The sequence below is a fragment of the Primulina eburnea genome, chromosome 13 (assembly GCF_022965805.1).
Source record: "Primulina eburnea isolate SZY01 chromosome 13, ASM2296580v1, whole genome shotgun sequence".
Lineage (NCBI taxonomy): Eukaryota > Viridiplantae > Streptophyta > Magnoliopsida > Lamiales > Gesneriaceae > Primulina > Primulina eburnea.
In genome coordinates, this window is record NC_133113.1 from 15,230,136 (window position 1) to 15,302,224 (window position 72,089).

The 72,089-nt window shown below is 38.1% G+C and overlaps 1 protein-coding gene across 1 annotated transcript; it reads right to left on the bottom strand.

The window, feature by feature from the left end:
• Positions 1 to 22,724: 22,724 nt before the first annotated feature.
• On the bottom strand, positions 22,725 to 40,821 carry LOC140810312 (uncharacterized). The gene is made up of 2 exons (XM_073168185.1): positions 40,188 to 40,821; positions 22,725 to 22,963 (listed from the first exon to the last, which is right to left on the bottom strand). The coding sequence occupies exons 1-2, from the start codon at positions 40,819 to 40,821 to the stop codon at positions 22,725 to 22,727; spliced, it is 873 nt and encodes a 290-aa protein (XP_073024286.1).
• Positions 40,822 to 72,089: the final 31,268 nt, after the last annotated feature.

The window sequence follows — 72,089 nt, forward strand, 5'->3', positions numbered from 1 at the left end:
TTTCTACCATATAATGCAGTATATGGTGCCATTCCAATGCTTGACTGATAGCTATTGTTATATGTAAACTCAGCCAACGGTAGTTTACTGTCCCAACTACCTGGGAAGTCAATAGTACATGCCCTCAACATATCTTCTAAGATCTGATTCACTCGTTCTGATTGTCCATCACTTTGAGGGTGGAATGTTGTGCTGAATGACAATCAAGTTCCCATAGCATGATGCAAGCTTTTCCAAAATGCAGATGTAAATTTGGGATCTCTATCTGATACAATGGACACTGGGATGCCATGAAGCCTCACTATCTCTTTGATGTATTCTTCAGCATATTGATTCATCGTATATGTGGTCTTCACCGGAAGAAAGTGAGCTGATTTTGTAAGTCGATCCACAATAACCCATATAGCATTGAACCCTCTTTGAGTTCTTGGCAAACCAAGAATGAAATCCATCGTGATGTGTTCCCATTTCCATTCAGGAATGGGTAGTGGTTTCAGGAGTCCTGCTGGTCTTTGATGTTCCGTTTTAACCTGTTGACAAGTTAGACATTGTGCAACAAATTGAGCAATGTCCCTTTTCATACCTGGCCACCAAAATAATGGTTTCAAATCCTTGTACATTTTTGTGCCTCCTGGATGGATCGAATAGGGAGTAGCATGAGCATCAATAAGAATGTCGGTTCTAATCGTTCCTTGCTTTGGCACACACAATCTCCCTTGATATGTCCATATTCCTTCCACCTCCAATTCAAAGTTCAAATTTCCTTTTTCTTCATCTCGCTGCCTCAATTGTTGTATTTCATTATCTGTGTTTTGTTCGACCTTAATCCTGTCTGCAAGCGTTGGTCGAACCATAAGAGATGATAGCTGAATTGCAGCTCCCTTTGGAATAACATCAAGCTTCAAGTTCTGCAAATCCCATAGGATTTGTTCTTGTACTTGCATCGCAGCAATAGAACTGGACTTTCGACTTAACGCATCTGCAACAACATTTGCTTTGCCTGGATGATAATTAATAACACAATCGTAATCCTTCACCAATTCCAACCAACGTCGTTGTCGCATATTCAATTCTTTTTGTGTGAATAAATATTTCAGACTCTTGTGGTCCGTGTAAATTTCACACCGTTCACAATACAGATAATGGCGCCATATTTTCAACGCAAATACCACTGCTGCCAATTCTAAATCATGTGTGGGATAGTTCTTTTCATATTCTTTCAATTGTCTAGAGGCATAAGCAATCACCTTCCCGTGTTGCATCAAGACTGCTCCTAAACCTTGTTTCGAAGCATCACTATATACTACGAAATCTCCTGATCCTTCTGGAATAGCAAGGACCGGTGCTGATGTCTATTTTGCCTTTAATTCTTGGAAACTGTGATCACATGCTTCATTCCATACAAATTTCACATTCTTTCTTGTTAAAGTAGTCAAAGGCAATGCTATCTTAGAAAATCCCGCTATAAACCGACGGTAATAACCAGCTAACCCAAGAAAACTACGTACCTCGGTAACAGTGGTAGGTCGTAGCCAGTTATTAACAGCTTCAATCTTACTTGGATCCACTGATATGCCTTCTTTTGAAATGATATGTCCCAAGAATGCTACTTGTTCTAGCCAAAATTCACATTTATTCCATTTGGCATATAAATGTTTATCCTTCAAAGTCTGAAAAACTAATTGCAAATGTTCTCGATGCTCCTCTACAGTTCGTGAGTAGATGAGAATATCATCTATAAACACAATCACGAACTTGTCTAGAAATGGCTTGAAAATTCTATTCATTAAATCCATAAAAGCTTCTGGTGCATTTGTTAGTCCAAATGGAATTACAAGAAATTAATAATTCCCGTACCTGGTTCGGAAGGCAGTCTTTGAGATATCATCTGATTTAACTTTTAATTGATGATAGCCTGATCGTAAATCAATCTTCGAAAAGATAGCAGCTCCTTGTAGTTGATCAAACAAATCATCAATTCTAGGGAGTGGATACTTATTTTTGATTGTCACTTTGTTCAACTCCCGATAATCAATGCATAGACGAACGGTACCGTCTTTCTTCTTCACAAACAAAACAGGTGCACCCCACGGTGAAATGCTCGGTCTAATAAACCCTTTATCAAGCAACTCATGTAACTGTTATTTAAGTTCTTTCATTTCTGTAGGAGCTAATCGATAAGGAGCTTTTGAGATCGGATGAGTTCCTGTCACAACATCAATTACAAATTCGATCTCTCTATCTGGGGGTAAGCCTGTTACATCATCAGGAAATACTTCTGGAAATTCACAAACAACATCTGTATCTTTTAATTCACGAACAGGTGGATCACAAGTTAACACAGATGCTAAATATCCTTGACACCCCTTCTGTAGTAATTTACAAGCCTTCATACAAGAGATTATCCGAAGAGGTAAGGATATACCTGCACTTGCTACGGTGAATGGTTCAGCTCCTACTGGTGCAAACTTGATCATCTTTATGCCACCGTCAATAGTAACTATGTACTTCGAGAGCCAATCCATTCCCAATATCACATCAAAATCGGTCATTTTCAAAACAATCAATTCAGCATACATCTGATGACCTTGGACATATATTGGACATCCTCGCACAATCTGATCTGCCTGTAACTCTTGCCCGGAAGGTAAGGCTATGGCGAGTTGTGTCTCTAGTGTACTTGCTGTAATGCCCAGTCTCTTTACAAATGATTCCGAAATAAAAGAATGTGTGGCTCCTGAATCTAGTAAAACAATAGCAGTAATACTAGAAATCAAGAACCTACCGGTGATCATCGATGTATCCGCATCCACTTCTTCTTTGGTCATGGAGAAAAGGCGTCCCTGTACTTTCTCTGAACTTCCTGGACAATTCTTGGCGAGATGTCCTGGCTTCTTGCAACGATAACAAACATTAGAACCTTGCATACATTCCCCGCCATGAAGTTTGCCACATTTAGGACAAGGTGGTTTGTCATGTTCTTTACGTGGAGGGGGACCCTTGCCATGGGGTTCCTCTGGTCGAGCACCTTTGCAATCGGTCTTTTTGCCTTGTCCTGTTCCTTGGCTCTTTTGAAAGTACCGTTGCCTTCGTTGTTGTCTGTCTATGTCAATGTCATGTTCATCTTGTTCTGCCATAAGTGCTCTTTCTACTATCTCCCCGTATGTAGCAACTTTCGACATCCGCACATCTCTTTTAATTTCAGAGCGAAGTCCCCGCATGAAGTGTTCGCCCTTACTTGTGTCATCCTGTGCAATATATGGTACGTATTGGACTCCAGATTCGAATTGTTGTATGTATTCCGTCATTGACATGGTCCCTTGCTTCAAATTCAGGAAGTCACTGGCTTTCTTGGCTCGTACATCTTTACTGAAATACTTGCTGTAAAACACCGTTTTGAAAGTTTCCCATGTCAATGGTCCAACCGGTAATGCGACCCTTGCACTCTCCCACCATATTCTTGCATGTTTTGTTAATAAAAAGACGGCACAAGTTATTTTGTCAACATCTTCCATATGAAGGTAGGAGAAGATGGACTCCAACGACTTAATGCATTCTTCTGCTACTGTTGAATCGGTGCTTCCCATGAATTCCGGAGGATTCAAACGTCTAAAACGATCATATACGTCTGTCTGACATGTTAACAATTTACCTTTTTCATTTTTTATTACTGTGATGCCAGATTTTTTTGGAACTACTTGTGTTGGGCTTACCCACTTACTATCAGAAATAGGGTAGATAATCCCAACATCGAGTAGTTTAAGCACTTCGGTTTTCACAACATCTTTCATGTGTGGATTTAATCTCCTTTGTGGTTGTTGAGATGTTTTAGCATTTTCTTCTAAGTGAATTTTGTGAGTGCAAATTAGTGGATTAATGCCCTTAAGATCTTTTAGTGTCACACCCTTACTCTATACTTGACATGATTAATGATACTTATACTTGTAATCAAAATAAGGTTTGAATGATATAACTATAGTATGAAGTAAATCAAACAAGAGGCATCACTTTAATGGTTTATAAAAATTTTGGCATGATGTCCCTATATTTTGTATACACCAAAACTCAAGCAATACTATTCATACACATTTATAAACATATTCTCATATACCAACATACTTTGTATCATCATACATAACATGGAACTAGTTTCAAACCCTCATATAAAATTTACTACAATACATATGCGGAAGCTATACAATAAGAAGTCCCGGTTCTTGTCGAGGTAGGGCACGTCACAAGCATCCATTGGCGAACCGGCATCCTATGTCTCTTCACTACCTGATCCTGTAACACATGAGCTACGTGAGTTTATAAAACTCAATAAGTTGGCACTTATACGTATCAATATGCATCGAAGGAACATACATATCAATTCGTGACAACAATGAATCTTAAAACATGTCATACCGTAGCATATATTAATTGTTCATTTTTGTACTTGAGCCTCATTAGTTGACCTATACTACCGTGCTTGCTTTATTATATAGCTACTACTGTGTTGGACGTCAGGGAGCAACCTTTGGCAACCCCACGCCCCATGAACATATATTGGCCAATAGCTTTGGTGGACTTAAAACCACCCATGATGTCAACAAGCTCTATATCATGTAAAATCAGTCCTTTTTCATGTTCATGTTCATGTTCATAACATAGCACCCATCATCAATATTCACGAGTTCCTTACATATTTAATACATTACAATGGAATATGGTGCTATGTTTTCATCAATAAGATACTAACAATGTACATATAACAATAATCAATGAGAAGTATTTGAAATCATAATATTACTCATGTATTACTTCAAGAACATGCCAACTTACAGTCCAATCGTACGAATACGTGTTTGAGACGATGTATCTCGCTCCTATACTGTCAAATATATCAATAATTCAGTTACTATTGTTTAGACTAGGTGAAAATCACTCCTCTACATGTAGGACAACTAAAAGAGAAGAAAGCTTACACTTCTATGATGTTCTTGTGATGGAGAACTAAGATCTATCTTCAAATTGATGAAGGAAAGGAAGAAGAGAGCTTTTGGAGGAAGAGTTTCTTTGTTTACTTCGAGCTTTTGCTGATAAAGGAGGGGAAGAACTAAAGAAATGATTCAGAAAGTCGAAACTTATCTTCTTATATGCAAGGCGGCGCTCGGGCGGTCATAAATTACCGCTCGAGCGCGGCACTTTCTGTCCGTAACAAAAATTCCAGAACCATTGGCGCTCGGGCGGTAATTTCTTACCGCTCGGGCGCCACCTATTCTGCTTCTGCGCACTGCTTCATCAAATATCGCTCCAGAAACGTCTCTTCCGTTCATAATCTGGAAAAGTGGTAAACTAGGAAGTTGTAGCTCTATGTCTTGGCTTGAAACTCCCACTAGTTTCATGTCATTTGGAGGTCTGATTAAAAAGTTATGCCCATTCTACCAACATGTGTCATTGTAGGAGTGACGATACACACAACTCACTTCGGGGCGCTTTTGGCATGTCTTCCACAATGATTTGGAAAAAACTCAAAATAAGAAAGTTGTAGCATTATATCTTAGATTTCTAATGGTTAAGGCCTCACACAATTTGGATCAATATTCAAACCATTATGCTAAAACTCGTAACAACTACCACAATTTCATCTCATTTCCTACAATCCTATACCAACTTTCATTGCACTACTTCTACCTACACCTCTTAATACCACTATTTTAACACATATTCATTCTCAATACACCATAGACAATATAAAAGTCATGTTGAATCTCAATATTGATAACTCAATCATCACATGAAATCTAATCATCTAAATAACTACATAGTAAACGACATAAACACATTATTATCATTTGTACGAGTAACCGGGCATTACATTTAGTGTCCAACCAATTGCATTTTTATATCTTTTAAGCATATCAACTAATTTACCTTCTTGATCACTTTCTAGTTTGGAAGAAATTACCACCGGATATGTTTCATTTTCTACAAGAAATGCATACTTCAATTCTTCTGGCAAGGGTTTTAACTCCAATATGGGTGGTTCGTCTTTGTTCTCATATTTTGCATCAAATTCTTTCTCCGATCCTGGTAACGAGTGATACCTGATAAAATCATCAAGATCAATTTCAATATTTTCTTTAACAGTTTCAATTGAACAAATATCTAATTGATCACGAGTACTCCCTTCTTGAATGTTTTCTTCCACAAGAGTTTCAATAAGATTTTCATCTTCACTTTCATCTCCTTTGTCATGTGGTTGCTTACAAAGATTAAAAACATTGAGCTCCAAGGTCATGTTACCAAATGACAACTTCATTATTCCATTCCTGCAATTTATAAGAGCATTAGAAGTTGCTAAAAATGGACGACCCAGAATTACAGGAATTGCATTACAAGCTTCGATAGGTTGTGTATCTAAAACTATGAAATCGACAGGATATACAAAGTTATCAACTTGGACCAACACGTCTTCTACCATACCTCTTGGCACTTTAACAGATCTATCAGCAAGTAAAAGTGTTACCGATGTAGATTTTAACTCGCCTAGATTGAGTTCTTGATAAACTGAATATGGAAGTAAATGAACACTAGCTCCAAGATCAAGCAAGGCTTTTTTAATCTTTCGTTCTCCAATAATACATGAAATAGTAGGACAACCAGGGTCTTTGTATTTCAAAGTATTATTATTTTGAATGATTGCACTTACTTGTTCGGATAAAAATGCTTTCTTTTTCACATTCAATTTTCTTTTCACAGTGCACAAGTCTTTCAAAAATTTAGCATATGATGGTACCTGTTTTATTGCATCTAATAAAGGAATATTAACTTTTACTTGTTTAAAAATATCATATATATCAGAATTCAAATTTGATTTTTTTGTATTTTTCAATGCATGAGGGAATGGTGGTGACACTGTCTGTTGAACCTCCTCTTCGGAAGTTACGGGTTCCACTTCCTTACCCTTTGAAGTTGACTTATCATCATCTTCACAAGGTTCAAGAATGGATTTTTCCACAACCTTACCACTTCGAAGGGTAATAACAGATTTTACCTGATCCATCGGTTGAGTTCCAGAAGTTCTAGTTTGTGAATGATGATCCTTGGGATTAGGCAGAGGTTGTGAAGGAAATTTACCTTTCTCATGAACATTAAGTGCAGATGCAATTTAGCAAGAGTATCTTTAAAATCTGTCATGGTTTGAGCAGTTTGAGTATTGATAGACTCTTGCTTTGCAATGAAAGAATTCAATGTATCTTCCAAATTTCTTTTAGGTGGAGGAACATAAGGTGCATAATTTTGAAAATTTTGTTGATTTTGGAAATGTGGTTGTGAAAATTGTGCAGCATTATGATTCCTCCAACTAAAATTTGGATGATTTCGCCAACCTGGATTGTAATTTTGAGAAAATGGTTCAAAATTTGGCCAATTGAAATTGTTCAAAACATTGGCTTGTTCATGGAGACATTCTTTAAAATAGGGCAGAGTGGGACAATCTTTTGTAAAATGATCACTTGTATCACAGATGTGACACACAATTTCTTGAACAGATTTTAATTGACCATTCTTTTTCAATTCAAGTGCCTCAACTTTTCTTGCCAAAGAGGTAAATCTAGCTTGAAGATCATGTTCATCTTTCAGAGTGTACATACCTCCACCAAATGTAGGAGATTGAATCTTGTTTGAGGGTTCGATTGTACCTATAGCGTCCCAATTTTGAGCATTTTCAGCTAATGAATCGAGATACTCAATTGCCTCGTTTGGATCTTTATCTTCAAATGTTCCATTACACATAAATTCAACCATTTGTCTATCTTTAGGTGTTAAGCCTTCATAAAATTGAGAAACAACTCTCCAAATTTCAAAACCATGATGTGGACAAAGATTAAGCAATTCTTTGTATCTATCCCAACACTGATAAAAAGTTTCTCCTTGTTTTTGAGTGAAAGTGATGATTTGCCTTTTGAAAGAATTTGTTCTATGAGATGGAAAAAACTTTTTCAAAAATTGTTGTTGCAATTCATCCCAAGTTCGAATGGATCCCGATCTAAGATTTTGTAGCCAAGTTTTATCTTTATCTTTTAAAGAAAAAGGAAAAAGCTTAAGTCGAATGGTGTTCATGCTACAATTTAGATCATTATATGTGTTGCACACTTCTTCAAACTCTCGTAAATGCATGTATGAATTTTCAGAATCTAAGCCATGAAAATTGGGTAAAAGTTGGATAATACCAGGCTTAAAATTAAAATGAGATGCATCAGGGGGAAAAACTAGACATGAAGGTGCACTAGTACGTGTAGGATTCATGTGATCTCTAAGTGTTCTTCGTCTATCATGATCATGTTGAGATTGAATTTCATCTTCATTTTCTTGGATGGGTTCTTCCGCCATGTTTTGTAAAAATAAAGGGTTGTTTCGAATGAGTCGACCACTAAGTGTACGTAACCAAATGCTCATGCAAATGCAAAAGAAAAAGAAAAAAAACACACAAAAGCAATAAAAATTCAAATAAAGAAAAATAAACTATAAACAATATTAAATAGACTTGAAATTAAATTATACTTCCCCGGCAACTGCGCCAAAAACTTGTTGCGACTTTGATTGTTGCACTCCCAAGAGCAAGTTGTCCACAAGTAATATAATTCGGTGAGTCCGAATATCGTATCCACAGGAAAGCTAAGGTAATTACAAGTCCACTAAATGTCTTTTTGTTTTGATTTTGTTTTTGTTTCTTTTTAATTTTAATTGTTTGAATATTTAATGGGTAAATTTTAATTGTTCAAATTTTAATTTAAGTAGTTGAGATTAAAGGATCCACTCTTGGTATTTTAATAAAGTTAACATTAACGAACAATATTGAAATCCACTTAATAAAATAGTTCCAATATATTAAATAATCATATTTATATTATGTTATAAATTATTATCTCATAAGTATATAATATATACCGAAACTTATAAATGTGGTCAAGTATTTATTGTGCTATATATATTTGTAAACACTAAATCAAGGTTCCCACTTTAAATGGTTGGTAAAACAAAACTAACATTTAAATGGTACCAAGAAATTAATATTATGATATATTTATATATAGTAAATCAAGGAATCCAAGTTAAATGGTTGGTAAAACCAAACTAACATTTAAATGGTTCCAAGAATTTAATACTATAATATATTTATATATAATAAATCAAGGCATCCACTTTAAATGGTTGGTAATACCAAACTAACATTTAAATGGTTCCAAGAATTTAGTGTAACATATAGCAACAATAAATCAAAACTCCCACTTATAATTAGGGTATAAAAATGCTTAAAGAAATAAATATAACATAAAAAATAAATAATGATTAAATAATATAAAACATAGATTCTTACCTTTTAATAACCTTATTGTCATGCCAAGAGTTTCACCTTATCATCTCAACTTTAGGAAGTTAGCTATTCATTATTCAAAGTGTAAAACTTTGAATATGAAATTAACATGCTAATTATATTTAAATGAAGAAATAAAGGAAAAATATAGAGAGAAATATTATGAACTCAAATGTTTGTTCATAGAATGAGGGATATCTCAATACATTACAATGCACCCCTATTTTTAGCCAAATTTGGGGAGACAACCACAAATAAAATATTATTTTTTACACATAAGTCTTCATTGGTGTTCCAAGAAATTAATATTTTAATACACATCACTTTTGAAAATCTTCTTCTCTGAATTTGCTTCTTCACATAAAAAGAAACATGTGGATAATTGAGTTGTCTAGTTGTGGTAATTTTTTCAAACCATTTGACCAAGTAATTTGAGAGATATGGTCAAAATACTAGAGCATGGTAAAACTGCAACTCCTTTGGTAACTTTATTTGTTGCATAATTTGATCCCACTTGTGAGAAGATTTTTATCTCATGCTTTCCATCAATATTGTAGATATTAACATCAACTTTCTACAGGTCCAAGAATCATCTTAATCCCATTTGCAACGCCAAGTTTATTCGTGTTTTATCGAACCTGTAAAAAATAGTAAAAACTTATAATTACACGACAACTTATATTTTATACAAATTATTATAAAACATATAATATTTAAACATTTAATAAAACAAAAACTATATATTTATATAATAAAACATTTAATTAATATACAATATTTTATCTTTATCAATTGCCCATATTTTGTGCTAACACTTAGCGAGCCACAAAAGTCTGTGTGGATCAATTCTAGTAGACCGTGTGCACGTTCCACATTTCCATTGAATGAAGTTTTGGTCATTTTTCCTTTTTGACAGGTCTCACAAGCTCACAAGTAGGTAGAGAATTTATGTCTGACAAGTCAAACATGACTTCTCCCACTAGCTTGTGCATCCTTCTTTGGGAAATACGACCTAGTCTAGCGTGCCATTTTTGTGCGAGATTTGGATCTTCTATTTTTTTTTTTCATTTTGTTGTTGTTTTTGTATGCGCTTGGATATTGTTTAACGGAATATCTTTTAATTATAAGTTATAGAGATCGTTCGTTAATTCACCGGTTCCAATCAAGCATTCATTGTTGTATAAATTGCAAACAGCTTTAGCAAAAACACAAGAATAACCATCCCTATCAAGCATAGAAATAGAAATAATTTTTTAATCAATTCAGGAAAATATAAAATGTCTTTCAAAAATAACTTAAAATCATTTTCCAAAATTAAAGTAAAGTCTCCAATGGCAGTGGCAGCAACCCTTGCTCCATTTCTTAGTCTTAGAAATGTTTCACCATTTCTAAGCCTCTTGCTTCTTCCCATCACCTGCAAATCAATGTATAGATTAGAACCGCATCCAGTATGCAATACCCAAGAAGAGGAATTAATAGAAACATTAACTTCAATGTAAAACATACCATGACCAAAACACTTCTGGGCAAGATACTCCGTGCAATTACGCCTCCAATGTCCAGGCTTGTTGCAGTGGAAACAGACTTGTTTTGACTTGTAAGGCTTTGTGGGCCCCGAAGTTTGTTTATTGTATGGCTTCTTATTGGGCTTTGTTTGAACTTTTCAAATAATTTACCTTAGTGTGCAGAAGCTTGGATTATTCACGAGCTGTTTATATCGCAAGCTGAAGACCTAACTAATCGCTCGAACTGAATCAGTCTAACTGACTACCTCAATTGAGCAGTCCAGCTAAATGTCTAGTTGATTGGTGGTTCAACAGGAGAACCTCAGAAGCCTGGCCAGCCGAAGGACTGTTCAACTGATGAAAAAAACTCAGCTGTTCAGTTCAACTGAACGAGAGTGAAATCGGTTCAACTGACGAGTCAACCGATTTCTCCAGCCCAACTGAAGATCAGTTCAGCTGACCAGTTCGAAGCATCAGTGGATTCCAACTGTGCGTGAAGTAAAAAGCCATTGTCCAGTCAAAGGACAATATGGACGTTGCATCAGAGCATTAAAAACAAAACGTTTCAGAACGGCGGTCGAAAAATCGATACACAAAGTCAAAGAAACGAATTCAAGATGCAACAGTTACAATAAATGAATCTCACTGTATGTTCAGTTTCCTATCTGTATAAAGAAAATATCAGTGAAGACTCAAAACACACGAAGAAGAGAAGCTTCATCGAAAATACGAGAGAAAAGAAAGGGCACGCACATTTCACATCCTCTTTCAGAAGCATTCAGCCCAGAGGGACACTTTAACGTGTTATCTGCTTAGTTTAGAAGCTACTTTCCCTCAGTGTGTGAGATCATCATTGTTCAGCTCTAACACACAAACTCTCTCTACCACTCAAATACAGTCTTGCACAAAGATATTAAACTTGTGTATGTAGTTTTTGACACATAGACGTCAAAGAAGTGTTGGCTGGTAGGTGCTGCCTTCAGTCGTAGCTAGGAGTTCAGTTTAGGCAGTAGTGTAAGTCCTAGCTGAGTGGGTTTGTACAAATAGTTGTATAAATCAAAGTTTTCTCGTGGATCCTACCCGGGGCGGTAGAAGGGGTGACGTAGGAGCAGTTGAAGTCTCCGAACATACATAAACATATTTTGTGTATTTAACTGATTAACTGTTGTTTTCAAACTTTTTGGATCAGATGGTGTATTCGTCAGTTTAGTTGTCACCATAACTAAATTGATAAATGCCAAAACCAATCTACCCTTTTTCGGTTATTCAGTTTGCATAAGTAAAAATGTTTTCTAATATAACAGTTTTCTTCACGAAGGATTACTTCGAGTTTCTTCCGCTTGGTTTTAACCAAATTCGATTTAATTCATCGGTGTTAATAATCTTATAACACAAGATATTGCAGCTCATTGGAGAATATAGTGTTCGAAATGCCTTCGAAGGCACTAGCACACACGATCTTTCAATTCGTATCAAAGCAGGTTGTTCTAAGAAGAACATTTGAAGAGAACTGTGTTTTAAAAATTTTATACTTTAAAATAGTGTTAAAAGCTATTTAAAATTATTTCGTATTATTTTCAAAAATATTGAAAATATTTATATGTCGCTCTTTAGTAAGGAGCTGAGAGGATTGGCTCTGGAACTAACATTGTAGCCACTTCTCTAGATTCTTTGCTTTGGGGTTTTATCTATAGAGCCCAAAATCAGTACACGTAAAACCTATACATTTGTTTAAATTGTTAAATAATTTATTTAAAGTTAAATGGATTTTAGCGATGCATGATTTATTTAAATGCATTATTTTAAAATATTGAAGTTTTGTGATGCAAGTTACATGTTTTGCGAGTTTCGTTTTTCGGGCGATTTGTTGGGATCGACTAGGGGGTAAATTGATGAGCTACAATAGCTCGGTTCTTGAAATATTGAACACCGATGAATTAAATCGAGTTTGGTTAAAAACCAAGCGGAAGATACTCGAAATAATCCTTCGTAGAAACCGATTAAATATTTTGTAAAGCATTTAAAATATATGCAAGTTGAATAATTAAAAATATTTCAGTTGAAGCATTTTATCAAACACTTGTATACAATATTTTGGTATTTAAAGAACACATAAAATGCTTCAACAATGCTTCTTTAAAACTATGTAAATGATAAGTAAATGCAATAAACAAATAGACACAAATTTGTCTATGGATGTTCGGAGATTTCAACACTCCTACGTCACCACTTCTTCCCCTTGGGAAGGATTCACTAGAAGAATTTGATATATACAACACTTTGTACAAACTCAATCACTAGGACTTACCCACTGTCTAAACTGAACACCTAGCACTCAAGATTGTATGCAGCACCTCACAGTCAGCATATTGTTTAATGTCTCATATGCAAAGACTACATACACAAGTTTTACGTCTTTGTGCAAGACTCACTCAACTAATCTTTGAACTTCAACTCTCTTGTATATGTGTGATAGGTGTGGTTTTTACGCGCTTTATTGCATTAGTTTTAGTTGTGTTTGCATTGTGCAGGCATGCATTTCATTTACATTTTGTTCATTTTAGAGTACTCATTTGCATATTATCATGTCTCACTATTGGGTGATGAATTTGCAGGAAAAATGGTCGGAAAACCAAAAAGAGAGCAAAGTGTACAAAATAGAATGCCAGGGACAGAATGAGTGGCGCCCGAACGGTACTTTTCTACCACCCGGGCCCGAAAGATGAATAGCTGAAGAATTTTTACAGAAGAGTCGGCGCTCGAGCGGTAGTTTTCTACCGCCCGAGCGCGAATGCCGCACTTCTCAAGCATCTTTACAGAAGGTGTGGCGCTTGAGCGGTACTTTTCTACCGCCCGAGCGCCACCTATTTTTGGAAAATATCATGCGCGACTCCATTCCTTATTTTCGGAAGGAGAATGATATGGTAAGGTTTTTGGGACGACTTTGAGGGCATTCAGACGGGATTCTTGTGCAGCCACAAGTTTTTGGAGAGCACTTTGCGCTTGGATTGAAGATTTGAAGTTTTCCGAGCATCGTTCTTCGCGTTTTTCGCCAACTCTAGTATTTCTTATTTAGTTTCTGTCATTTGAACTTTGTTTTGTGATTTTCAATGATGAACTTTAGTAGCTAAACTTAATATTTGTTGGGATTCAAGGGGATCCTACCCCAAACTTTGATTTGAATTAATTTATATTCGATTATTGTGTGATTCTTGATTATACTATTATTTTATTGTGTCATTAAAGCGTAGCTAACTTTAACGACGTTTTCATATCATGAGTGAGTTCGAGAGAATTGATAGGATCGAGTAGTATAATCCGCGGATCTACAATTTACATAGATATATGAAATTGGATACGTGCCGCTAATCATAGTCCTAAGGGTCGAAAATTAGGGGATTTCATAAATCAAAATGCGATTCACCCTTGATAAATAATTAAAGACGTTTAATTACTTCATTGGGTAGAATTAGTTTGGCATAGCTCGAGAGAGAGTGTTCAATAGAATAGGAGATCCTGTCGGAAGCATTTAAACACGATTGAACGAATTAACGAATTAATACGGGGTAGGTGAACCAGAATTCCCAACAAATTCATTTATCATTGAAATTTAATCAATTGATCTAGCATTCATCTCTTCATTAAATTCTTGAACTTGTTTATTTAGTTTTATTAAATTTTATTAGTTATAAAACAATCACTCAAATTTCGTTGCTAAAGTTTTAATAACTGGAATAATAATTGTTAAACACAGTCTTCAGTGGAACGATACTCGTACTCATGTACACTATTCTATTACTTGACATCGTGCACTTGCGAATAAATTTTGAGCATACAAAAACATATTTTTATTGAGGATATCACAGTGCAAGTTTTGCTCGATCAAGTTTTTGACGCCGTTGCCGGGGATGGTTAGTCTACAGTTTTATTTTTCGTTATTTCTTTAGCATTATTGTATTTCTCTTGAGCTAACACTCCATATTTTATTACAGATATCCCTTCCAGTGCATGCCAAAGTCACTTGACGTGGAGCTTGAGTTTGATATTGAAATTGAAAGAACTTTCCGAAGGCGGAGACAACAACAAAGACTTAAAGAACTGATGGAGAGGCAAATGAATGATCAAGAGGAGGAACAGCGTGACAATAGACAAGTTGAGATACCGCGTCGCATACCAATGCTGGAGTATGCCCAACCTTCTTTGGAGGGTGCACGCCCTAGCATTGTGAGGCCTATCGTGCGAGCAAATCACTTTGAAATCAAGCCAGCCATAATCCAGATGATTCAGAACACAGTCGAATTCGGAGGAACTGCAGTAGATGATCCAAACACGCACATCGTGGATTTTCTTGAAATCTGCGATACTTTTAAATTCAATGGGGTTTCTGATGATGCTGTTAGGTTGCGTTTATTTCCTTTCTCTTTACGTGATAAAGCTAAGGCATGGTTAAATTGTTTTCCTGTAGGGTCGATCGCTACGTGGGACGACATGGCGAAAGCTTTTTTCATCAAATACTTCCCTCCCTCCAAGACCATGAAGCTGCGGGCAGACATTACAACATTTGCTCAATTTGACCAGGAATCTCTGTATGAGGCATGGGAACGCTTCAAGGATCTACTACGAAGATGCCCACATCACTAGTTACCACTTGGGTTAGTCGTTCAAACATTTTATTATGGTTTGCTTACTCCTAACCGTACTATGATAGATGCGGCTGCTTGTGGAAACCTGTTGAGAAAGACCGCGGAGGAAGGATATGAATTGTTAGAGGAGATGGCTGCTAGCAGCTATCATCCTCAATCTGAAAGAAACAACCAGCGGAAAAGCACAGGAGTGCACCAGGTAACTGATTTTTCTGCTATTACTGCACAACTTGATGCTTTAAACAGGAAAATAGACGGCTTGAATATGGGTGGCACGGCGATGCGTCTTCAAGAGATATTCTGTGAAAAGTGTAGAGGGGAACACTATGCGAAGGACTGTCAAGATGACAATCCATTCTATGTGCAAAATGAGGCACCAGTGAATCAAGTGGGAGTCCAAAACCGCCCAAGGCATGACCCTTATTCGAACACATACAATCCTGGGTGGGTGGAGGCAGCATCCCAACTTCTCATGGGGCGGTCAAAACAGTCAAAATCGACCGCAAGGAGGACAACAATATGGTAAACAACCGATGTACAGATCTGATCCTCCTAGAGAAAAAAAGTCCAACTTGGAGCAAATGATGTCTAAGTTTATTTCATCCACTGAAACTAGACTTCAAAACCAAGATGCATCGATAAAAGGGCTCGAGAATCAAATTGGACAGTTGGCCAAGATGATAGCAAGTAGAGAGCCGGGCACCTTGCCAAGTAATACCGAGACTAATACAAAAGAGCAAGTGAAGGCCATTGAGTTGAAGAGTGGGAAAATTTTGGAGTCGAAGGGAAAGGAAAAAACTCAAATACCGGATGAACTGACTGAGACATCAAAAGGTAAGTCCTCTAACTTCACACCAGCACCCACTGCACAACCAAAAATTGTTATACCTTCTCCTTTTCCTGCTGCATTGAAAAAAGCAAAACTAGATGCACAATTTGGTAAGTTTCTCGAGGTATTTAAAAAATTGCATATCAATATTCCCTTTGCCGATGCTTTAATGCAAATGCCTAGTTATGCTAAATTTTTGAAGGACATTTTAGCTAAAAAGAGGAAGTTGGAGGGTCACATGACAGTGAACTTAACTGAAAATAGCTCCGCTTTGGTGCAAAACAAAATCCCACCGAAACTTAAAGACCCAGGGAGTTTCTCTATTCCTTGCACGATTGGTGATTTTGTTTTTCATAAAGCATTATGTGATCTTGGTGCGAGTATTAACCTTATACCATTGTCTGTGTTTAGGAAACTTGGGTTGGGAGAGCCTAAGCCGACGAGTATGTCCTTGCAACTGGCTGACAGATCTGTCAAGTACCCCGTGGAGTGATTGAGGATGTGCTAGTGAAAGTGGACAAATTCATTTTTCCTGCAGATTTCGTGGTTCTCGACATGGAGGAGGATACAGAGATGCCTATAATTTTGGGGAGACCGTTCCTTGCAACTGGCAAGGCACTGATAGATGTGCAAGAAGGGAAGTTGAGATTGAGAGTGGGCGAGGAAGAGATTACTTTTGATGTTTTTAATGCACTTAAGCACACACTGCATTCTGATAGTTGTTTTAGAATTGATGCTTTTGACTCTCTTGTGTCTCACTATGTGCAGGATGCTCTTAGGGACCCTTTGGAGGCCACCATCACTACTGAATTGGGAGAAGAGGAATTGGATGAAGAAAAAGCCGAGATAGTGGCACACTTCAATGCCAATCATCCATGGAGAAAGCCAATGAGGATGCGACTGGAGGATCTAGGAGAACGAAGAGATTTGACCCCTCAAAGGTCAAGCATCGAGGAGCCACCAACACTTGAGCTAAAGCCGTTGCCTCCACACCTCAAGTACATTTACTTAGGTGAGAATAACACTTTACCTGTCATTATTTATGCTGCTTTGACAGATGTGATGGAAGACAAACTGTTGGAGGTTCTTAAAGCGCACAAGAGTGCATTTGCGTGGAAGGTGGCGGATATCAAAGGGATCAATCCATCAGTCTGCATGCACAAGATCTTGATGGAAGACAAGTACTCACCTCTTTTGCAACCTCAGATAAGATTGAATCCAAAGATGCAAGAGGTAGTAAAGGCAGAAACGATTAAGCTTCTCGATGCAGGTATTATCTATCCTATATCTGATAGTGCATGGGTAAGTCCAGTTCAGTGTGTGCCAAAAAAGAGTGGGATTACTGTGATTACAAATGAGAATAATGAACTAATACCCACAAGAACTGTTACGGGATGGCGTGTGTGCATTGATTATAGGAAATTGAATGATGCCACCCGAAAAGACCACTTTCCCCTTCCCTTTATTGATCAAATGCTTGAGAGGTTAGCGGGTCATGAGTTTTATTGTTTTCTAGATGGGTATTCGGGGTATAATCAAATCACAATTGCACCTGAGGACCAAGAGAAAACTACTTTCACTTGTTCTTATGGAACTTTCGCTTTTCGCCGCATGCCGTTTGGTCTTTGTAATGCCCCTGCCACATTTCAACGTTGCATGACCGCTATATTCCATGATATGATAGAAACTTTTCTTGAAATTTTTATGGATGACTTTTCTATTTTCGGCCCTTCTTTTGATGACTGTTTGCAGAACTTGAAGGTGGTGTTGTTGAGATGTGAGGAGACGAATTTGGTGCTTAATTGGGAAAAGTGTCATTTCATGGTACAAGAGGGAATTGTCCTAGGGCACAAGATTTCGGAGCACGGAATAGAGGTGGATAAGGCGAAAGTTGAAGTCATCAAGAACTTACCACCTCCGGCGTCCATAAAGGGAGTTAGAAGTTTTCTAGGCCACGCTGGTTTTTATCAGCGTTTTATAAAAGATTTTTCAAAAATTGCCAAACCTCTATCTTCCTTACTTATGGAAGATGTGCCATTTGATTTCAATTCTAACTGTTTACAGGCATACAAGAATTTAAAGGAGCGCTTGGTGACGGCTCCTGTCTTCGTAGCACCGGATTGGGATCTACCTTTCGAGATCATGTGCGACGCCAGTGACACTGCAGTGGGGGCCGTACTTGGCCAGCGGCAAAACAAGGTATTTCACACAATTTACTATGTCAGTAAGACCTTAGATGAGGCTCAATTGAATTATGCAACAGCTGAAAAGGAATTACTTGCAGTAGTATTCGCACTTAACAAATTTCATTCATACCTTGTTTTGTCCAAAGTAATTGTATTCACTGATCATTCTGCCTTTAAATACTTACTTGCTAAAAAAGATGCAAAGCCACGCTTACTTCGGTGGATTTTATTATTGCAAGAGTTTGACTTAGAAATCAAAGATAAGAAAGGGGTTGAGAATGTGGTAGCAGATCACTTGTCTAGATTAGAATTTATTTCTGATGATTCTGTCGATCGTGCTATCAATGATTGGTTCCCTGATGAGCAACTATTTGAGGTGAGAAATTGTCCTTGGTATGAAAATTTCGCTAACTTTCTTGTCACAGGCACACCTCCACCAAACCTATCGTTTCACCAACGAAAGAAATTCTTTTCTGACGTGAAATACTATTTTTGGGAGGAACCGTTCTTGTTTAAGATTTGTGCAGATTCCATGATTAGACGGTGTGTTGCAGAGGAAGAGTTTGATCAAATTCTCAACCACTGCCATGACCGTGAGGTAGGTGGTCATTTCGGACCAATAAGGACGACATCCAAGGTACTTGAATGTGGATTTTATTGGCCAACCCTCTTTAAAGATGCTCGTTCTTATGTGCTACATTGTGATAAATGCCAGCGGTCAGGTAACATCTCTAACCGTCATGAAATGCCTTTAAATAATATAATTGAGTGTGAGGTTTTTGATGTGTGGGGGATAGACTTCATGGGACCGTTTCCTAGTTCTTTCACGAAAAAATACATCTTGGTTGCGGTGGATTATGTGTCTAATTGGGTAGAGGCGGAAGCGTACGCCACTAATGATGCTCGAGTGGTCTTAAAATTTTTGAAGAAAAACATTTTTAACCGATTTGGAACACCCCGAGCAATCATTAGTGATGGTGGCACTCATTTTTGCAACAAACTCTTTGAAAAACTTTTGAACAAATACGGTGTCACACATAAGATATCTACCCCTTATCACCCCAGACTAGTGGTCAAGTGGAAGTGTCTAACCGAGAAATTAAGCGGATTTTGGAAAAGTGGTATGTGTGAGTCGGAAAGATTGGTCGGTGAGGTTAGATGATGGATGCTCTTTGGGCATATAGGACTGCGTTCAAAACACCAATAGGCACGACACTATACAGATTATTGTTTAGTAAAGCATGTCACTTACCTGTCGAATTAGAGCATCGGGCATATTGGGCAACAATAGCACTAAACTTTAACTTTACTGATGCAGGTGAACGACGTTTGCTTCAACTAGATCAGTTGGAGGAGTTCCGAAATCTAGCATATGATCTCGCACTAACCTACAAGGAAAAGACGAAGAAAGCCCATGACAAGCGGATCATCGAGAGAGAATTCAAAGAAGGTGAAAGTGTCCTACTCTACAACTCCCGGTTGCGACTTTTTCCCGGATAATTGAAGTCACGATGCTCTGGTCTTTTCGTGATCTCAAAAGTTTATCCATCAGGAGCTGTAGAATTGAAAGATGGGAAGGATGGGACATTTACGGTCAATACCCAGCGCCTGAAGCACTACTTGGGTGGCACAATTGAGCCATAACTTGGAATCACCCGGTTCCAAGACATGCCGAACTTAGACGGACCGACAGTCAAGCTCTCGACTATAAATTGAGAACTACTTTTCTTCCCCTTCTCTTGCATTTGATTTAAATTTTCTTTCGTGTCCATTTATTTATTCTCTCTTGCTTTTGTTTTATTTTATTTTTTAAAAAAAAAATTAAAAAAAAATTGAAATGGGCAGAGAGGTTCGAGCTCGAGCGGTAATTTTATACCGCCCGAGCGCGAACGCTTACCTCGGGAAAAAAATTCCCGAGAGGTTGGCGCTCGAGCGGTATTTTTATACCGCCCGAGCACGAGCGCTTACCTCTGGAAAATAAATTCCAGAGAGGTTCGCGCTCGAGCGGTAGTTTTCTACCGCTCGAGCGTGACGGCTTTTAAAACTCGAAATACCTTTCCCCTTTCTTCATTCTGCACGAAATTTCCCCCAAATTCCCTTCCCAAATACCTAACTCTCCCTCACCCCCTTTTCGATCTTCTTGTGCAGGCACCACAATCTCCACTCATTTTTCCGGCGACAAGGCACACTCTCCCTTAGGAAGCAAGAACACCTTCCTTCAATTCAAGGCACAATCGGACCAACAATCCCATGGCCCCCAAGAAGCAAAAAGGTAACCCCGGCTCCTCTACTTCATCTTCCGCCATTGATAGACATCGTTATGTTAGTATGGAGGCTAGGGCTAGATACGAGCATGCCAAAATTCACCGAAACCTTATAGCCGAGAGGAGAGTCCGGAGACAGTTTGAGGATAGACACTTGGGTATTCTTTTCGACTTGGAAAGGCGTGGATGGGAACAATTCGGTGAGCAACCTAAGGCGGCGGTAGTCTCAGTAGTTCGCGAATTTTATGCCAATGCGGCGGAGGGGCGAAATGGTATGGTGTTTGTTAGGGGTAGACATGTACCGTATGACTCGGTTACGATCAATGCACTGTTAGGGACAGCGGAAGTTGACGACTCTCACTTCCAGACATTAGTCGCAAACCCAAATTATGATACTATTCTCGCCACATTGTGCCATCCGGGCGCGATCTGGAAACCATTGGGCGGCTCGCCAAGTTGTTTTGACGAGAAATATTTGAAAGCTGAAGTTTCCCTTTGGTATTTATTTGTGGCTCGGAGAATGATGCCGGTCTCGCATAAGATCGAGGTCCAGAAAGAGCGGGCGGTGCTGCTTTATGCTTTGACCGAGGGATACGCCATCAATGTGGGCACACTTATCAATTCTCAAATCACACTGAGTGCCAACAACAGTCATGTGGGCTTGTTCTTCCCCCACCATTGTCTCTGAATTGTGTGCGAGAGCGGGAGTGGTGTTTCGCGAAGATGAGGAGTGGTTGCAGCCTATGAAGCCTATTTGTGTGGACGACCTACAGCGGAAATGTGCTAAACGAATCAGTGAATTCCCAACTCAAGAGGAGGACGCTGGTGGCTCCAGTACTGCCGTCCCACGACGTCTGCCACCACAACCCCGCAGGCGAACTCAGAATGATAAGATGGATGAAAATCTCGCCTTCCAAGCGCATCAGAGTCAGTTCAACTCTTACGTCACGGACCATTTATCTCACCTTGACTCCATGATGCGCTCTTTGCTTGTGCACGGGGGCGTTGACCCAGGGACCATCCCACCGACTCCACTACCTCCTCCCCCATTCAAGTTCCAGTATGATTATTTTCAGCATGGGGATGTCGCAGGAGTGCCACCTCCGGAGCATGATGAGGATGAGACTTGACTAGGGGAGTTTACTGTTTCCCCTTCTTTGCACTTTTATTTCTTTACCGTTTTCTGTCTTTCTTTCTTATCGTTGTTTCAGTCTAGCATGTTTTTAGCTTTCATGTTTATTAGTCTGCATTTGTGTTTGCATTTCTGTGTTTTTTAGTTTTTTTTGTGCAATGGAGACATTGCATACGTCTAGTATGAGGGGGTCGTCCGACGTCCTCTATTTGTTTACGTTCGTAATTGTCCTGCATGAGTGTCAGTGATGGTGAAACTAGTAAATTGGTGGCCGATGATGATTGTGGGATAAATGAACTGCATACTACTTAGTATTATCACTCGTTATAAATACCCCAGTGAATTGAAAAATTTCCATATGCACACATTGTGGGTGTTATGAGTAGTGTTAACGACAGTCGAGTTTAAGAATCTGTGGGAGAAACTGGAAAAACATGGTATGCAAGTCGAACTTGAGTGAATTTTTGTTGACAGTCGTGACCGACCAGTGACATGAAATAGAGTAGATCACTTGAGTCCACCGGAATAACTTTCGTCCCAACTGTGCATAATACCTCAAGAGTTATCCCTAAGCCAAATAAACAAACATTCCATATACTCAAAATTTAGGGAGTACACTTGAGAAAATTATGCACTAAAAAAAAGAGTATTACAACAATAGTGTTCTGAATGAAAAAAGGGGATGTAAGGTGTGGGGGAAGCCAAATAGGGATGAAATTCTATCCCAAGGCTAAATAGATGGAGATGCAAGGCGTTGAGGAATGTCAGATAAAAATTCTGACAAGTGCATAATGAAAATGATCAGTGTACGTCCCATCTGTTTGAGCCGTTTGAAACCTCATGATATTGACTCCCTACTTCATGTGGTACAACCTCGAAATTTTGCCTCTTTGTGTTCACTTGTCGGTCGCAACTAGAAACAGAACTCAGGATAGGAAGACTTGCATTGAATTGTTGATTTGGTGACTCACATGATTTGCAAACAAAACTGTCTGAAGCAGGAGCTAGTGAGACCCACAGCACACGCACGACCACACTTTCTGGTCAAATCAAAATGCTATAAGGTGCTTTAAAAGGGGTATTGATGAATGTTGTGATTTGACTAATTGGATGTGGTTCAAACACCCGCTGAGGCAGGAGATACCGGTTTGCTACTTCACCATCAGTTTCGTTAGTTTAATTCTTTCATTTTGTGTTTATTTCGTATTTTGGTTGTGGGTTGTAACCTATTTTGCTTGAGGGCAAGCAAAAGGTTAATATGAGGGGGTTGATAGGTATGGTTTTTACGCGCTTTATTGCATTAGTTTTAGTTGTGTTTGCATTGTGCATGCATGCATTACATTTACATTTTGTTCATTTTAGAGTACTCATTTGCATATTATCATGTCTCACTATTGGGTGATGAATTTGCAGGAAAAATGGTCGGAAAACCAAAAAGAGAGCAAAGTGTACAAAATAGAATGCCAGGGACAGAATGAGTGGCGCCCGAGCGGTACTTTTCTACCGCCCGGGCGCCAAAGATGAATAGCTGAAGAATTTTTACAGAAGAGTCAGCGCTCGAGCGGTAGTTTTCTACCGCCCGAGCGCGAATGCCGCACTTCTCAAGCATCTTTACAGAAGGTGTGGCGCTCGAGCGGTACTTTTCTACCGCCCGAGCGCCACCTATTTTTGGAAAATATCATGCGCGATTCCATTCCTTATTTTCGGAAGGAGAATGATATGGTAAGGTTTTTGGGACGACTTTGAGGGCATTCAGACGGGATTCTTGTGCAGCCACAAGTTTTTGGAGAGCACTTTGCGCTTGGATTGAAGATTTGAAGTTTTCCGAGCATCGTTCTTCGCGTTTTTCGCCAACTCTAGTATTTCTTATTTAGTTTCTGTCATTTGAACTTTGTTTTGTGATTTTCAATGATGAACTTTAGTAGCTAAACTTAATATTTGTTGGGATTCAAGGGGATCCTACCCCAAACTTTGATTTGAATTAATTTATATTCGATTATTGCGTGATTCTTGATTATACTATTATTTTATTGTGTCATTAAAGCGTAGCTAACTTTAACGACGTTTTCATATCATGAGTGAGTTCGAGAGAATTGATAGGATCGAGTAGTATAATCCGCGGATCTACAATTTACATAGATATATGAAATTGGATACGTGCCGCTAATCATAGTCCTAAGGGTCGAAAATTAGGGGATTTCATAAATCGAAATGCGATTCACCCTTGATAAATAATTAAAGACGTTTAATTACTTCATTGGGTAGAATTAGTTTGGCATAGCTCAAGAGAGAGTGTTCAATAGAATAGGAGATCCTGTCGGAAGCATTTAAACACAATTGAACGAATTAACGAATTAATACGGGGTAGGTGAACCAGAATTCCCAACAAATTCATTTATCATTGAAATTTAATCAATTGATCTAGCATTCATATCTCTTCATTAAATTCTTGAACTTGTTTATTTAGTTTTATTAAATTTTATTAGTTATAAAACAATCACTCAAATTTCGTTGCTAAAGTTTTAATAATTGGAATAATAATTGTTAAACACAGTCTTTAGTGGAACGATACTCGTACTCATGTACACTATTCTATTACATGACATCGTGCACTTGCGATTAAATTTTGAGCATACAAAAACATATTTTTATTGAGGATATCACAGTGCAAGTTTTGCTCGAACCCAACTGATTGTTGTTTTCGTGTGATCAGTTCGGTGATTGAGCGATCAGTTAGACCATGATAGCATCCAATTTTGCCCCACTGACGTGACATACGACTTGTTCCAAATTGAGTTTTCTTATCAGTCCAATTGACGGAATATCATTTGCATCATCCAGTTAAGAGATATCATCAAAACACCGAAGCTTGCCAGAAATTCAGTTTGTGCAGAAATCAGTTTCAACTTGCTACTTGTGTTTGCAACTTCACACTTGAGTAAATATGTTAGAAATACAATAACAAGTTTTGTTAACATCAAAATCAAGATTACGAACATGAAATGTTCCAACATGATTATTCGAGGCGGAATCGAGGAAAAGACTGGCGACGATTTTTGGCAAAATTTTAATGCAGTATTTTATTTTAAGTTCAGGGTGGGGCATTTCAATTAATTTATGAAGTGTTAGTATTTTAAAACCTAAATTATTTATTTACTGATTTTATGAATTGAAAACTTTTAAAGATTTAAACTTGTGCATTTTATTTAAATTATAGAATTTTAATAGAGGTTAGTGGGGAGTAATATTTTAATTACCTTGCTAATTATTGATTAAGAAAATTTTACTCTCCCTAATTAACTAATCACACGTTTTACACACTTTGAAACCATTCAACACACACACACTTATTCCAATTCAGATTTATTTATTTTGAGAGAGCAAACCTTAGGGTTCTTGAGAGAAAAACAGCAGCCGCCCCATCCCCTTCATCATTCCAGCAATTTTTCGTGAATTTTATTGCAAGATTTTAGTGTCACCATCGTCCCGTATCAAGCCTCACACCGTCTCCGCTTCGATATCGTCGTTTCGGTATTTCAAATCTTCAAAAAGCACGTATATTCTGTTTTCCCTGCTTCGATCTTGTCATAGTATTAATTTAAGGTGTTTTGTGTGAAAACATGAGTATGTTATGTAGTAGTTTGAGCAGAAAATTTGTGGGATGTGTTTTGAAGGAGTTTTTAGATCTCAAAACTCGTTTGTTGTTCTTTTAAAAACTGCGATTTTTAGGTCGCGATTTTGAGAAAACTTTCAACACAAAAATCGTAGAACTTTCGATACCTTCGATTTGAAATACAATTTGAAGTATCTGGATAGAAATTGAGCGAGTTATGGTGATTTTCGAGGGACTTCTCAAACTGTGTTTTCTGAAAATATGTTATCGATGTGTTCTTGAAGTTATTTGTTGCAGGCTTCGTTGGGAACCGTCGGGTGATCGCTGCTATGTTTAGGTATATTGAGTATGAGTTTGGGATGAGTTTTGATGCTTCGTTTCGTGTCGATAGCCGTTGGTTGCATTAGAAATCGTAGGAAACAATGGGTGTCAAAAATTTGAGCTTACGAATTTGTTGCTTGTTCTACGTACATCGTCGTTTGGGATGTTTGGTGGAGTCGAGTCAGTTCCATAGTGTCCTAGGATGAGTCTCAAGGCGTTGTCACTGTCTATGTAATCGAAATTGGAGAGTATAAGTTTCAGAGTCGCGAAGTTCAGTACCCACGGTGCCCGAGCGGTAATTTTTTACCGCCCGAGCGCCACACATTCTGTCGAGAGTTTTTATTTTTAAGCTCGGAGCTCGAGCGGTAATGTTTTACCGCCCGAGCGCCACTCCTTCTGTCCAAAATATTTGGTTTCCCCTTCTTTTCAAATTCAAATAATGAGTTCATGTCTTTTATGGTTGGGAAATGTTCAAACTGTTGGATCTGGTTTTCTACACGCCCAAACGCAGCGGAAGTTTTAAAATATTTTATTTTATTTTGAAAAACTAAATAATTTTGCTTTAGGCGCTCGTATGATTTAACAAAACATTCATAAGATGTTTAGAAAATTATACCTTTGGTGAATAAATCACTGGACTCCAACTAATCCGGTATAAACGGATTAGCTCTTGTTGATTCCCTACGAACTTTCTTTGATGAAATCTTCCTATCAAGTCCACGAATAGATAGTATGTTCCTCTTTCAAATTGCACTAGAGAATGGGAAAGAGATTTTTCATAGGAGAGAAAATGGAGAGACGGCTCAGTTTTTCCTTTTCAAAATTGTGGTGGCCGATTTTTTTTCTTGTTTTGAGTGGAGGCTCACGTAAATTGTGTTGTGGTGGGCTAGGTTTAGTGCTTTGCATGTATTATTTATAATTAAATAATATCTTAATTACATAATTAACATTAATGGGCTTGATTTAATTAATTGGACTAGTCCAACAAGTTTAATTAATTTAATCAAAGCCCATCAAAACTTTAATTATTTATTATGTTGGACTTGTACTCCTACAAGCCCATTAAACATACTACCCACCAATTTTTAATTTATTAATTAATAAACTCAACTTTTGAGCTTAATAAATTAAATACATTATAAATTCAACACTTGAATTTATTATTTAAATTATAAATTCAACTCCTTGAATTTTTATCACCTTCAAAATTTAATATTCAATAAACCCAACATTTGAGTTTAATAAATTAAATTCTCAAATTTTATAAATTCAACTCCTTGAATTTATTCTCTCAAAATTTAATTATCATAAATTCCACTCCTTGAATTTACTATATAATATAAATTCAACTTCCTGAATTTTTTCTTTCAACGGGAACAAACAATCCAGTACTTGTGTGACCCTCAATGGTTCAGGGATACAGCTAGCCGTAGGTTCACAAAACTCTTTGTGATTCAGGACATAATCCTTTATTCGGGCTTACCCTAGTTAGCCCCATTCTTTTCATCAACACCTTGATCAAGAATGTCAGAACTCATTTTTGATTGTACCCATCGGATCATGGTATGAGCGCCTAGTAGCATCGCCCCATGATCCCCTAGGTATCACTGATAGTGCCTGCAAGAACTAGTTGATTATGATTAACGTAGAGTACGGTCCCTTCATCTCATATATCTCGATCGAATCTGCAACCATTGGTTCATCGGGGGTTGGATATTAATTCGATAACAATGTGATAACTATAATAGTGGCATCGTGTGTACTATTTGGAGAACTCTTTCTCCAACGTACATCTCGTACTCTGGCCAGAGATTCCATGCACTATTATTTCATCAGATCACATAGGATATCCACACCCGTAGGTGAGCGGTCAATCCCCGACTACATGCACCGGCTCCTATATGTGTCGCAACTGTACCCAACCTCGCCACCTGATGACTCTCCTGGAGCCGGTAAACGAGTCAAAGCACAGCCCTAACATATAGAGCCTCAGTGTTGTCCCGGATCCTAAGGACTAATGATGTACAATCATAACCACGGACTTATCCTCTCGATGAATGATAACCACTTGAAAAGTCCGAGGGAGGGTTGTTCGGTATAATCATCATATGACTACCCATCTGCATGTTTGGACATCTCTATGCCCTTACTAAGAAACGCAGTACACAACATCACAGATGCTAGTCTCGAGCTCAAGCGACCTTTATCCATGTTTTAGGCGGCTGAATCGACTAGGAACGAATTTAGATCATACAGTGTTTACAAACGAGTTTCAACATCGAATTACGATTCATTTGTATTAAAGTATAATCAAGGTCTTTATCTATGTTTGGTAACATGGGTATAGAGATAAAGAAATAACAAACCATGAATTAATGAATTATATTAAAATAAAGATTGTTTATTACACTTGAGTCAATAAAATCCCTAGTCAACAGTTGACTTGTAGGGCATCTACTCTAGCATTCTCCCACTTGCCCTAGAGCCAACTACCCATAAACTTTAATCTCATTGCTTCGCGATGCTTCTCAAACAATGGTCCTGGCAAGGGCTTCGTAAGTGGATCGGCAACGTTATCTGCAGAGGGGACTCTTTCGACTGATATGTATCCCCTTCCCACAATCTCCCGGATGATGTGGAATTTCCTCAGTACATGTTTGGATCGCTGATGAGACATTGGTTCCTTTGCTTGCGCAACGACACCAGTGTTGTCGCAGTACACCGGGACTGGATCAACTCCATTAGGAATAACGCCCAACTCTTGGACAAAATTCCTCATCCAAACTGCCTCTTTCGCTGCAGTAGATGCAGCAATGTACTAAGCTCCAGTGGTGGAATCCGCAACGGTGTCTTGTTTGGAACTTTTCCAAGAGACAGCCGCACCATTAAGCCTGAATACAAAACCAGAGGTCGATTTCGAGTCATCTACATCACATTGGAAGCTAGAATCAGTGTAGTTTTCCAATTTTAAATCTCCACCCCCATAGACCATGAACAAGTTCTTAGTCCTTCTCAAGTACTTAAGAATGTCTTTCACGGCCTTCCAATGCATTGGACCAGGGTTCGCTTGATATCTGCTTGTAACACTCAAAGCATAAGCAATGTCAGGACGTGTCGATATCATACCATACATGATACTACCAATAGCTGACGCATATGGAATGCATGTCATCATCTCTATCTTTTCATCAGATTTGGGACACATAGCTTTAGATAGAGTAATACCATGACACATTGGTAAGTATCCTCTCTTGGACTCTTCCATAGAGAATCGTTTATAATGGTATCGATATATGTGGCTTGGGTGAGCCCCAACATCCTTTTTGATCTATCTCTATAGATCTGTATTCCCAATACATAGGATGCTTCACCCATGTCTTTCATGGAGAAATTAGTGGCTAACCGTACTTTAGTTGATTGCAGTAATCCTACATCATTCCCAATGAGCAGGATATTATCAACATAAAGTACTAGGAATGTCACTGTACTCCCACTAACTTTCTTGTATACACATGGTTCCTCAGGATTCTTTGCAAAACCAAACTCTTTGATAGTGCTATCAAACCTGAGGTTCCAACTCCTTGATGCCTGCTTGAGACCATATATTGATCTCTAAAGTTTGCATACCTTATGCTCACTTCCTACTGATGTATATCCCTCGGGTTGAGACATATATAAAATTCAAAATCCATTGACGTTTAATCGCTTCTTGTTCAACAGACTGAGGGATCGATCGCTGGGTAAAGGGATTTTGAATTTTGACAGAGGTACACATCCTCCTTTTCACCAGCATTTCTGCTCTTATTTGCTAATGCATGTTCTGATTTTGCGGTTTTTCTGTATCTGTGTGTAATGCTTGATATTGATATGTGCTTTCCATTGCGGTAGATATGCATATAAATTTCTTCTTTGATGTCTCAATTGAGGAATGCAGTCTTTACATCCATTTGCCATATATCATAGTCATACCATGCTGCTATTGCTAGTAGTATTCTAATGGACTTAAACATAACAACTGGTGAAAAAATTTCCTCATAGTCAACTCCTTGCCTTTGAGTATATCTTTTTGGAACCAGTCTTGTTTGAAGGTCACTACCTTCCCATCCGCCCCAAGCTTTCTCTTTTAGATCCATTTGCATCCTATGGGAACAATTCCCTGAGGTGGATCCACTAATGTCCAGACTTGGTTTGAATACATAGAGTCCATTTCTGACTGCATGGCTTCAAGCCATTTGGTTGAATCAGTATCAGATAATGCTTCTTTGAAATTCATTGGATCACATCCAACAAAAGACTCATCATGGCCTTGTTCATAAATGTCATCATATTCAATATTTAGTGACATTTAAGTTTTAGGGACACCTCCAACAAATGTCATCTATTGCAATGTCGTCTTAAACTTACTGACATTTTTTAATGTCATTATAAGATGTTAATGACAACTCCATACGTGTTACTAATAATTCATATAATGACAATTTTAAATGTCAGGAAAACTCATATTTAAATACATTTATAGATGTCTTGTTATTATAGTAATAATGACAAATTTATATGTCAGTTAAAATCATTTATAATGACAACTAAAAGTATCGTGTATGTTATTTATAGTGACAATAACAAATGTGGGTGTGGAGACCCGGACGCTAATTCATTCCTTAATCGTATTTAGGAATAAATAATCAAGTATAATAAACAGGGTCTAAATTTTTTTTTTAAAAATTACACAGCGGAAACAGAATGTAATTAAATTCAAATTACATATTAAACATAATCTACAATTATTGTATGATCTACAATAATCCGACTAGGTTCAACTACAATTCAGTGCTGAATCCTAAGTTGCTTCAAAGCCCGGATCTCCACGCTATCTAGTCCAGCCTCGTTCTCTTCTCGACCCTGATCCTAGCCCACCTGTTGCCATGCACACATACAAACAAGACAACAGCCGGATAACTCCGGTGAGATATAAATATCCCAGTATAAATCATGTATACATGCAATCATATAAACAATATAAAAGCATATAACAGACAATCATATCATATATCAAAATCATGATATAAATCAATAACAAGAATAAATCATATTCTAAACATGTACCCTAATCCGGAACATAATTCAATATCTAGAATAAATCCTATTCTAAGCATGTACCAATATCCGGAACATAATCAATATCAAGAATAACTTCTATTCTAAATATGTACCAATATCAGGAACATAATCAGTATTAATCAATACAATCAGATACAACTGTCACTCAGTCCAGTGACTCTACATTTTAGACTAGACTCAATCCTAGCCTAGGGATCCCGGTTTCCAGATGTGGTATTCCTATATCGAATTCCGTAAAGGATGGAACCATAATCTCTATTACTCGATATAACCATGGCCCTGGTATTCCTATATCGAATTCCGTAATAGAAGAATTCCAATACCCTTTACTCGATATAACCAAATATAGTGTTCCTATATCGAATTCCGTAATAGATTCCATTACTCGATATAACCATACATCCAGTGTCCTGACCTAACCGTCAAGGACTATAGCTCTATCGCTACTATCCTATCTTGAGACATCGTGCAATGTGCCGTGGCGATACCACCACTATCCGGCACTTCTGTCACAAGATAACACGTCTAATACCTGTCATCTAATATCAAGAGAGCAAGTACATCAATCAACTTAATGCAAATATCAATGCAATAAGGTAAAGTATGTGATTTAGGGAAACTCGAGTCAAACCTCCCTCGAGTTGTGCAATCCCAACTCAACATTAATCTATACCTTTATCTTCTCGCTCAGAAGAAGAAGAAGAAGTCCCGACTCTATCTCGGTCCATTCCCAATCTGGTAATAACAGTTGAATAGGTATAATATCAATACACAATTCAATTCAATACCTGTTCTGATTAATACTCAAATCAAAACACATAATCTGATTAATGTCAATCGACATACGGTATCACAATCCAATCTAAATCAATACTGAATCTGATCAATATCAACCAACTGATGTTTCGACGGCATAACAATACTGTCTGGATAACCCCGTCAGTCCAAACATCACAGATATAATACCAGAATTCATAATCAATGTCGATACCAGTCATAATCTCAATAACCATACAGTTATGATATGAATTCTCAGTCAAATTGAATCCAAAAATCATAACAATTCCATAACCAGTCCGTTCTTTAATCTGACTTCGATTCTATGATGTCTAACATGACAAGAACATCATATATGAATCCTATTCAATTCTGACAATAGTTTAATTTCAAAACGTGTCAAAACGTAGCAAAACTTACGTCCAGTCATAGCCTACGTTGATAGGAACTCGGTACTGAAGTCGGATTTAAATTCTGACGGACGGATCCTTCGTAAATTGAATTCTAAGATCACGAAGTAAACTTCCCTCGAAATCTTGAATTTCTGCTCAAGGAAATAAGGAAGGAATCGTGTATATATATATACACACATATATACACACGTCGCGCAATTAAGGCCAAATGGCTTGCCTTTGTTCTGCATGCCTCGCGCTCGGGCGGTCGTAAATTCCCGCTCGAGCGCGGCATGTTCTGTCAAGATGTTCAATTGAACATCTCCTGGCGCTCGAGCGGTCACCAATTACCGCTCGGGCGCCACACTTTCTTTCCAAGAATAAAATTTGGCGCTCGAGCGGTTCTTTCCTACCGATCGGGCGCGAGATGTTCGGCCTAACATCTTGTCCAACATCTTAAGATGTTTTGTTCAACATCTTGGCGCCAGATGTTCGGTCTAACATCTTGGCTTAAAGTAAATCAACGCCCGGCTTCGTCATTCAAGTTCGTATAACCTCAATCATGTCAATTAATCGATAAATCATTCCAGATTAATCTTAAATTACGGTAATTATTCCCAAATCATTTCAGATTACGGTAATCAAATTCTCGGGCCTTACATTCCTCCCCCTCTAAGATATGATTTCGTCCTCGAAATCACAAGCAATTCACTCATGAAATACAGATAATCATATCAGATCGCAATCAGATACAAGAAGGAGATATACAGAAACTGCAATAAATCCATATCAACAAAATTCCTCGAGATAGAATCAATCTCAGAACCATGGCTATACGACATCCGTATATACCAATCACCAGTTCAACGGTTCCATATTGGCATCTGCTACCAAATTTGTTAATCCCAGTCAAAGATATATTCAACCTTCGGTTTCAACTACCAACAGTCATCGTCCGACGTTGGCTTATAAGTCTAGTCTTCTGATCTATCAAATCTGATCTCAGGTAACACTGCAATATCCTTTCCATACGAAGGAAATCCGCAGTTCTCATGGTACAATACCTCGACTAAAGCTATTTCGATACTCATCTGATAGCTATTATTGTACAATAATTCACAAGTGACAATGAATCATGTCAACTAGTGTTATAATCCAGCCCTACATCTCCTGGATATCCTCCAGTATCTAGATAGTTCACTCCGACTATCTGTCAATCTATACCTTATAGCTAAAAAATCAAGCTATACCCTCAGCCAAAAGTACAAAATCAAACGAAAATCACAGTCTGATAAAATCAACTTTGGCATTCAATACAATCTGACCTCCGTTTCTGACATAGCTCTCAGTCATCTGGTCATATTTGTACGTCATCTTGTACAATCTAACATAGGCAGATTCGAACAATCGTTCAATCATAACTACTTACTGGTATAATCTTGGCAAAATTTCGATGATTCCATCACCAGATCCATAGAAATGTACTCCCATTTCTATTCAAGAATCAATAATCAAGATAATCAACCTCTTTGTTTCTATCTTTCTGTCTTCATCAGTCAGCGATTTAGACATTTCAATACAATTCTGACATAACTGATTTCATCTGTTTATATCAAAACTGTCCATTCGAATTATCACACATTTCCTGTTACCAGAACAGTACTGAACCTACTACTGTGTGCATCTGACAATACCTGCCATTCAAATCCGAATATCTGACACAAACAAATCAGCTAGTCATATAAAATAAAATATTACCTACCTGGTAATCGGCTCTGACACACTGTTCTGACTATCAAGATCAAGTTCTGAACAATCTGATTCAATTTCTGAACTGCTTTAATCTTCAAAATCAGTTCTGACTCGACTGAACTGTATATAACCTCAACGGTTCATAACAATCGGTATCAAATACAGACTCAGAGTGATAATAGTATCATCTCAGATTCAGAATATCAATACGCAATACTGATCTACTGACTGCATAAAACGCAATTTCTGACATTTCTGATATCTCTGACATTCTGCCATATCAATGTCATTCTCAGTCACTGATCCCTGTCTCAACAGTACTATAATTCAGTCAGTATACTATCTTCAGATATCCTAGACTTTGAACAAAATCTGTTACAATCGAGATTCATATCTGAACAATTCTGTATACCACAATCTCAGTTCCCAGAATATTCAATTCAATCATACGCTGCGAATATATCAAAAGGTCATAGATAAAACGAGCATAATGTCTTCAGAATATTGCTGAACACAGGATTTATCAATCCATCATTGGAACTGAAGTATTTTCCAGAGAAACATATATTCAAATGTAACTCTAACTCTTAGACAATAATTCTTTCAACTGATATCTCAATTCTTTCAGTCCAATCAGTATCAGTCTATAAGAAATTCTAAAATGAAACCAATACCTGGAATCAAATCAAAGCTGAAATCACTTTCCCTGATACAGGACAACCTGAAATCTCATCTAAAAGACTATAGCAAACTTCCTGCTATTAGTAAATCAATCCCTGATAAGCTCAACTTCAGTCATCAACTGAATACATAAGGAATTACTCCATTCCTTTCGATAATCATCGAATCATAAACAATACAGATATCAAGGAATTCAAAATCAAGAATCCTTACCGTATATCATTTATTCCTTGGCCATTTCAGGTCCGAATCTTACCATCTCCTGGCAAGATTCTATACTTGCTCTGTACTTGTTCGATATATCAATATCAATCATGCAGTCATCATCAGACAATACAAGTACAGTCTAATCTAATTCAGTCTCATTCTCAACTTACTGTAGTATACCATATCACAGAATATCACGGATATCAAATTCTTTCCCCAAGAAGGTAAAGAAGCAATACTACAGTAGATACAGACTCAACAGGTAAAGCATATCTCAGTGCCACCCAATCCAGGAAAATCATAATGATTGCATTAGTATATAACAATACATATGCACCATAATCATAAAGGAACAATACCTGCCACTATATCATCAAGTGTGTCCTGGGTCTGTTCCTTGATCACCATATCCAGATGATCCAGCTCCCTGAAATCCTCGGGAACCTCTCAGTTCTAGTACTCCTTTGGTTGTAATCCACCAACTTCTGACAACTTCTCATAACTGAGGGAATACCAGTTTAATTCTCTGTTCATCTGTACAATTAAGTAATTCGAACAGTATTTCTATATCATCAAACCAGTTTCCCTACTCTTCAGACATCCCGATACCACTCAGAATCGACGGCTGAAAAAAACTGAAACTCTTTCACTTTAGTTTCCATCTGAATTTCTGATACATCTATCTGATCAGGCGAAGTACTACCCCTTTCTGAAATTCTTCTACGAGGTGTATCTGATGATCACAGGAGTCAGTAATCACATGAAATAATCAATCCCAATCCCTTTCTGATCAGCTTACCTTCTGATCAAGAATTGGTTCTGATTCATTTTCAAATTAAATATATTACCAAGTCAATTCAGATATTCAGGTAACATACATTTAAATGCAATAAACCATGCTGGCATGCTAACATACTCAATGTAAATCAACATAATTCTATATCACATGCTAGCAATCAAAAGCAGGAAAGAAAACTCAATCTACCCCGCTCACTCTTTTCTATCTCAGTGCTAAGGAACCTACAGTTCAAGGACCTACAGCTCTGATACCACCTGTTGTGGGGACCCGGACGCTAATTCATTCCTTAATCGTATTTAGGAATAAATAATCAAGTATAATAAACAGGGTCTAAATTTTTTTTTTTAAAATTACACAGCGGAAACAGAATGTAATTAAATTCAAATTACATATTAAACATAATCTACAATTATTGTATGATCTACAATAATCCGACTAGGTTCAACTACAATTCAGTGCTGAATCCTAAGTTGCTTCAAAGCCCGGATCTCCACGCTATCTAGTCCAGCCTCGTTCTCTTCTCGACCCTGATCCTAGCCCACCTGTTGCCATGCACACATACAAACAAGACAACAGCCGGATAACTCCGGTGAGATATAAATATCCCAGTATAAATCATGTATACATGCAATCATATAAACAATATAAAAGCATATAACAGACAATCATATCATATATCAAAATCATGATATAAATCAATAACAAGAATAAATCATATTCTAAACATGTACCCTAATCCGGAACATAATTCAATATCTAGAATAAATCCTATTCTAAGCATGTACCAATATCCGGAACATAATCAATATCAAGAATAACTTCTATTCTAAATATGTACCAATATCAGGAACATAATCAGTATTAATCAATACAATCAGATACAACTGTCACTCAGTCCAGTGACTCTACATTTTAGACTAGACTCAATCCTAGCCTAGGGATCCCGGTTTCCAGATGTGGTATTCCTATATCGAATTCCGTAAAGGATGGAACCATAATCTCTATTACTCGATATAACCATGGCCCTGGTATTCCTATATCGAATTCCGTAATAGAAGAATTCCAATACCCTTTACTCGATATAACCAAATATAGTGTTCCTATATCGAATTCCGTAATAGATTCCATTACTCGATATAACCATACATCCAGTGTCCTGACCTAACCGTCAAGGACTATAGCTCTATCGCTACTATCCTATCTTGAGACATCGTGCAATGTGCCGTGGCGATACCACCACTATCCGGCACTTCTGTCACAAGATAACACGTCTAATACCTGTCATCTAATATCAAGAGAGCAAGTACATCAATCAACTTAATGCAAATATCAATGCAATAAGGTAAAGTATGTGATTTAGGGAAACTCGAGTCAAACCTCCCTCGAGTTGTGCAATCCCAACTCAACATTAATCTATACCTTTATCTTCTCGCTCAGAAGAAGAAGAAGAAGTCCCGACTCTATCTCGGTCCATTCCCAATCTGGTAATAACAGTTGAATAGGTATAATATCAATACACAATTCAATTCAATACCTGTTCTGATTAATACTCAAATCAAAACACATAATCTGATTAATGTCAATCGACATACGGTATCACAATCCAATCTAAATCAATACCGAATCTGATCAATATCAACCAACTGATGTTTCGACGGCATAACAATACTGTCTGGATAACCCCGTCAGTCCAAACATCACAGATATAATACCAGAATTCATAATCAATGTCGATACCAGTCATAATCTCAATAACCATACAGTTATGATATGAATTCTCAGTCAAATTGAATCCAAAAATCATAACAATTCCATAACCAGTCCGTTCTTTAATCTGACTTCGATTCTATGATGTCTAACATGACAAGAACATCATATATGAATCCTATTCAATTCTGACAATAGTTTAATTTCAAAACGTGTCAAAACGTAGCAAAACTTACGTCCAGTCATAGCCTACGTTGATAGGAACTCGGTACTGAAGTCGGATTTAAATTCTGACGGACGGATCCTTCGTAAATTGAATTCTAAGATCACGAAGTAAACTTCCCTCGAAATCTTGAATTTCTGCTCAAGGAAATAAGGAAGGAATCGTGTATATATATATACACACATATATACACACGTCGCGCAATTAAGGCCAAATGGCTTGCCCTTGTTCTGCATGCCTCGCGCTCGGGCGGTCGTAAATTCCCGCTCGAGCGCGGCATGTTCTGTCAAGATGTTCAATTGAACATCTCCTGGCGCTCGAGCGGTCACCAATTACCGCTCGGGCGCCACACTTTCTGTCCAAGAATAAAATTTGGCGCTCGAGCGGTTCTTTCCTACCGATCGGGCGCGAGATGTTCGGCCTAACATCTTGTCCAACATCTTAAGATGTTTTGTTCAACATCTTGGCGCCAGATGTTCGGTCTAACATCTTGGCTTAAAGTAAATCAACGCCCGGCTTCGTCATTCAAGTTCGTATAACCTCAATCATGTCAATTAATCGATAAATCATTCCAGATTAATCTTAAATTACGGTAATTATTCCCAAATCATTTCAGATTACGGTAATCAAATTCTCGGGCCTTACAGTGGGATTATTTGAGTTGGATAAATATAGGAGGAGGGAAATTAGATAAAATAAATGTGATAATAAAAAAACATATTAGATTAGTTATCCTGACATTTTTAATTGATGTCATTTTTTATATGGAGGGAGACAATTATTTTCCCTCCTTCAATATTTATCTAACCCAAATATTATCACACTTATTTATAGTGAAATTTTTTAGTTTTTAACGATTTTTTACGATGTGGGAAAAGTAATTGTTTCCCTCTATATAATAGATGACATCAATTAAAAATGTCATGATAACTAATCTAATATGTTTTTTTATTTTACACATTATTAATTTTTTACAAGTGTCATTATTAAGTATTTGTAATAACATTTAATTAAAAGTGTCTACAAAAAAGTGTCACAATAGCCGTTTATTGTAGTAGTGACTGGTTCTTGGGAAATGGGTTCAACATCTATAGTTGAGGGAGTATCTTGTATTTCTTCAAGTTCTATCATCTTGCCTTTTCTATCCAATAGAAATTCCATTTCCAAAAAGGTGACATTTCTTGAAACAAACATTTTTGCTTCATTTGGATGATAGAAATAATATCCAACAGAATTCTTTGGATATCCTACAAAGTAGCACAAAGTGGATCTACTATCCAATTTGTCTCCCACTGTCTGCTTCACGTAAACAGGACATCCCCATATTCTCATGTAAGAATATTTGGGAGTTTTTCCCATCCATATCTCATATAGTGTTTTATCCACTGCTTTTGTATGGACATTATTCAACAACATTGCCGCAGTTTCAAGCGCAAAACCCCAAAACAATATAGGCAATTCAGTGAATCTCATCATAGATCGAACCATGTCCATCAAGGTTCGATTTCGACGTTCAGAAACACCATTCAATTGTGGTGTTTCTGGTGGAGTCCACTGTGAGAGAATCTCATTCTCTTTTAGATAACCCAAAAATTCAGCACTTAAGTATTCTCCACCTTGATCAGATCGAAGTGCCTTAATACTTCATTCTAGCTGATTTTCTACTTCAGATCTAAATTCTTTGAACTTTTCAAATGCTTCAGATTTTTGTTTCATCAAATAAACGTACCCATACCTTGAATGGTCATCAGTAAAGGTAATGAAGTAGGAATGCCCAAATTTTGTGCTAACACTTAGCGGGCCACAAACGTCCGTGTGGATCAAATCCAGTAGACCATGCGCACGTTCCACGTTTCCATTGAATGGAGTTTTAGTCATTTTTCTTTTTAGATAGGACTTACAAGTTGGTAGAGAATTTATGTCTGACAAGTCAAACATGCCTTCTCCCACTAGCTTGTACATCCTTCTTTGAGAAATATGACCTAGTCTAGCGTGTCATATTTGTGCAGGATTTGGATCTTCTATTTTTCTTTTGTTTGTTGGTCTTTTTGTATGCGCTTGGACATTGTTTAACGGAATATCTTTCAATTTTAAGTTATAGAGATTGTTTGTTAATTCTCCAGTTCCAATCAAACATTCATTCTTGTATAAATTGCAAACACCTTTAGCAAAAACACAAGAATAACCATCCCTATCAAGCATAGAAATAGAAATAATGTTTTTAACCAATTCAGGAACAAATAAAAAGTCTCTCAAAAACAACTTAAAATTATTGTCCAAAATTAAAGTAACGTCTCCAATGGCAGTGGCAGCAACTCTTGCTCCATTTCCTAGTCTTAGAAAGGTCTCACCATCTCTAAGCCTCCTGCTTCCCATCACCTGCAAATCATTGCATATATGAGAACCACATCCGGTATCCAATACCCAAGAAGAGGAATTAATAGAAACATTAACTTCAATATAAAACATACCATAGCCAGAACGCTTCTGGGCAAGATACTCCTCGCAATTACGCCTCCAATGTCCAGGCTTTTTGCAGTGGAAACAGACATGCTCTGAATTGTCAGGCTTTGTGGGCCCCGGATTTGCTTTCTTGTATGGCTTTTTGTTGGGCTTGTTCTTCTTTGGAGGGGCAGAACGCTTCTTGCCTTTATTTGGAGCTCCCTTTTCGTACCATACGAAGAACCCACTAGAAGAACAGGCTTTTCTTTTTTAATTGTGGCCTCATAACTAGTAAGCATATTGACCAACTCTTCAAGGGAGGCCTCAAGCTTGTTCATATTAAAATTAACCACAAATCCATCAAACGAGGCAGGCAAAGACAGGAAGAGAATATCAGTCGAGAGCTCACTAGGTATAACCAAATCGAGTCCCACCAACTTCTGAATGAGCCCAATCATCCTAACACCATGCTCATGGACCGAAGTCCCCTCTCGCAAGCGTGTAGTCACGAGTTCTTTAACAGTCGCATGTCTTTCTGAACGAGTTTGTACAACATACAATTCTTTCAGATGAAGGTGAATGTCAACAGCATTCACCGCCTCCTCGAACCTCCTCTGAAGTTCATTCGACATGGAAGCCAACATATAGCTCTTAGCTTGGAGATCATGATCCCAATGTTTCTCAAGCTTAGCTAATTCAGTCCTACTGATATCAGAACCCGCCTCCTTAGGTGGCTTATTATCAAGCACATACGCAATCCTTTCGGAGTTCAGAACAATCTTTAAGTTTCGAAACCAGTCATGATAGTTAGGGCCAGTCAATTTGTTTTGATCGAGAATGATTGAAAGCGGGTTACGAGTAGACATCGTAAATATACTAAAAATGAAAAACAGATAATGGTTATTGATAATTTTAAAATAATTCTAAGATATAAAATATGGATTTCATTTTATAAATTACCCTCCTACTATTTTGACATTTCACCACCCTCTGATGAAAAAGGGAAATCGTATTTCCTTAGTAGGCACGTAGAGTCCAATTAGCCAATTATAATCCCGAATAATATCAGCCAATTATAATTTCTAAAAGGTAGAGTCCAATTGCATCTCTATGCAACATCTGCATTTTTTGCCTCACGTTTAATAAGGACCCAATAATATGACGTCGTTTATTTTCACGTGTCAAACCAACCCATCAATATTGAATTGTAGTGGACGGTCGCCACGAGTTCCCCCAATAATATGAGCCGAAGTCATGGGAGTTCCTCTCAATTCACATCATATGTCCGGTGGAAGTCACAGCTTTCCGGCGTACAGGCCTCCCCAATGATATGAGCCACACACTGTCCGCGGGTAGCGATCAACATGCAACCACGGTTGATGGAAGGCAAGTAAAAATTAAACTCTTTTAATTTTTACTTTTTCGATTTGATATAAATTTTGAATCATATTCAAAATGAGAGATTTTAATTTAAAAATTGTCTCATCATTTTAATTTAAAAATCGTGTGCCACGAGTTTGTATGTTTGCCAGATTCATGCAACTATATTATATAATAATATACATACATACATACTACTATATATCACATATATCATAATATGACATTCAACAATAAATAAGGATGATCGATCGCCAACACTATTAGATCCATGTGAGCCATACATGGATCCAGGTCCAAACCTAGGTGAATGCAGGGATGCAAATGCAACTATTACAAGAGCTTCCAATATTTTACATGTCTTCATCTCGTTCATCGGGTCCACCATCTTCTAGTCTTGATCTCCCACTATTTCTAATATTACATTTAAATAGCCATAGCATATAGGGATACATCTCAAGGGGTGGGAACGGGCCATAAACCATGCCCACTTTAATAATATCAAATATTAAAAAAAAACGAATAAAACAGTAAAATATCCTAACATACACCTAACACATTGGTCCAGGCTCTCGATCATCCTTCATGCATTAATATCAAATATTAACATCAATTTAATTAAACAATTTAATTAATTGATAAATCATATATCTAATAATTTTTCACTAACCACCACAATTATTAAAGGATTAAATAAATTAAATAAACTCTTTTATTTAATTTCCAATTAAATCAATAATAATTGATTTCTTGTAAAAACTCATTTTTACCATAAATAATTAAAATCATATTCTAATTATTTATTTTACAAGAAAATTATAAATTTTCCAAAAATTAATTTTTCAAAATAAAAATTGAACCAATTTTCAAAAATATCAATTTTACCCAAAATTTTGAAAAAATCAGAAAATTACATCATGGGCCCAAACAATTCAAGCCCACCAATCAGAACGCTTCTCGAGACGATTCCAAGCAGTCGTCACCGCTGCCCGAACGTTTCAGGCAGTGGCAACCACCTGTGCGTGCGCGTGGCGCCGCGCGCAGCATGCGGACGCTCCGCACGCTGCGCCGCTCAGGGCGGCGCAAAGCGCGCGCGCACGCTGTGCGTTCTACGCGCAGGGCGCTGCGCGTTCTTCCCGGAACAGTTCCTGGCAGATCGCGAATTTTTTTTTGTTTTTCCAGAAAAAAATAATTTTATGGTACATCGATTTTTCTGAAATTTTTTTTGTGTGGTTAGAAACAAGTTATTCAATATAATTTAAAATTATACGATTCAGAAAACCTGGCTCTGATATCACTGTTGGATCTGGTTTCTACACGCCCAAACGCATTGGAAGTTTAAAAAAAAAAATTTTTGAAAAACAAAATAATTTTGCTTTAGGCGCTCGTATGATTTAACAAAACATTCATAGGATGTTTAGAAAATTATACCTTTGGTGAATAAATCACTGGACTCCAACTAATTCGGTATAAACGGATTAGCTCTTGTTGATTCCCTACGAACTTTCTTCGATGAAATCCTCCTATCAAGTCCACGACTAGATAGTATGTTCTTCTTTCAAATTGCACTAGAGAATGGGAAAGATATTTTTCATAGGAGAGAAAATTGAGAGACGGCTCAATTTTTCCTTTTCAAAATTGTGGTGGTCGATTTTTTTTCTTGTTTTGAGTGGAGGATCACGTAAATTGGTTGTGTTGGGCTAGGTTTAGTGCTTTGCATGTATTATTTATAATTAAATAATATCTTAATGACATAATTAACCTTAATGGGCTTGATTTAATTAATTGAGCTAGTCCAACTAGTTCAATTAATTTAATCAAAGCCCATCAAAACTTTAATTATTTATTATGTTGGACCTTTACTCCTACAAGCCCATTAAACATACTACCCACCAATTTATAATTTATTAATTAATAAACTCAACTTTTGAGCTTAATAAATTAAATATATTATAAATTCAAAACTTGAATTTATTATTTAAATTATAAATTCAACTCCTTGAATTTTTATCACCTTCAAAATTTAATATTCAATAAACCCAACATTTGAGTTTAATAAATTAAATTCTCAAATTTTATAAATTCAACTCCTTGAATTTATTCTTTCAAAATTTAATTATCATAAATTCAACTCCATGAATTTATTATATAATATAAATTCAACTTCTTGAATTTTTTCTCTCAACGGGAACAAACAATCCAGTACTTGTGTGACCCTCAATGGTTCAGGGATACAGCTAGCCGTGGTTCACAACTCTTTGTGATTCAGGACATAATCCTTTATTCGGGCCTACCCTAGTTAGCCTCATTCTTTTCATCAACACCTTGATTAAGAATGTCAGAACTCATTTCTGATTGTACCCATCAGATCATGGTAAGAGCGTCTAGTAGCATCGCCCCATGATCCCCTAGGTATCATTGATAGTGCCTGCAAGAACCAGTCGATTATGATTAACGTACAGTACGGTCCCTTTATCTCATATATCCCGATCGAATCTGAAACCATTAGTTCATCCAGGGTTGCATATTAATTCGATAACAATGTGATAACTATAATAGTGGCATCGCGTGTACTATTTGGAGAACTCCTTCTCCAACGTACATCTCGTACTCTGGCCAGAGATTTCATGCACTATAATTTCATCAGATCACATAGGATATCCACACCCGTAGGTGAGCGGTGAATCCCCGACTACAATGCACTGGCTCCTATATGTGTCGCAAATGTACCCAAGCTCGCCACCTGATGACTCTCCTAGAGCTGGTAAACGAGTCAAAGCACAGCCCTAGCATATAGAGCCTCAGTGTTATCCAGGGTCGTAAGGACTAATGGTGTACAATCATAACCACGGATTTATCCTCTCGATGAATGATAACCACTTGAAAAGTCCGAGGGAGGGTTGTTCGGTATAATCATCATATGACTACCCATCTGCATGTTTGGACATCTCTATACCCTTACTAAGAAACGCAGTACACAACATCATAGATGCTAGTCTCGAGCTCAAGCGACCTTTATCCATGTTTTAGGCGGCTGAATCGACTAGGAACGAATTTAGATCATACAATATTTACAAACGAGTTTCAACATCGAATTACGATTCATTTGTATTAAAATATAATCAAGGTCTTTATCTATGTTTGATAACATGGGTATACAGATAAAGAAATAACAAACCATGAAATAATTAATTATATTAAAATAAAGATTGTTTATTATACTTGAGTCAATAAAATCCCTGGCACCAGTTGACTTGTAGGGCATCTACTCTAACAATCTCCCACTTGCCCTAGAGACAACTACCCATAAACTTTAATCCCATTGCTTCGCGATGCTTCTCAAACAATGGTCCTGGAAAAGGCTTCGTAAGTGGATCGACAATGTTATCTGCAGAGGGGACTCTTTCGACTGATATTTCTCCCCTTCCCACAATCTCTCAGATGATGTGGAATTTCCTCAGTACATGTTTGGATCGCTGATGAGACCTTGGTTCCTTTGCTTGCGCAACGGCACCAGTGTGTCGCAGTACACTGGGACTGGATCAACTCCATTAGGAATAACGACCAACTCTTGGACAAAATTCCTCATCCAAACTGCCTTTTTCGCTGCAGCAGATGCAGCAATGTACTCAGCTTCAGTGGTGGAATCCGCAACGGTGTCTTGCTTGGAACATTTCCAAGAGACAGCCGCACCATTAAGCATGAATACAAAACCAGAGGTCGATTTCGAATCATCGACATCACATTGGAAGCTAGAATCAGTGTAGCCTTCCAATTTTAAATCTCCACCCCCATAGACAATGAACAAGTTCTTAGTCCTTCTCAAGTACTTAAGAATGTCTTTCACATCATCTTAGAGTTTGTTTCGGGGTTTGATGTCATGGTTAGTATGATTAAACGAGGTCAAGTCCCGAGCGATCTAGAATGTCATAAGATATTTAATTACTTCGGTGGTGAGCACGAGTACCTAAATCTAAGCTATGAAAGCTAAGTGCACGTAATCATGTTAGTATGTGCAGCAGTGACCCCAAGCAAGATCCAACGAATCCCTCAACGCCAAGTATGTTTGACGTGCAAAGAAAATATTTTAAATTTTTGTGGTATGCTAAATGTCTTGTGACCAATTTATGTATGGGATTGAAAATCAGTAAAGCATGACCAGGGACCAATCCACCCTGTTAAATCATGAACGGGTTTAGATCAGGATTGGAAAGCGTTAAAGCATGAACGGGGACCAATCCACCCGTTAAAGCATGAATGGGGATCTCATGTATGTGGCAGTGGATTCATCTTTGTCAGCCCAGTACTGTGGTTTAGTCTGAATTGGCGATTTATGTTATGGGTCACTTGCTTTGAAAGATGCCTCTACGCAAAATGATGAAGTTTAAGTATGTTCAAGTATGTACAAGTATACAAGCACGTTTAAGAAAAGTTTCATGTTATGGCACGTCAATATATGTATGTACGTATGTTCTAGTTTATTTATGCAAGTTCAAGTTCCAATAGATATGTTCTATTTTAAAGCTGCATGTGATTTTATTACATATTATTCGTTACTTCCAGTTTATACGTGTTGAGTCTTTAGACTCATTAGACTTGATCGATGCAGGTGAGGATGATTTGGAGGAGATTATGGGTGGCGACCAAGGAGCAGGCTTAGATTGAGCAAGAAGCTAGACCCGAGGACCGCCCAAGGTTTAAATTATGTGAAATGTTTAAAATACTATGATTTCATGTTATCGATTATGAGTTTTAACAAGTGCTTTTAGTAACTTCATTTAAGACTTTTTGTTGCAACAATATTTGGAGAAGAACAGTTTATTTTATCCAATTTTGAATGTTCACAAGTTATTTAAGAGCAGTGTTCTTGTAAAGGTTTATGCCTACTGCCAGTCGCAAGAAGCTCACGAAGTCACACCTCAAGTCTGTAAGTTTAAAGTTTTAAATTACGTTATGTATTAAGCATTAAGCCATGATTTCAGCATGTCCATGTTTTAAGTTCGATTTACGTGCATCTAATGCTATTGAAATTATGTTCATGCATACATCTTGGGTTTACGTGTTGGGTAAATTGTTGGAACAGTATGCCTCCTAGACGCATAATTAACCGGAAAGCTAGGTATGAAGATAGGGAGACTCGAGAGGAAGGGAGAGACGCTCCACCCCCACCTCCGGATATGCATGCACAGATGCTTGCAGGAATGACTCTATTCTTCGCACAGTTTGCGAGGAACCAGGCTGCGGCAAATACAAAAGCGAGGCTCAGACCAGAAGTAGTATACTAGAGGTTCAGACGGATGAGCCAAAAGGATTCTCGGGGACCACTGACCCGATGTTAGCTGTGGGATGGATTAAATCCATCGAGGTGATTTTTGCCTTTATGGAGTTGCAAGATGCAGATAGGGTCGGGTGTGCCACATTTCTACTAATCGGGGACGCCAGACTGTGGTGGGAGAGCGCGTCAGTGGCAACGAACTTGCAGACCCTCTATTGGGATGGCTTTAAAGAGATATTCTACTCCAAGTACTTCACTGAAGAAGTACGATCCAGACCAACCAGAGAATTTATGACCCTGCAAGAGGGAGACAGTAGTGTTGCAGAGTTTGTCAGGAAGTTTGAGAGGGGGTGTCACTTTGTGCCCCTGATAGCTAATGATGCCCAGAGGAAGTTGAGGCATTTTATGGATGGGTTGCGGCCGGTCTTGCGCCGTGACGTCCGAGTTGCTGGTCCTACTACCTACACGGTTGCCATGTCAAGATCTTTGGCGGCAGAGCAAGATCAAAGGGATATTGAAGCTGGCAGGCAGGGAAAGAGGCCCTATCAGGCTCCACAGCAGGGGTCAGGTACATGTTTTAAGTGCGGAGCAAGTGACCATATGTTGAAGGAGTGCCCGCTGTGGAGGCAGCCGACCCAGGGCAGAGTGTTCGCCATGCATGCGCAGGAGGCGAATCTAGACACGACTTTACTGACCGGTAAACTTTTCCACCTAAGCTCAGTATTATTTTGCCTTGCATGTTGAAATTTTAATTGGGATTTTAGTGTGCTAGTAATATTTTTGAGTCACTTAGGATATTAATTTCTGTGATGCTTGAGGTTAATCTAGAAGTTTTGGGATATAAGTTTTGTGTTGTGCTAACGTATCTCAAGGAATATTTTCATAAAGAGAATATCCACGAAGGCCCTGATAGACTCAGGAGCCAATCACTCCTTTATCTCAGAATCGTTCGCTAGTCATCTAGACGTCAAGTATATTGGACTCGACGTGAATTATTCAGTAATAGTCCCATCAGGGGAAGAGTTGTCAGCTACCAGTGTGGTCAGAGATATTGATCTTGAACTACAGGGCCACCTAGTATATGCCGACCTGATAGTGTTGCCGACGCCAGAGTTTGATATCATTTTGGGAATGGACTGGCTGACAAAGAACAGAGTCCTGATTGATTTTCAGAAGAGATCAGTATTGGTTAGACCGTTGGGCATGGAGCCGTTTCTATTTGAACCAGCCAGATGGAGAAGTTTCCCTCGCATGATCTCTTGCATGTAGGCACGGAGACTTATTTCCAATGGAAGTCAGGCTTTCTTGGCCAGTATTTTTTCCGCACCTGACATACCCACTCTGTCATTATCAGCTGTGTTAGTAGTCAGAGACTTCCCAGACGTCTTTCCTGATGACATCACAGGTCTTCCTCCAAAGAGAGGGGTGGAGTTTGCAATCGACCTTATGCCAGGCACTGTGCCAATCTCCAAGGCACCGTACCGTTTAGCTCCAGCTGAGATGCTAGAACTCAAACAGCAGATTCAGGAGCTCTTTGACAAGCAATTTATCCGCCCTAGTTTCTCATCGTGGGGCGCACAAGTACTCTTCGTAAAAAAGAAATATGGGAGCATGAGGCTGCGTATCGATTACCGAGAATTGAACAAGGTAACGATCAAGAATAAATACACACTTCCAAGGATCGAGGACTTGTTCGATCAGTTGCAAGGAGCCACAATGTTCTCTAAAATACATCTTCGATCGGGGTATCACCAGCTGAAGGTGAAAGATGCAGATGTTCATAAGACAGCCTTCAGAACCAGATATGGGCATTACGAGTTCTTAGTAACGCCGTTTGGACTGACGAATGCCCCAGAAATTTTCATAGACCTCATTAACTGAGTATTTCAGCATTACCTTGATCAGTTCGTCATAGTATTTATTGACGACATTCTCATTTACTCGAATAGCCATGAGGAGCATAGCCAGCATTTGAGGACAGTTTTGCAGGTTTTGCAGAGTCGTAAGTTGTTTGCGAAGTTTTGTAAATGTGAATTTTGGTTGGAGAATGTAGCGTTTTTGGGCCACATAATATCTAGCAGTGGTATTGAGGTGGATCCAGCTAAGATAGCAGCAGTCGAGGAATGGGTTGAGCCGAAGAATGCGTCTGAGATTTGCAGTTTCCTAGGCCTAGCAGGCTACTACAGGAAATTTATTTCGTCGATAGCAGTGCCACTCACCACATTGACAAAGAAGAATGCTAAGTTCGTGTGGAGTTGCGAGTGCTAGAAGAGCTTCGATACCTTGAAGCAAGCCCTCATTTCAGTGCCAGTGCTAGCCATGCCATCATGACAAGGAGATTTTGTGTTATACACCGATGCATCTAAGCTCGGGTTAGGAGTAGTGTTGATGAAGCATGGTCGTGTTATAGTTTATGCTTCCAGGCATTTGAAGGTGCATGAGAAGAACTACCCGACTCATGATCTTGAGTTAGCCGATGTTGTCTTTGCTTTGAAGATATGGAGACATTACTTGTACGGCGAGAAATGCCAGATATTTACCGACCACAAGAGCCTCAAGTATTTCTTCACGCAGAAAGAACTAAATATGAGATAGAGACGGTGGTTGGAGTTGGTAAAAGACTACAATTGCGAAATTAGCTACCATCTGGGGAAAGCTAATGTTGTGGTAGATGCCTTGAGCCGTAAAGTTGCAGTCGTAGCAAAATTGCCAGTACAAAGACCTCTTCAGTCAGATATTCAAAGGTTTGGATTAGAAGTTTATCGCAAGGACAGAGCTCCTAAGCTGTATAATCTGACAGTCAAGTCTTCCTTCCTAGACCGTATCCGTGCAGGCCAGTCTTCAGATGAGCAGTTGCAGAAATGGAGGCTAAAAGATGAAGCTAAAGGCATTGTACTCTACACAGTTTCAGATGGTATTGTGAGATACAGAGGTAGAATGTGGGTGCCTAATGTGGATTTGATAGGAGAGGATATTCTGACAGAGGCACATGCATCCCCATATTCAATCCACCCAGGAGGTACCAACATGTACAAGGATCTGCAGATTTTGTATTGGTGGCCAGGGATGAAGCGAGACATCCGTCGATTTGTGTCTGAATGCCTCATTTGCCAACAAGTGAAGGCAGAGCATCAGAGGCCAGCAGGATTGCTTAAGCCACTCCCTATACCCGATTGGAAATGGGAGAATATTACCATGGACTTCATTGTTGGTTTGCCAAAGTCAGTCAAAGGTTTTAATGCCATTTGGGTCATAGTGGATCGATTCACTAAGTCAGCGCACTTCTTGTTAGTGAAGACGACTTTATCCATGACGCAGTATGCAGAGCTTTATATCAGGGAGATCGTTTGATTGCACGGAATCCCAGTTTATATTGTGTCTGACAGGGACCCGAGGATTACATCGTCCTTTTGGAAGAGTTTTCATGCAACCATGGGGACAAAGTTGCTATTCAGTACAGCTTTTCACCCTCAGAAAGATGGCCAGTCTGAGCGAGTGATTCAGATTTTGGAGGATTTATTGCGAGCTTGTATGATCGATTTCCAGGGGACTTGGGAATCGAAGCTACCTCTAGTGGAATTTACCTACAACAACAGTTTTCAAGTATCTATAGGTATGGCTCCCTACGAGGCATTGTATGGGAGGATGTGCAGATCACCGATTCATTGGGATGAAGTCGGTGGAATATCAGAACTTGGTCCAGAGATAGTTCAACAAACTGCAGACGTGGTAATCAAGATCCGAGACAGGATGAAGACCGCACAGAGTCTTCAAAAGAGTTATGCTGATAAAAGGAGAAGGGATCTAGAATTTGCCGTAGGTGACTACTTTTTCGTGAAGATAGCACCCATTAAGGGTGTTATGAGATTTGGGAAGAAAGGCAAGCTTAGTCCGAGATTCATTGGACCGTTTGAGATTCTTGATAAAGTTTGGACACTAGCTTATCGTGTTGCCCTTCCGCCTGGCTGGGGTATACAATGTGTTCCACGTCTCAATGCTGTGGAAGTACCTAGCTAATCCATCGCATTTTTTGAGCTACGAGCCTTTGCAGTTGGCCCCAGATCTGTCATATGAGGAGATACATGTCCAAATCCTAGACAGACAGGAGCGTAAACTTTGAAACAAGGTGACCAAGTTGGTCAAAGTCCGGTGGCTGAATCAAGCAGTGGAGGAAGCCACTTGGGAAACCTAGGTAGATATGGGAATCCACTGCCCGGAGTTGTTCGGTAATATTTAATTTCGAGGAAGAAATTTATATAAGTGGGGGAGGAACTGTAGAGCCCAAAATCAGTACACGTAAAACCCATGCATTTATTTAAATTGTTAAATAATTTATTTAGAGTTAAATGGATTTTAGCGATGCATGATTTATTTAAATGCATTATTTTAAAATATTGAAGTTTTGTGATGCACGTTACATGTTTTGCGAGTTTCGTGTTTCGGGCGATTATTTGAGGCGGAATCGAGGAAAAGACGGGAGACGATTTTTGGCAAAATTTTAATGCAGTATTTTATTTTAAGTTAAGGGTGGGGCATTTCAATTAATTTATGAAGTGTTAGTATTTTAAAACCTAAATTATTTATTTAGTGATTTTATAAATTGAAAACTTTTAAAGATTTAGAGTTTGTTCATTTTTTTTAAATAGAGAATTTTATTAGAGGTTCGTGGGGAGTAATATTTTAATTACCTTGAAAATTGATTAAGCAAATTTTACTCTCCCTAATTAACTAATCACACGTTTTACACACACTGAAACCGTTCAACACACACACACTTATTCCAATTCAGATTTATTTATTTTGAGAGAGCAAACCTTAGGGTTCTTGAGAGAAAAACAACAGCCGCCCCATCCCATTCATCATTCCGGCAATTTTTCGTGAATTTTATTGCAAGATTTATTGCCACCATCGTCCCGGATCAAGCCTCGCACCGTCTCCGCTTCGGTATCGTCGTTTCGGTATTTCAAATCTTCAAAAGGCACGTATATTCTGTTTTTCCTGTGTCGATCTTGTCATAGTATTAATTTAAGGTGTTTAGTGTGAAAAACATGAGTATGTTATGTACTAGTTTGAGCAGAAAATTTATGGGATGTGTTTTGAATGAGTTTTTAGATCTCAAAACTCGTTTTTGTTGTTCTTTTAAAAACTGCGATTTTTCAATCGCAATTTTGAGAAAACTTTCAACATGAAAATCGTAGAACTTTTTGATACCTTTTATTTTGATATAAAATTCGAAGTATCTGGATAGAAATTGAGCGCGTTTTGGTGATTTTTGTGGGACTGCTCAAACAAATATGTTATTGATGTGTTCTTGAAGTTATTTGTTGCAGGCTTCGTTGGAAACCGTCAGGTGATCACTGTTGTGTTTAGGTATATGGAGTATGAGTTTGGGATGAGTTTTGATGCTTCGTTTCGTGTCGATAGCCGTTGGTTGCATTAGAAATCGTAGAAATCAATGGATGTCAAAAATTTGAGCTTACAAATTTGTTTCTTGTTCGGCGTACGTCGTCATTTGAGATGTTTTGTGGAGTCGAGTCAGTGCCATAGTGTCTTAAGATGAGTCTCGAGGCGTTGTCACTGTCTGTGTAATCGAAATTGGAGAGTATAAGTTTTAGAGTCGCGAAGTTCAGTACCCTCAGCGCCCGAGCGGTAATTTCTTACCACCCAAGCGCCACACATTCTATCGAGAATTTTTATTTTTAAGTTCGGCGCCCTAGCGGTAATGTTTTACCGCCCGAGCGCCACTCCTTCTGTCCAAAAAATTTGGTTTCCCCTTCTTTTCAAATTCAAATAGTGAGTTCATGTCTTTTATGGTTGGGAAATGTTCACACGTCATCTTAGAGTTTGTTTCGGGGTTTAATGTCATCGTTAGTATGATTAAACGAGGTCAAGTCCCGAGCGATCTAGAATGTCATAAGATATTTAATTACTTTGGTGGTGAGCACGAGTACCTGCGTCTAAGCTATGAAAGCTAAGTGCACGTAATCATGTTAGTATGTGCAGCAGTGATTCCAAGCGAGATCCAACGAATCCATCAACGCCAAGTAAGAATGTTTGACGTGCAAAGAAAATATTTTAAGTTTTTTAGGTATTCTAAATGTCTTGTGACCAATTTATGTATGGAATTTGTAAGCGGTAAAGCATGACCAGGGACTAATCGACCCCATTAAATCATGAACGTTTTAGATCAGGATTGGAAAGCGTTAAACATGAACAGGGACCAACCCACCTGTTAAAGCATGAATGGGATCTCATGTATGTGGCAGTGGATTCGTCCCTGTCAGCCCAGTACTGTGGTTTAGTCTTATCAAGCGATTTATGTTATGGGTCACTTGCTTTGAAACATCCCTCTACGCAAAATGATGAAGTTTAAGTATGTACAAATATGTACAAGTCTGCAAGCACTTTTAAGAAAAGTTTCATGTTATGGCACGTCTATGTATGTATGTACGTATGCTCTAGTTTATTTATGCAAGTTCAAGTTCCAGTAGGTATGTTCTATTTTAAAGCTGCATTCGATATTATTACGTATTACTCGTTACTTCCAGTTTATACGTGTTGAGTCTTTATACTCACTAGACTTGATCGATGTAGGTGAGGATGATTTGGAGGAGACTAGGGGTGGGGACCAAGGAGCAGGCTTGGACTGAGCAGGAGGCTAGACCCGAGGACCGCCCAAGTTGTAAATTTTATGAAATGTTTAAAAATACTCTGATTTCATGTTATCGATTATGAGTTTTAACAAGTGCTTTTAGTAACTTCATTTAAGACTTTTTGTTGCAACAATATTTGGAGAAGAACGGTTTATTTTATCCAATTTTGAAAGTTCACGGGTTATTTAAGAAAATTTTTAATTTTTCAGCAAATTTTTAAGTAGTAAATAGTATGATACATTACATAATCAGCCTGCAGAGGACTGAGAATCACCTGCAAAGATGCACAGCTAAATTGCTCGTTGAACATGTTTTTAGTTGCAAGCCTACCAGGTCAGCTATTCTTCAGACGAAACTTATCCATTTAGGGCGTTGGTTGATTAAATCACCAGCTGTATTCCAGTTGAGCCTAGTCAGAGTCTGCTCGACCAGTTAGTATGCGAAGAAGTCAAGCTCAAGCAATTTAACTCATTTCTCTAGCAAATTGAACTCACAACTGATGCAGCATTTCAAGCAGTCAATCAACCAGTTGATGGTATATCCAATTTTGTCGCATAAACCAACTGATATCCAATGTTGTTTAAAATATACTATTGTTGTAGTAATTTATCTGGTTCAATTGATGTATGTACTCAGATGTAAATACAAGGAAATTTATTTAATAAACATCGTGTTTGTTCAGTAGTGTTTCATTGTGACTGAATGGATATTTCCAGATCTCTTGTCTACATTACTTGAATGATTATAACCTCTAAATAAATGATTATATAAATATCTTTCAAATACGTGTAATGCCCGAGATTTAATTACTTTAATCAGATGTTGATTAATTGACAAGATTGTGATGAATTGAGGTTATAGGAACTCAAATGACGAAGCCGGGCGTTGGTTTATTTTAAGCCAAGATGTTGAACCGAACATCTCAAGATGTTAGGCCGAACATCTCGCGCCCGAGCGGCAGAAAAACACCGCCCGAGATCCAATTTTATTTCTTGGACAGAATGTTTGGCGCCCGAGCGGTAGAATATTACCGCCCGAGCGCCAGGAGATGTTCAGCCGAGTATCTCGACAGAAATTGCCGCGCCCGAGCGGTAAATTATGACCGCCCGAGCGCCAGCCATGCAGAACAAGAACATGCCACTTATACTTAAATCATGATACGTGTATGCATATATATATATATATATAATAACTTTCCAAATCCTTCAGAAAGGGAAGGAACCGAGGGAAGAAGTGAGGAAAGAAGCTCAAAGTTCTTTCGGGAGAAAAATTGAATATTACGCAAAATCCGTCCGTCTATCTTTGAATCCGACTTCAGTACTGTGTTCCTATCAACACAGGCTACAACTGGACGTAAGTTTTGTTACGTTTAGATATGCTTTGAATTTATGATCTTGTCAGAATGGAATAGGAGTCATATATGATGTTCTTGACATAGTAGACATTATAGAATCGAAGTCAGATTAAGAAACAGATTGAATATGTAATTGTTATGATTTTTGGAGTTGATTTGACTGAGATTTCATATCAGATTCGTATTGTTATTGAGATTATCACTTGTATCAGTATTGATTACGAGTTGTGGTATTATATTTGTGATGTTGAGAATGACGGGGTTATTCAGATTGTATCGCTATGCCGTTTAAACATCAGTTGAGTTAGATTGATCAGATTCAGATATGATTTCGATTAGATTGTGATATTATTGATATGACTCAGATTGTATCCTGTTCAGATATTGATCAGATTGTATACTGATTTGAATATTGATCAGAACAGATTGTGTATTGAGTTATTTACTGATACGTTGTATTCGATATTGTCATTTCAGATTTGATATGGACAGAGTTGAATACAGGTCATCGTCTTCGTCAGACAGGGAAGAAAAAGGTATAATTCATGTGATATTCGGGAAGATACAACTCAAATAGATCCCATTTTAGTTTCCCAATAAAATCACATACTAGACTATTATTTATGTTTTGATATGATTATGCTTTGTTTAAAGATTAATATTCATTGCATTTAAGATAGGAAAGTCTTGACAGATCAGTGAGACTTCTAGACGTTCGGTGATATCACAGCTTAGGGGAAGATTCACTCTCCTATTGTAGATGAGGATACAGATCAGACCGAAGTCTAGGAATAAGACGTACCGTCACCCCGATTGGAGAGTAGGTGATAGATCGTCTTATTCACAACGGGATCCCTAGAGTATAGTTTAGTCAAGTCTAGACATGATTTTATTAGAACTGCATGCTTATATGGATGTGGCTCCTAGATCATGGGACCCATCATTACTGCTTTCAGTTGGGTTAGCATGTTTTATGATTAAGATTGTTTATATGCATGTTTATCTGATTTGAGTTGCATACTTATTTGATTCATTTCATAGATTATGAAATAGATTGTTTCTAGACATGATAGCATGTTTTATAAATTAGTTGTTTATATACATGCTTACCATGTTTTATACTGGGATTTATTCTCACCGGAGTTATCCGGCTGTTGTCTTGTTTTGTATGTGGGCATGACAACAGGTGGGGCTGGATCAGGGTCGAGATGACGATGAGAGAAGACGAGTTAGCGTGGTGATTCCGGACTTGTAGCAAACTTGGTTTATTACTTGAATTTAGTAATTGAACCTTAGACGAGTTAGCGTGGTTGTACAGTATTGTACTTTTCTACTGAACTGTAGTTTTTATACAGAGATGTATATTGTTTAGATTACATTACCTTCCGCAGTTATATTTTAAAAAGAAAAATTTTTAGACTCTGTTTTATCTTAATTGATAATTAAATCCCAAAGATGATTAATAAGACAGATCAGCGTCCGGGTCCCCACAACAGGTGGTATCAGAGCGATAGATCCTTTAGATTGAGATAGTCCGAGCTGATAGATCTTTTAGATTGAGATAGAAGAGAATGAGCGGGGTAGATTGAATTTTCTTTTCTTGCATGTGATTGCTAGCATGAAAATTATTTCATTGTTGACTTACATTGTGTGTGCTAGCATGATTTATTGCTTTCCCTATTACATGTTGCTTGTTATCTCAGTTGTTTGCAGCATGTAATTACTAAGCCTGGATCAGAACCGAGTCTGAATCAGAGGTATATGATCAGAGGAGGGCTGAGACAGATGGTATAGCTTGTGTACTAATCGGTTTGATATTCAGATATACCGCCTCGGAGAATTCCAGAGAGAGGTAGTACTTCGTCTGAACAGATAGATGCATCAGAAACTCAGATGGAAGTAAAGTTGTCAGAATTTCAGTTATTTCAGCCGCCGATTCTGAGTGGTACAGAGACGTCTGAAAAGTGTCAGGACTGGGTTGATGACATAGAGATATTGTTTGATCTACTGGATTGTACAGATGATCAGAGAGTTAAATTGGTATTTCACCAATTACAAGAGGCTGCCAGAAGTTGGTGGATTACAATCAAAGGAATATTAGCACTACGTGGTACTGTGATCACGTGGGAAGTCTTTAAAGCTGAATTCTATCAAAGATTTTTCTCAGTTTCATACCGGGAGGACAAAAGAGCAGAATTTGAGAATTTGAGACAAGGTCAACTAAATGTTGAAGATTATGTTGCGAAATTCTCTATGCTACTGCATTTTGCTCCTCATTTGACTGGAAATGACGAAGCTGTAGTGAAACAGTTCGTCAGAGGATTGAATTCAGAGATAGTTGCATTGATGAACATGCAGCAACCTTATCATTTTGCGGATGCCTTGAGTAAAGCAAAGAGGGCGGAGGCGAGTCTGATTAGACAATTGGGAAGATTGAGCGTGAAGCTACCTCAGACCCAGCAATCCTCTCTCCGATTTGAACGTGGCAGCACGAGTGGAAAGCAAGAGATTGCTAAAAGCTCGAAAGAAACCGTTCAAGAAATTAGGAGGTGGTTCCTCTAGTTCCAGTGGTTCTAGCCCGAGCTATACTGGGGTGTATTGCAGAACTTGTGGGGGGAGACATCCCACAGATCAATGCCAGGGAGTGACTGGTACTTGCCATATCTGCAGACAACAGGGACACTTTGCTAGAGTCTGTCCCCAGAAGGGTCCTCGAAGATTTTAGAGAGCAGAGTCATTGGTGATAATGACAGAAGAACATACCCAGAATATCATAGGTACTATTTCTTTATGATTATATTGCATATGTATTGATATGTACTAATGCATTTCTAGGAGTACCTGTGATTGAGTAACATGGAGATATGCTGTATCTGTTGGGTCTGTTTGTACTGTAGTAATGATTCCCTTACTTGTAAAGAAACTGTTACTATCAGAGATTTCTGTATATGTGGTATACTACAGTAAGATGAGAATGCGATCGAGTTAGATTATGATGTACTTGTGTTTTCTGATGTGAATGCATTATTGGCATGTATATGCTAAACAAGTACAGACATATTGTAGAACTTGTTCCAGAAATGGTAAGATTCAGACCAGATCTGGCTGATAAACGGAGATTTTCCGATAAGGATTCTAGATTCAGAATTCCTTTAATAATTGTATTGCTGATGACTCGATTATTACAGAAAGGAACAGATGGTATCCTTATGTATTCAGTAGACCTACTGAAATCGAGTTTAGCAACTACAGATTTGATAGTTACGGAAGGATTGATTGATATTTGCCTAGATAAGATTTCAGATGTGTTTGATATCAGAAAGGTAGATTTCAGAATTGAATCGATACCAGGTAATGGTTATATACTAGAATTCAGTACAGAATGATATTGAAGATTAATAGAAGGGTACAGAGTGCTAACTCTTAGATTCAGGGATATTCTGATGATTTTATGCTTGTTATATCTATGATATTTGATATATTAACAGCATCTGATTGATTAAATGGAATATTTGAAGATTTTATTGAATATTCAGATAACCGTGATTATTGTATACAGAAATTAGTCAAGTATGAATCATAATTGAAACAGATTGTATTCAGAATATGTGATATCTGCAGTTTGTATACCGATTTATTTGCACAGTTGAGACAGAAATCAGCGACTGCAAACGATACAGGTAACAGATATATCAGAATTAGCAGAAATGTCAGAAAGTCAGAATTGCTGAATTTTACAGATTTTCTTATTCTCTTATTCCCTTATTATGTTATATCTGCTTGCGTATGGTGATTGATCTAAATCAGTATTTGAGACATCTTATATTGTTTGGGAGAATATTCTATTTGCAGATGAGATATAACAGTTGATCAGAATGACATGAAGACATGTTTGATTAATCAGAAGCCATCTTATTGCCAAAGATTACCGTTTTATAAGTTCAATGAACTCACTAGATCTGTATAGGTTACTGATATTTCGTATCTGATTGGATACTACTGTTGTTCTGACTCCGTTTATGATACAGATTGTTATGAACCGTTGAGAATATATACAGTTCAATTGTATCAGAATTAATTTCAAGAGTTACAGCCGTTCAGAAATGAGATCAGATTGTTTGAGAATTGTATAACAGAACTGACATTGAGAATCAGAGCCGAATACCAGGTAGGTATTTCTTCTTTACTTTATATTATTAACTGATTGTCTGTGCCGAATAGTTCGAATCAGATATCACAGATAGTGTCAGAAGTGCACAGTAGTGGATTCAGTTTTCATTCGGATAACAGATGGTTTTGGTATAGACAGATTAGATCAGTTATGGCAGAGTTTGTGCTGAAATGTTGGCAGAAATTGTACTGATATGTCTGAATTACTAACAGAATAGGCAGAAAGATAGGAATCAGAAGATAATTACAGAATTTGTATATTTCTGAATAGAAATGGGAGTACATTTCTATGGCTTTTGTAATGACTTTATTGTCATTTTCTACAGATTGTGATATGTTATGATTATGATTGACAGATTGATCAATCTATATCTATTAGTTTGTACCAGATAACGTACAAACAGAACCAGATGACACAGATTGATGTCAGAGGAATGATCAGAATCAACAGAATGTTGAGATAGAATATATCAGATTGTGGTTTTGATTGATTTTGTACTTGTGACAGAGTATATCAAGAACTCTCTCTTAGATTGTTCACAGATTGATAGACAGTCAGAATGTATTATCCAGAAATTAGAAGATTTTGGTACAGTTTTAGTGCTGGATGTTAGCACTAGTGGTTATGACTTATTGTCATTGTATGAATTGCTATATGACAATAGCTATTAAAATAGTTCAGAATGGACAGATTTAAGAAACCAACGTCGGATGATGACGATTGGTATTTGAAGTTGAAGACTGTATATGTCTTTGCTTGAGATAAACAGATTTGATAAAGGCAGATAATATTGATAGGTGATGAGCTGTAGATTGGTTTATACGGATATTGTATAACCAGTAATGCGAGAGCGATTCTGTCAGAAGGAGTTGGAGAAGTATTATGATATGATACTTAATGAATTCTTATTCCAGACTGGAATTAGATATTCGAGTTTTGGGTTAAACTCTATTATGCATTTCTTCTGATATATCTGAATTGATGGATTACGAGTTCGAGGACGAACTCAGATCTAAGAGGGGGAGAAATGTAATGCCCGAGATTTAATTACTTTAATCAGATGTTGATTAATTGACAAGATTGTGATGAATTGAGGTTATAGGAACTCAAATGACGAAGCCGGGCGTTGGTTTATTTTAAGCCAAGATGTTGAACCGAACATCTCAAGATGTTAGGCCGAACATCTCGCGCCCGAGCGGCAGAAAAACACCGCCCGAGCGCCAATTTTATTTCTTGGACAGAATGTTTGGCGCCCGAGTGGTAGAATATTACCGCCCGAGCGCCAGGAGATGTTCAGCCGAGTATCTCGACAGAAATTTCCGCGCCCGAGCGGTAAATTATGACCGCCCGAGCGCCAGCCATGCAGAACAAGAACATGCCACTTATACTTAAATCATGATATGTGTATGCATATAGATATATATATATATATAATAACTTTCCAAATCCTTCAGAAAGGGAAGGAACCGAGGGAAGAAGTGAGGAAAGAAGCTCAAAGTTCTTTCGGGAGAAAAATTGAATATTACGCAAAATCCGTCCGTCTATCTTTGAATCCGACTTCAGTACTGTGTTCCTATCAACACAGGCTACAACTGGACGTAAGTTTTGTTACGTTTAGATATGCTTTGAATTTATGATCTTGTCAGAATGGAATAGGAGTCATATATGATGTTCTTGAAATAGTAGACATTATAGAATCGAAGTCAGATTAAGAAACAGATTGAATATTTAATTGTTATGATTTTTGGAGTTGATTTGACTGAGATTTCATATCAGATTCGTATTGTTATTGAGATTATCACTTGTATCAGTATTGATTACGAGTTCTGGTATTATATTTGTGATGTTGAGAATGACGGGGTTATTCAGATTGTATCGTTATGCCGTTTAAACATCAGTTGAGTTAGATTGATCAGATTCATATATGATTTCGATTAGATTGTGATATTATTGATATGACTCAGATTGTATCCTGTTCAGATATTGATCAGATTGTATACTGATTTGAGTATTGATCAGAACAGATTGTGTATTGAGTTATTTACTGATACGTTGTATTCGATATTGTCATTTCAGATTTGATATGGACAGAGTTGAATACAGGTCATCGTCTTCGTCAGACAGGGAAGACAAAGGTATAATTCATGTGATATTCGGGAAGATACAACTCAAATAGATCCCATTTGAGTTTCCCAATAAAATCACATACTAGACTATTATTTATGTTTTGATATGATTATGCTTTGTTTAAAGATTAATATTCATTGCATTTAAGATAGGAAAGTCTTGACAGATCAGTCAGACTTCTAGACGTTCGGTGATATCACAGCTTAGGGGAAGATTCACTCTCCTATTGTAGATGAGGATACAGATCAGACCGAAGTCTAGGAATAAGACGTACCGTCACCCCGATTGGAGAGTAGGTGATAGATCGTCTTATTCACAACGGGATCCCTAGAGTATAGTTGAGTCAAGTCTAGACATGATTTTATTAGAACTGCATGCTTATATGGATGTGGCTCCTAGATCATGGGACCCATCATTACTGCTTTCAGTTGGGTTAGCATGTTTTATGATTAAGATTATTTATATGCATGTTTATCTGATTTGAGTTGCATACTTATTTGATTCATTTCATAGATTATGAAATAGATTGTTTCTAGACATGATAGCATGTTTTATAAATTAGTTGTTTATATACATGCTTACCATGTTTTATACTGGGATTTATTTTCACCGGAGTTATCCGGCTGTTGTCTTGTTTTGTATGTGGGCATGACAACAGGTGGGGCTGTATCAGGGTCGAGATGACGATGAGACAAGACGAGTTAACGTGGTGATTCCGGACTTGTAGCAGACTTGGTTTATTACTTGAATTTAGTAATTGAACCTTAGACTTAGGTTGTACAGTATTGTACTTTTCTACTGAACTGTAGTTTTTATACAGAGATGTATATTGTTTAGATTACATTACCTTCCGCAGTTATATTTTAAAAAGAAAACTTTTTAGACCCTGTTTTATCTTAATTGATAATTAAATCCCAAAGATGATTAATAAGACAGATCAGCGTCCGGGTCCCCACAATACGGATCTTTAAATTCAGTTTCTGAGATGGAGTTCTTCGTTTTTCTCTCAAACAGAAATTACTGTCAATCAGTTTTAAAATTCAGTTGTTGAGAAAAACTCTTTCTTTTTCATCAACTGAAAAGAATTTCTCTCAATTCTTGTTATCCCTCTTAAAAGTTTTTCAATTCAGTTTTAGAGGGGGAGTTTTCTTTGTTTTTCAAAACTTCTATAAATTCATTTATAAAAAGGGAGCTTTTAACGATATTTGAATGTACTAACCCTTGAACTGATTATATTGCGCTTAATTGCTCAAGTTTTTGTAATCATCAAAAACGGGGAGATTGTTGGAACTTTTCAAAATTCGCAATCTTAATTTTGATGATAACAAAACTTGTTAATTTTTGTTACTAATAAACTACCTTAGTGTGCAGAAGCTTGGATTATTTACGAGCTGTTTATATCGCAAGCTGAAGACCTAACTGATCGCTCAAACTGAATCAGTCTAACTGACTACGTTAATTGAGCAGTCCAGCTGATTGCCCAGTTGATAGTTGGTTCAGCAGGAGAACCTCATAAGCCTGGCCAGCCGAAGGAGTGTTCAACTTATTAAAAAAACACAGTTGTTCAGTTCAACTGAACGAGAGTGAAATCATTTCAACTGACGAGTCAACCGATTTCTACAGTCCAACTGAAGATCAGTTCAGCTGACCAATTCGAAATATCAATCAGAATCTTTCAAGTGTAGATAAAGATAAACTTTTTCAGTGGATTCCAACTGTGCGTAAAGGTACACAACCATTGTCCTGTGAAAGGACAATAATGGACGTTGCATCAGAGCATTAAAGACCAAACATTTCAGAAGGGCAATCGAAAATTCGAGACACGAAGTCCAAGAAACGAATTCAAGATGCAACGTATACAATAAATGAGTCTCACTGTACGTTAAATTTTCCCGCATCCTATATAAAGAAAAGATCAGTGAACACTCAAAACACACGAAGAAGATAAGGTTCATCGAAAATACGAGAAAAAAGAAAGGGCACTCACATTGCACATCCACTTTCAGAAGCATTCATCCCAGAGGGACACTTTAACGTGTTATCTGCTTAGTTTAGAAGCTATTTTCCCTCAGTGTGTGAGAACATCCTTGTTCAGCTCTAACACACAAACCTCTCTACCACTCAAATACAGTCTTGCACAAAGACGTTAAACTTGTTGTTGGATCGGTTGACTACTGGAATAAGTGTTTAGAAGGGTGATTGGATAAACACTTTCGGTTTTGTAGCTTTTGAAAATTATAGTGTCAGTTTTGTAAGAAACTGAAACTGGAAATTTTGTTAGTTAATGACAATCAGTTTAACTAAGAAAACAGCTGCGGAAGTAAACTGACTGAAAGATAGAATATGTAACTGAAATAAAATGACACACAAGAGTTTATGGATGTTCGGAGATTGAATCCCTCCTACGTCACTCCTTCTATCACGAAGATAGGATATTCACTAAAAGAATTTGATCAACACAAGCTTCTATTCATCTTGCTGTTACGCTGCTCAAGAACATTCACAAGCTCATAGTTATCAGAAATATCAGTAGCATTCAAGGCTATATTTCGAGCTTAAATAGCACAAGTAATTCTTTGTATATTCATTCAGTTGTGCTAAGATCAGTTTACGAACTGTAAGAAAATTGTATAATAAGAGTTTCAGTTTTGGCAGTGTTAAGTCCAACACTGAAGTGGGGCTTTTGGTAAACTGGAAAGCGATCGGTCCTACAATTGGTATCAGAGCCAAGGTCACGGGTTCGATTCTCATTGATTGCAAGGAGTGCAATTATTGGGAGGGAGATTGTTGGGTGCAATAATTGTCTTTGCTTGGTAGAGCGATCGAACCGTGATGCTTTAGCTACTGTGCGGTTTAAAAGATTTGAGTTGCACCATTACTATAAGCTATATCTTTTGGTAAAGCGACGAGCGCTTGGTCCTACACTTGTGTATGTAGTCTATGACACATAGACGTTAAAGAAGTGTAGGCTGGAAGGTGATGCCTTCAGTCGTCGCTAGGAGTTCAGTTTAGGCAGTAGTGTAAGTCTTAGCTGAGTGGGTTTGTACAAATAGTTGTATAAATCGAAGTCTTCTGGTGGATCCTACCCCAGGCGGTAGAAGGGGTGACGTAGGAAAAGTTGAAGTCTCTGAACATCCATAAACATATCTTGTGTATTTAACTGTTTAATTGTTGTTTTCAAACTGTTTGGATCAATTGGAGTATTCGTCAATTTAGTTGTCACCATAACTGAACTGATGAATGCAAAAACCAATCTACCCTTTTTCGGTTATTCAGTTTACATAAGTTAAAATGTTTTCTAATATAACAGTTTTCTTCACGAAAGATTACTTTGAGTTTCTTCCGCTTGGTTTTAACCAAACTCGATTTAATTCATCGGTGTTAATACTCTTAGAACACGAGCTATTGCAGCTCATTGGAGAAGATAGTATTCGAAATGCCTTCGAAGGCACTAGCACACTCGATCGTTCAGGCTTGTTCTTCTTCAGAGGGGCAGAATGCTTCTTGCCTTTATTTTGGGTTCCCTTTTTCGTACCGCACGATGATCCCACTAGAAGAACATGCTTTTCCTTTTTGATTGTGGTCTCATAAATAGTAAGCATGTTGACCAACTCTTCAAGGGTGGCCTCGAGCTTATTCATATTAAAATTAACACAAATCCATCGAACTAGAAGGGCAGTGACAGCAAGAGAATATCAGTCAAAAGCTCAGCAGGAATAACCCGTCGAGTCCCACCAACTTCTCGATGATCCCAATCATCCTAACACCATGCTCATGGACCGAAGCCCCGTCTCGCTAGCGTGTAGTCATGAGTTCTTTCACAGTAGCATGACTCTCTGAACGAGTTTGTGCAACATACAATTCTTTCATATGAAGGTGAATTTCAGCAGTGTTACGCCTTAAACGCATACAAATCTCGAGGATGAGATTAATGTTTTTAATGCTGTAACATATCCCAAAGTTTTTGTTTTGATGATACCAAAACTTGGCTTAAAAATGTACTAATGTTTTATATTGAGGCATGCAGGAAATTAAGAACAAAGTTAAGTTCGGAAGATCCGAAGTTGGTTCGGACGTTCCGAAAAGGTGCCGATCAGAAGCAAAGTAGAAGCTGTTCGGAAGCTGCGAGGAGCCAGTTCGGACGTTCCGAAGACGTGATCGGACGTTCCGAACACAAGCAATCAAATCACTTCAATGCGGAGACAAATTGATCTGACTGTTGATTGAGTAGATTTCGGACGCTACGAAGGACATGATCGGACGCTACGAAGTGTTGAAGATTTCAAATCTCCGGAAACGCGGGAATGTTCGGACGGTACGAACTTGAGTTCGGACCTTCCGAAGCTGTTCATACACTGTCTGAAAGAACTGTTCGAAAGAAACGAAGTTTGATCGGTCCCTCCGAAGCATATGTTCGGACCCTACGAAGTCAAGAACGGACGATCCGAAGTCATCCCAGAATTACGCAAATTTATTTCAATCACATCGGACGTTCCGAAGCATAAACAGAAGATCCGAACCTTGGCGTCCAAGACTAGTATAAATAGGCCTTTGAGGATGCATTCTCAAACATCCCACTCCACTCTCTCTTGTCTCTTACAAAGCTTTCTACTATCTCTTGTGTGCGTTGATTAAAAGAGTTGTTGTAGTGACCCGTTCCAGAATCACCTACTAATCAGAACTTAAGCATGCAAAATTAACACTAAGAACTGAATCAGGTAAACAGCGGAAAAACAGTTATACAACCCAATCGAATAACTGTAAGTAAAAATACTTAAACAACCAGATCGAACTAAAATCCAAAAACAAATACCAACAACTACGGGTCAACCTCTGCCAGCTCCCTGTCCACTCCCTCCCTGACCGTCCAACCTGAGACCTGCCCCATCGAATAGGGTGTCCAAAACAGAGATAAACCGAGGACGTGAGCATAAAACGCTCAGCACCGAAAGCATGAGTATACAAGACTATGACATGCATGTATGCAAAATGTACTGAATACCAGGATCTGGGTATAACGAAATACTGCTCAGGTAAATGACGTCAAGGTATGTAGCACTCTGCGTCGTCGCACCAGGAGGTGGCTCCCATACCAAAATAAACCTGTGGATATACCGGTGACCTGACCACCGTCGGCCAACGGGGTCCAACCATCCACAACAAACGAGGGCTGAGCACCCTCTCAACAGGCTATCTCAAAGATAATCAGGCCCAATATGATTATGCAAATGCCGCATAATAAACCATGCATCATATGACAGATAATAATGCAACATATAAACATGCAACACATAGTAAAGCATACTCAATCCTGCTATCTCGGATAGTACTTTCGTACCTCAAACCAGAAGATCCTAGCAATCAGCCCTAGAACCAAGCCTGCGTCCGTAGTCAGCCCACTGATGCCGCTAACTCCCAACTAGAGCACAGCTCCGCTACAAAACCAGTAGCTCCCCGCTAGAGCCTGAACCTCGGGAAAAGACTAGAAACCTCTCAGAAACGACTAAAACGCTCTGGAACACTCGGAATTGGCGAGTTAAAAATGAAGCCTCGTGCCTCTATTTATAGACGACGATCGGACGATCCGATCCACTTCGGACGCTCCGATCCGGACACTTCGGACGATCCGAACCCACTTCGGACGATCCGAACATTGCATGTCTTCCACGTGTCTAGCCACCTGTCTTCGGACGATCCGATCCACTTCGGACGATCCGAACATTGCATGTCTTCCACGTGTCCAGCCACCTGTCTTCGGACGATCCGATCTACTTCGGACGATCCGAACCCGGTTCGGTCCTTCCGATCCCACCGAAATATAATTAATCCAATAATTAACTCAAATTAGGCATCGGGATACTACAGTTGTAATATCAAAAGAGTTGTAGAAAAAGAGTGAAAGTAATACTCTCGAGTGGGTTGTAAAGTTCGTGGCTATCCTTGGAGCCCTCAAGGCCAAGTAGACGCATCGAGGCGTGGTTGTAAAAGCTAGCTTGGAGCTCCTAAAGCCAAGTCGATATAGTGATACCTCGATCCTCATCGAGAAGGGGAGACGTAGACGATTCTTCGTCGAACTTCCATAAACATCTCTATCCCTCTTTACTTTACGCATTTACTTTACTACGCATTTATTTTACGCACTTACTTTACGCATTCATTTTTTATTTGTGATTGTCCCTCAAGTCTTCCGCTTGAAATTTTTGCAAACTCGTTTTAAAAACGCTAAAGGGCCTAAAAGAACCTATTCACCCCCCCTTTAGGTTCTTCAAGTGGTATCAGAGCCAGTTTTTTCAAAATCTTTTAAATGGCCAATCTAGCAAGCGAGTATGCCCAAGGACAATCCACAAATCGTCCTCCTCTTTTCAATGGTACTAATTACGGATATTGGAAAAATAGAATATCTCTATACATCCAATCCGTCGATTACGACCTTTGGAAAATAACGGTGAAAGGTCCATATATCCCCATGATAACGGTGGATAATAAGGAAATTCCTAAGGGAATGGATGACTTCACCAAGGACGATATGAAACTTATCTCTCAAAATGCTAAAGCTATGAATATTCTTCATTGTTCTCTAAATATGAATGAATACAACCGAATCTCGGCTTGCACCTCCGCCAAAGAGATTTGGGACAAATTGGAGATTTGCCACGAGGGAACCAATCAAGTCAAAGAAACGAAGATAGATCTTCTCCAACTCAAGTACGAGACCTTTGAGATGGAACCCAAGGAGGATGTCGACACCATGTTCCGGCGGCTCACCCAAATCATCAATGAGCTTGCCCAACTTGGTGAGAACTACCCAACTAAACAAGTGTGGAGGAGAGCCCTTCGAGCACTACCGGTGGAATGGGATGCAAAGCGCACGGCTATCATTGAATCCAACAAGGGAGATGCGGCATCCTACGACCTTGATCAACTTCATGGGACCCTAAAGACCCATGAACTTGAAGTATCTACCCGGAAGGAGACAAAGAAAGATGACGACAAAGTAAAGGCGAAAGGGATCGCCTTGACCAGTCAACTTGAAGATAGCGACGATGAAGAAATGGCACTCCTCACTAGAAAGTTCAAAAGATTCATGCGGAGTTCCAACTTCAACAAGAAGGACAAAAAGATTGAGAAGGAAGTGACCTGCTACAACTGTCAACAAAAAGGTCACTATGCAAACGAGTGTCCCTCCAAGAAGAAGGCCGGCAAAGACAAGAAGAAGGCCCTTCTAGCCACATGGAGCGACAGCGACAACGAAGAGGAGTCTACCCTATGCTTCATGGCAAAGGAAGATCATCTGACCGACTCGGATGACGACGAGGTACCCTCTTACGATGAATTACTCTCCGCTTACACTAGTATGTACAATAAGGCTAAGTCACTTAGAAATGAGAATAAACAACTTAAAACTGAACTAGAAGCTAGGATGCATGACAACACTAGGCTCAAGACAAATCTAAGAGACTTAGAGAAAGCCTTCAACAAGTTCAATGTGAGTAGCGGTAAACTTGAAAACCTCTTGAGCATGCAAAGGTGTAACTTCGACAAAGGAGGTCTAGGATATGAAAAGAAATCAGTCAACTTTACTAGTCTTATCGCAAAGGCAAAACTAAGAACACCGCCAACATGCACTTACTGTTGTAAGATAGGCCACATAAGACCTAAATGCAAGAAACTTAGACACCAACACAATAAGAATAGTTATTGGAAATGGATCCCCAAATCCCCAACTACTACTAACCTCAAAGGACCCAAAGAAACGGGTACCAACTATCAAACTGTATCTCAACCTTGTAGGGACAAAGGGGAGACAAGTCATCGAGCACTTGGTATCTTGACAGTGGATGCTCTCGACACATGACGGGAGAAAAGAAGCTGCTACAATCCATTCGACCAAAAGAAAAGGGATCGGTGACCTTTGGAGATAACAGCAAAGGGATCATAGAAGGCATCGGCTCAATAGGTATATCTAACTCTACTATTATTGATGATGTACTTCTTGTGAAAGGACTTAAACATAACCTCCTAAGCATTAGTCAATTGTGCGATAGGGGTTATGAAGTCAAATTCACACCACACGATTGCACTGTATCACTCACAACTGACAAATCCATTAGTTTCAAAGGTTATAGAAGTGAAAATGTTTACAAGGTCGATTTAAAGATTTCATCTTTTTCAAAAATAAAAAGCCTTGTAACATTAAATGTTGATGACAACATTCTTTGGCATAGACGACTTGGTCATGTTGGGATGAGCACCATAGAAAAACTTTTAAAACTTGACCTAGTTTCCGGAATGCCAAAGCTAAATTTAAAATTAGATTCTTTTTGTGATGCTTGTCAACTTGGTAAACACACAAAGGAATCTTTCAAAAATAAAAATTTTGTATCCACTTCTATGCCCCTTGAGTTACTTCACCTAGATTTATGTGGTCCCTCGAGGACAACCAGTCTAGGAGGTAAATCCTATGCTTTTGTCATTATGGATGATTTTTCACGTTTCACTTGGACATTGTTTTTAGCCCATAAAAGTGATGCCTTTGATCATTTCAAAATTTTTGTCAAAAAGGTTGAAAATGAGAAAAATCTTTTGATCAAACAAATCCGTAGTGACCACGGAACGGAATTTCAAAATGAAAATTTTTCAATTTTTTGTCAAAACAAAGGCATTGGTCACAACTTTTCTTGTCCTAGAACTCCTCAACAAAACGGTGTCGTTGAGAGGAAGAATAGGACCCTAGTAGAGATTGCAAGGACCATGCTATGTGAGCATTCTCTACCAAAATATTTTTGGGCTGAAGCAATGAGTTCTGCTTGTTACATCATCAATCGCATATCAATAAGGCCAATTCTCAAGAAAACTCCATACGAACTATGGAGAGGGAGAAAGCCTAACATTTCTTACTTCCGTGCTTTTGGATCAAAATGCTTCATCCACAACAATGGTAAGGACAACCTGGGTAAGTTCGATGCTAAATCGGACAAAGGTATCTTTCTTGGTTACTCTACTTCTAGCAAAGCATATAGAGTCTTTAATAAACGTACTTTACTAGTTGAAGAATCTATTCATGTCATATTTGATGAAACTAACCCTTGTTTGCCTAGACCTGTTGTTTCTGATGATGATGATATAGATATCCTTGGCGAAAAGTTGGAGTCCACAAGCCTAGATGATGTTCCTAAAGATCAAGAGGACGCACCTCTTCCGAAGGAGTGGACTACGCACAAGGATCATCCCATGGACCTCATCATTGGTAGCCCATCGAAGGGAGTATCTACTCGCTCTTCTAATATGTGCAATTATCTTGCTTTTCTTTCTCACATAGAGCCTAAGAACATAGAAGAAGCTTTACTTGATGATTCTTGGATTATTGCTATGCAAGATGAACTAAATGAATTTAGAAGGAATAAAGTTTGGAATCTTGTACCTAGACCCACTGATAGACCTGTCATAGGAACTAAATGGGTATTTAGGAACAAGTTAGATGAGCATGGTACAATCACTAGAAATAAAGCTAGGCTAGTAGCTAAAGGATATAGTCAAGAAGAGGGAATTGATTATGATGAGACTTATGCCCCTGTCGCTAGACTAAAATCCATTCGCATGCTACTTGCTTTTGCTTGCTCTAGAGACTTTAAATTGTTTCAAATGGATGTTAAAAGTGCTTTTCTTAATGGTGATTTGAAAGAAGAAGTGTATGTTGAGCAACCTATTGGTTTTGAAGATGTGCACTTATCTGATTATGTGTATAAACTTGATAAGGCTTTGTATGGTTTGAAACAAGCTCCTAGAGCTTGGTATGAGAAATTATCTACCTTTTTGCTGTCTAATGGTTTTTGTAGAGGTAAAGTTGATATTACCTTGTTTACCTTGACTAAAGATAATGATCTGCTAATAGTACAAATATATGTAGATGATATTATTTTTGGTGCTACTAATGAACACTTGTGTAGAGATTTTTCTAAGCTTATGCAGGATCACTTTGAGATGAGCATGATGGGCGAGCTCAACTACTTCCTTGGTCTCCAAATCAAGCAATGCAAGGATGGTTTCTTTGTCAACCAAGGGAAGTACATCAAGGAGATGCTCAAAAAGTTTGGGATGGAGTCTTCCAAAGCCTCATCCACACCTATGAGCACGACAGTCAGACTCGACAAAGATGAGGGAGGTAAACCTGTTGACCAAAAGTTATTTCGTAGCATGATTGGCTCCCTACTCTATGCGACTGCTAGTAGACCTGACATTATGTTTAGTGTTTGCTTGTGTGCACGATTTCAATCATGTCCAAAGGAATCACACTTATTCGCCTTAAAACGCATTTTCAAATATCTTTCAAATACTCCAAATCTCGGATTATGGTATTCTAAGAACTCATTTTTCGATTTAAAAGCTTAGTGTGATGCCGACTTTGGAGGATATAAGGTGGATAGAAAGAGCACTAGTGGTACTTGCTTCTTTTTGGGAAATTGCTTGGTGTCTTGGTTTTCTAAAAAGCAAAACTGTGTTGCACTTTCAACGACCGAGGCCGAGTATATGGCTGCCGGTAGTTGTTGTGCACAAATTCTTTGGATGAAGTATCAATTACTCGACTATGGTGTTACTTTTTCAAAAATTCCAATCTTTTGTGATAATACAAGCACCATATGTCTAACAAAGAATCCAGTTCAACATTCTCGTACAAAACATATTGACATTCGACATCATTTTATTCGTGATCACATTGAGCAAAATGATGTTGAACTTCACTATGTTGACACCAAGAATCAAATTGCTGATATTTTTACAAAACCACTAGATGAATCTACTTTTACTCGTTTGCGTGGTGAACTTGGCATGATTGAGTTGTAAACACTAGTCGAATACTCTCGTACATATTTGTTAAATTGAGGGGGAGTATTATTAATGTGAGCATTATAATGTCGGATAATACAAATTAATTGTATTTATCCATAATTATGGCTCAACATTCATTTATGTGCTAAATATTTTAAATTTTAGGTGTTCCTCATCTTGGCTACTTCGGAATCACCGTTCCTTTTCGGATGCTTCGTTTCACTTCGGATCCACCGAACGTGTTCGGATCGTCCGAACCTGACCATAGGTTCCAGAACTTCCGATTCACTCTTCGGACCATCCGAACACACATCGGATCGTCCGAACCGCCTTCCGATGTCATTAAA

Excerpts from the sequence above, each read along its gene's own strand:
- LOC140810312 (XM_073168185.1), bottom strand. The coding sequence starts at position 40,821 with ATGTCTACTCGTAACCCGCTTTCAATCATTCTCGATCAAAACAAATTG. Across the intron at positions 22,964-40,187 it reads TCTAGTGGGTTCTTCGTATG|AAAGTGTGGTCGTGCGTGTG; the intron begins GTACGAAAAGGG and ends TGATTTGACCAG.